General features: G+C 45.6%; 2 pseudogenes; one reads left to right on the top strand and one right to left on the bottom strand.

Moving 5' to 3' along the window:
- Positions 1-19606: 19606 nt before the first annotated feature.
- LOC137228387 (thimet oligopeptidase-like) lies at positions 19607-21071 on the bottom strand (annotated as a pseudogene).
- A 3329-nt stretch (positions 21072-24400) lies between these two features.
- Positions 24401-25221, top strand: LOC137228062 (serine/arginine-rich splicing factor 3 pseudogene; annotated as a pseudogene).
- Positions 25222-72089: the final 46868 nt, after the last annotated feature.

Here is a 72089-nt window from a genome sequence, read left to right on the forward strand (position 1 = left end):
GTACGTGCATTTAAAATATAGGACTTTTATTCCTTAATATCATTTTTTAATATTAAATACCCAGGGAGTGCTCAAATTTGCAGTTGTCTCCTAAACGTCATAAAAAATTGTTTATAAGAATTTTGAATTAGATCCCAATAAGGTCCACACTTTGCCGTGGATTGTTAGGTCTCTGAAGTCTTGTTTAATCTATAGGTTCTCCCTCCATGTCTCTCTCACTTTTTTTTCCTCCTTGAATTTTGTTTTTAAAGAAACCAGGTAATCTTTCCCATCTAGATGTCGATGATTACATTCCATGTGTTGGTAACATATTCTTCAGTCCTTTTATTTCCTGTAAATTGGTAGTTGATCCGAATGAAGCTTGCATGTTTTGTTTTGGCGAGACAGTTTCATAGGTGATGATGTGTTCTTCCATGGAGACATATATAATTGTGTCTTTCTGTGGTATTAGCAGTCACTGATGATTCATAGCTACATCCATTAATTCAGTTGAGGCTTCAAAGAATGGTGAATTCTGTTGTTCTTTTTTTCACTTATTAGCTGGGTATATTTGTACGAGGAGAAGATTCCCCTCATCAACTGTTTGGTTGCCCAGTTGTAGAGGCATGATTCTCTTCTTTTATTTAACAGTTTTCAGAATAATGAGTTGATTCACAAATATCCTCCAGTGGTGAGCAGTTTTGTAAAATTTTATTTATTCCTATCACCGTGGACTCCGTTACAGTTATTATTCTAACTGAGGCCCTGTCTTTGGCCAGTTGGAGCTTCTCGGTGACTCCTGAGTCCTTTTGACATGACATCAGTTGTTTCTAGACTTTTTCAGTGGTCAGAGCTAGGAAATATGTATGTTTGTTTTTAATATTTTTAAAATATGTCATAGGTTCCTGCTGCTACTTTCCATTTAAATTCAGAACGAGAGAATTTTCACTTATCCTTTTCTGTCTTCTATTGATAGTCTACTTTCTCCCACCTCAAGAATACCAGTTCTCAACAATGCCTGAAATTGCCTCTATTTCCTAATTCGAATCCAAGTTCTTCTGACTCTGTTCTACTACTCTCCTTAAATCACAGCCGCTTTATGGCCCTTGAAATGTAAGATAGAACATAAGTGTAGGTAGAACTCTTTATATCATTTTGAGTTACATGTGCATTCATTCACATAGATTTGCTTTTCCTTTTTGCATGCCTGGTAACTGTCCGTTCTGCAGTTTTAATGAAAATCAAGTGATAATTACTGGTTAAAGCAGCTTTGGAAAAAATGGCTCTCATCAGAATGACTGACATACAAAGTTTAATGTACTCTCCTGGTTTATAGTCTGCCTTCTCTAATTAATTTTTTATTCTTTCCCTACAAAGGAAATAATACATATTTTCATGGTTTTGCCTTATAGGACTTGCCAGAAACTATTCCTTATTTAAAAAGTTGTACAATTGGGCATCAGGTGTCAGATGAGGACGCTAGTTTTAAATTCCAGTGTGTTGTTAATGGGTTTCTGAAAGAACATAAAGATAACGGTGAGTTGCTTTTGTTTTTGTTTTTGTTTTTCCTTTACCTGAACTTTGGTATGCATTTTGAGTGGGCTTGGGGGTTTTTAACATTTTTAATAGTTCTGACATTAGTGTCAAGTTGTGTTTGGTAACATTAAGGTGGAAATGTCAGATGGTGCTAATAGAGTACGGTGTTTTTTCCTGTTTATGGTCACAAACAATTTAGTTTAGTTTGGAAAGTGATTTTTGTGAGAAATATGAACTGAACTAGCTTACTTATCTCTTTTTTAAAAATTTGAATGGAAAATACATAAAAACATAAAAATGTTCTTGTGTCCTATTTATTGGTTGAGAGGTGGAAGAAAAGGTTAAGACTCTCGGGTTCTTAGCGTACATAAAAGAGAAAACAAAAAGCAAAGGTTCCGAGTGAGACAGATCCCTAGAAGCAAAACAAAACAGAGTGGACCAGAAGAGCGGCTTCCTCATCATATATGTGTTGAAGATATTTTTGCCGCTTTTACACTTCGGTGCAAGTGAGGAAGAACACTACCACCTCTTATTCTTATCTTCAGACAGGAAGAACTTAAAAGGCTGGTGTTTTCTTGTTTCCGCTTTAAGATCTACTCTGTTGATAGTAGGTCTTAATAGCGTGTGAATTTTAAGGATCCACTTGCCTTTTTCTAGCATCTAACTATCAGAAGGAACGTGGTGTTTGCCATGTTTTAAGGCTGAGGAATCTTTTGTCTTTGGAACACCACTGACGCCCATGCGAAAGTGTTCATTTTGTCCTCTTTCTAAATTTAGCCTGAGGAGTGTGCACTTTATTAAATAAACGTAACAGACAGTAAATATTCCGTGTATATATAAAATGATGCACGTATATACATAAAACAGGGAGTAGGGGAGAAGGAATAGAATGGAGGTGGGAAGATAGGGGATAGGAGGCGAGAGAGAGAGGGAGAGACGGGAATTTCAAGATAAATTTTCATTCTATAACCTGGTTGCTTAATGCAGGTACTAGCTCTTAAATATCTTAAGCCCTCTTCACAGATCTTCCGTGTACTTTAGCTTTAAAACTTGAGAGGCTTGGCCTGTCCTGTGATAACCAGGGTGTCTAGAAAGGAGGCAAATTATCTGATTTGTTTAAACTGTAGTCACAGAAATGTTCCCTCTTAAGATGTTAGGGCGCAGCTGCCGGCCTACTCACTTCCTCCAGGCTCCTTTGTGTGTGTTCTGTCTGTTCCGCGTGGGCTAGAAGATCCTTACAAGTGCATGAGAACACATTTGTAAACCTTGATTGTTCACATGTTATACCAAGTGTAGTCCATTGCATATGCTGACTCCTCTGTGGGTCTTCTGCATGCAGTGGGCTAACTTCACCATGCTGTCTGCCATTGCAGTCTCAGGACCTTAGTTATGATCCATTGGTGACTCTCCTCTGCTGTAAGGCCCTCCCACAGGTGCCAGGCTCACTGATAATGAGGAGGAGACTATACTATGCACTCCCTAGGATTGGTAGAGACTCAGAAAATAAATTGTTTCAGTAAACACCGAGAGCCTTATAGGTTTGTTGTTAGGGCACGGGGATACAGAGGTGAGTAGAAGTCTTTGTTCAGTAGCAACTTACAGTTATCTAGGAAGAGAAACATGTAGTGAGTATAAGTGGGTTAATTATGATAAAAGAATCAAGTGCAGCAGGAACATAGAGGAGAAAGTGAGGAAGGCCTGACTGAGGAGACAGCGTTTGAGCTGGGCTTGGGGGAAGAGGATTTTGCCGGAATGAGGAAAGGACAGCCCAGGTATTGGGGACAGGTACAGAAGGCACAGGGCTTGAACTTGTGCTCTGGAGGGGCAGCCTCTGGTGTGACTAGAGGGTAGTGTGAAAGGGCAAAGAAGTCATACATTGATTTTCAGCAAATAGTTGTATAACACCTTCTAAATTGAAGGCACTGTTCTAGGAAGTAGGAAGAGAACAAAGTTCTTGCCCTTATGTACTTTCCATTCTAGTGGGGGAGAGAGATGAATAAATAAGTCAATATATGGAGTGTCAAGCGGTGGTAAGTGCTTTGGAGAATAACAAAAGAAGATGAAGAGGTGAGGGAATGTGGTAGGTGATCAGGGAAGTCCCCTCTATTAAGATGTCGATTGAGCAGAGCCTTGAAGTGAGAAACAAGCCATTGGCTATCTGGGAGAGTGGAGATGGGGTGGGAGGGTGTGTTCTGGGAGAGTGGAGATGGGGTGGGAGGGTGTGTTCTGGGAGAGTGGAGATGGGGTGGGAGGGTGTGTTCTGAAGCAGAAGGAATAGTAGGTGCAAAGTCCCTGAGGCACGACTGTGCTTGGCATGTTTGAGGAATAGTAAGGAAGCCAGTGTGGCTGGACAGGGGAAAGTGAGTGAGGGCAGGGCAGTAGAGAATGAGATCAGGGGAGGCTGGCAGGGCAAAGGAGGGAGGTGGATGATGTAGGTCCTTGGAAGTCATAGTTTGAACTTCTAATTCAGTTGGAGAGACAGACTGATACTTGTTTATAAAGAGTTCTCAATGCTATGCTAACAACCTGGGCTGTATTCTGTGCTAAGTGAAGATGTTCAAGCAACAGAGCAATCCAGCCAAGTTTATATTTTAGAAAGATAACTATCCAAGACACTATCCAAGACACATTGTAGACTATGTATATAGTATGTGTATAGTGTGCTGCTCTTCTATAAACTACAGGATACCTGTTACATACAAATACTTACATACAAGATACAAGTGTGAATGTAAGCACTTGGGAAATATCTGGAAGAACCACACAAGGAACTGGGAGAGTCGGACAACTTTCCATGTCCCGTATGATTGGAATTCTGAAGGGTACACACACGAACTAATGGACGTGTGCTCCCAGCCTCCGGCTAAGGAGGGAAATTGCAGGCATCAGAATCCTCTTTACCAATCAAGCGCGTTAATCCGCCTGCGTGCTGAGAGTCATCTCGAGACGCCCCGCGGTGGCGCATGCGCGGTAGGAGGAGGTCCGCGAGCTGCGTGGGCTTGTGCCTAGGCGCCTGTGGTTCGTGGCCTTGTGCTGGCACCGGGGACGCCGGGTTGGCGACTTTGGCAGTCCTGGCGTTGGGTGGGCGGTATCTTGGGGGTGACATGAGCCAGTTCGTCGGCCACGAGGAAGGGCGGAAAGCACATCCCGGAAAGGTAATACGCCTTGGCCCCTGGGCGTTGCCGGTGGAGCTCAGAGCCCCTGGGCCTGGGCTTCGTCTCTTGTGCTGTCGCCTGTCACAGTGGCCCCCGCGCGCTGGCCCGTCCGCGCTGTGCTAGGGGGTACTGGTCGTCTCGCGGCTCAGTTCACAGTAGCTGAAAGGGACAGTGTGTGATGTTCTGGTTTCTCCCCATCGTTTTAAAAGGGAGGCTCTGGCCATTGCTCCTCGGGTAAAATGCAGGGGGACTGCTTTTTAAGATGGGACTGTCAGTGTTGGGGACCCTCCTTAATTACCAGGATGGAATCCCCTTCAGTTCCTCAAGCTGTGTTGTTTAGGCACAGAAAATGTGAGTAATAGTCACTGGAACTAAGTTTGAGTGAAAAAAGGCACCGGTACCGCCGAATTTTCCATCGCAACAGTTGATCTGTGTTGTCTCTTGGAATTATAAAGGGCGTACAGTTGCTTCCTAACCGGTGTCCTTTGAGAGCTCTACCTCTGTACGTTCAAAGGATTAATTTTGAGGCTTTGCTCATACGTGTAGTAAACCCTTTAATTCCCTAAGACCTTCCTTTCCTCCATCTCATACCCCATTAAGCCCGCTTCAGTTTATCTCCTGAATTTCTTCTGAATCTGTCAACTCTTCCTCAACATCCTAATACCGAACTTGCCTGTCTGTTGCAGTGAGGTCCTAACCAGTGTCCATATATCTTGTTTCCTTCCAATCCATTCTTCACACAAGAAACCTTAAAAGCAAGTTGGGACATTGCTCATAAACATGGCTCAAAAACATTGTTTTGAGAATAGAAAACAAACTGTTGGCCTTTCACACTCTGCGTGGTCTAGAATCCTGTCTGCTTCTCTGCTACGTGGACTCCAGCTTGGTGCCTCTCCAACTTTACTATGGGTATGCCTCTCTTGTGGATCTTGTTAAATGCAGGCTGTAATTCAGTAGTTCTGGGTGGGGCCTGGATTCTGTGCTTCTAACGAGCTCCTAGGTGACGGTGACCCTGAGAGCAAGGGTCCAGCTCCTGCCTTTCTCCCTTCTTTCTGGAAGAGCAGGACGTCTGCCCCCCCCACCCCGGGAGGAGAAAACATCCGCAATGTGACTACTAGTAACCAGCTTCCCTCACAGGCAAGGGACCTTTACCACAGCTCCCTACCATTTTGTCTGAGGCGCAGCAAGCCAAAACACTGACACGCTGAGGTTTGCAGCAAAGAGGAGGTTTATTCACAAGGCAGCCAAGCGAGGAAGTGACGTGACAATAGGTCTCAAATCCGCCTCCCCAAAGGCAAGGGGCTTGGGGTATCTATGGGATAAAGAATAAAGAAGCAGGGCAGTATGAGGCATAGGGAGCATGAGGAAAGGTGATTGGAAAAAGGTGTGCTCGTCATTGTTCTGAGCTGGCGTAACTAGGCTACGGGGCTCAGCACATTCTCAGGCTGTAGTTTTCGGCCCTCTGATGGCCGGAGGTCAAAAGGCACTGGCCCAGGTGGAAGATCGGTGGTCCTCTCCAGTCTCAACCAGCTCAGCCTAACTAGACACAGCTGATTCCAAGTTCCTGGACAATACCCGGGGCAAACATCTTATTGCTTATGCTACATGTTATTTGGAGGACGTGCAAGTGTTCAAGCTACCTTGAGGATTGAAGACAGGATTTGACTAATCCTTACACATGGTTTCGCCTCCAGATGAGCAGAAGAGGCCTGTAGGCTGAATCTGGCTCCTGGCACCTGGAATTGGAGGCAGATGGTTTAAAAACAGGCTCTCCCACCCTCTGTGTTATCTTAGGTAGATAGACTATTGAACCTTCCTGTGCCTGTTTCTCCACCAGCAGCATGGGGACACTCAGAGTCCCTCTCTTGGGGGCTGTTATGGGGGTTCAGTGAGATATAGATGCATGCACAGGCACACGGGAGACACCCAGTGTGTGTTAGCTTCATGCTTACTTTTATTAGGAGACCAGTATTGTTAGAAGATTTCTGGTTTGGACAGCAAATTAGATAGGTGGTCATTACTATAGTTTATGCGACAGCAATTCACATTACCATTTGCAAAAAAGCAGTTGGTTGTCCAGTGGGGATTATAAACATCCATTTACCATGAGCTACTGAACAGATACTTTACACAGTAACTACTTCAAGTACTATTTAAGATCAATTCTCTATGTTGTCTTAAGCAGTTGTTAACCCCCAATTTCGTGAATAGTCCCAAGTAAGTCACTTGAACATCAGCTAGAGCAATCTGTTTCACTTAGCAAGCCTAAAGTTATAGTTCAACAATTTTATTTACTGTTCTATGACAAAAATTACTCTCAACAGCTATGCCCTGGATAAGTAATCAGCTAAAGCTAGTTTGACTGACCAAATCTGATTTACTGAGTTAATAATAAGCCAGTTGATTTAGAAAGGTCTAACGTATATTTCTCATCCATTCAGCATTAAACTGTTTCCCATGCCTAAAATGTCTTTTTTCCCATTCGTACCTATCCAAATTCCTACTTCTGTGCCGTAGGGCTTGGCTGAACTACAACTGCCTTTAGTGACACTTTTCTCACCTGCACAATTGGAGATAATTTTAGTCTCCTCAAGACTCCCACGGGGTTACCTCTGTTGTGACACTTGACGATTTGGTGGCATATTTTATTTTATTTTATTTTATTTTATTTTACTTTAAATAGCCTTCCATTACTCCGTGCACATCAAACAGTAAATGCTTTCTCCTAGTAAAGGTGCATAACAATTTTCTGAACTCTTCTGCTCTGGGCAAGATTCATAAATACACCAGGCAAACATAGTGAAAGAGGAGACAGTACTTGTGTTATATTCAGTTGGGTCTTGATACCTAAGTGTGACTCTTAACCAAGGATTATGCAGTAATTAAGGACACAGGTTAAAGTTGTTTAGAGTGTGTCCTAAAGTCTCACTGGCAGAATTTAAATCTCTACTCTGGAAATTGTAGACCTGAGACAAATTACTTCCCTAAACTTCATTTCCTACATCTGAGGAAGATAATAGTATCTACCTTGTAGTAGACTGAATAGTACCATTGCCCCCAAATGTCCACCTTCTAATCCCCAGAACCTGTGAATGTCACCTTAAATGGCAGAAGGGACTTTGCCAATGGGATGAAAGTAAGGGTTTTGAGATGGGGAGATTCTTCTGGCCTACCTGGATGGACCCAGATGTAACCACTGGTGTTCTCGTAAGAGAGAGGCAGAGGGAGTTTTTACTCCAAAGAGAATGTGATGATGAAGTTGGGGTTGGATTGATGTGGCCAGAAGTCAAGGAATGCTGTCAAGGAAACAGATTCTCCCTTAGAGCCTCTAGAAGGTGGATGGACGGCCTTGTCAACTCCTGGTTCCAGCCCAGGGAAACTGGTTTTGGACCTCTGTCTTCCAGAACCATAAGAGAATGAGTGTGTTTTGTTTTACGCAAGCTCATTGGTAGTAATTTGTTACAGCAGCCATAGGGAACTAATGCGTACCTCATAGGAACTATTTCTCCAATTAAAATGTGTGACTGGAAACACACTTGGTGGCATGTCTGACACCCGGTAGGTATGCTACTGTGGGTAGTTCTTGGAAACTAAAGCCTTGGTTTTTGAGGAATCATCAAAACCAGTACAATGGTTGCCATGTTCCTCCTTGTTCATCCTGGTGACAAACCTGTAGAGAGAGCTCCATCCTTTCCCACAGGACACCCACCCGTAGTACTTACAGGGAAGAGGTTATGTCTCACTTCAGGCACCTTCCTCTTTTCCTTTCTACTTTTTTTTTTCATTAATCTTCATCCAACTGGCCTTTCTAAGTTAAAAAAAAAAACAAGACAAAACCATTTCTCAATGGATTCAGATACTACCCCAAGTTAATAATCCAACCATGTTCTTGTTCTTCCGGGTCTCATCACCAGAAATTTCTGAGCTGAAATCCTCTCTAGTTTCTAGGATCAGTCACTTTCTAATTTCTCCCTTCTCAATTTCAGAGTCTTGTCAGTTTAGTCCCTTCCCTAACCACAACATCTATTAAGGTGACACAGCAAAGTGATGAAAGTCTGGACGGTCTGGTTTTCATCCTGGGTTTCTGCCCGCTACTTACTGTGTGGCATTAGACAAGCTATTCAACCCCTCTGGGCCTCAGTTTCCCCCAAAAAAGGTGAATATTATGAACATTACCTACCTATAGGGTTGCCATTATGAGGATTAAGTGAGTTAATATTTGCTAAGCACTTAGAAGATTACTTGTTATAGTCTAAGCACTACAGTTGTGCTTGTTAATAATAATAAATGCAATTCCAAGCGTATAACTTACTCAACTTTCTGTCATAACTTTGAAGTGTTGGTCTATCTGTTGGCCAGCGTTGCAGGTAAATGAGTCGAGGCATGGGCTGAGGCATTGCTACCAGTGAGTGGTGTGTTCCCAGAACTAGGAACAGCCGTGTGAAATAGGTAGCGGTTCTACGTGGAGACAGGGCAGACTGGAAAATGACAGCGCTGGGAAGGAGGTGTGGTGTCCATAGGTTTGGTGTCAGAGCTGCTGCCTGCTGAAGCACCGATGCCGGCCTAAGCCGTAAATGGGGGGAGGGGGCTGGGGAAAACAGGGGCAGAATAGAAAGGGAAAAGAGGGGAAGAACGGAGAAAGATAGCCTAGGGAGGAGGTGTGGTGTCCATAGCTTCGGGGTCAGAGGTGCTGCCTGCTGCAGCACCGATGACACCCGAAGCCGTAAATGGGGTGCTGGGGAAAAGGGGGGCAGAATGGAAAGGGACAACAGGCGCAGAACGGAAAACGATAGCCTGGGAAGGAGGTGTGGTGTCCATAGCTTCGGGGTCAGAGGTGCTGCCTGCTGCAGCACCGATGACACCCGAAGCCGTAAATGGGGTGCTGGGGAAAAGGGGGGCAGAATGGAAAGGGACAACAGGGGCAGAACGGAAAACGATAGCCTGGGAAGAAGGTGTGGTGTCCATAGCTTCGGGGTCAGAGGTGCTGCCAGGTGCAGCACCGATGACACCCGAAGCCGTAAATGGGGTGCTGGGGAAAAGGGGGGCAGAATGAAAAGGGACAACAGGGGCAGAACGGAAAACGATAGCCTGGGAAGGAGGTGTGGTGTCCATAGCTTCGGGGTCAGAGGTGCTGCCAGGTGCAGCACCGATGACACCCGAAGCCGTAAATGGGGTGCTGGGGAAAAGGGGGGCAGAATGGAAAGGGACAACAGGCGCAGAGCGGAAAACGATAGCCTGGGAAGGAGGTGTGGTGTCCATAGCTTCGGGTTCAGAGGTGCTGCCTGCTGCAGCACCGATGACACCCGAAGCCGTAAATAGGGTGCTGGGGAAATGAGGGGCAGAATGGAAAGGGACAACAGGGGCAGAACGGAAAACGATAGCCTGGGAAGGAGGTGTGGTGTCCATAGCTTCGGGGTCAGAGGTGCTGCCTGCTGCAGCACCGATGACACCCGAAGCCGTAAATGGGGTGCTGGGGAAAAGGGGGGCAGAATGGAAAGGGACAACAGGGGCAGAACGGAAAACGATAGCCTGGGAAGGTGTGGTGTCCATAGCTTCGGGGTCAGAGGTGCTGCCTGCTGCAGCACCGATGACACCCGAAGCCGTAAATGGGGTGCTGGGGAAAAGGGGGGCAGAATGGAAAGGGACAACAGGGGCAGAACGGAAAACGATAGCCTGGGGAGGAGGTGTGGTGTCCATAGCTTCGGGGTCACAGGTGCTGCCTGCTGCAGCACCGATGACACCCGAAGCCGTAAATGGGGTGCTGGGGAAAAGGGGGGCAGAATGGAAAGGGACAACAGGGGCAGAACGGAAAACGATAGCCTGGGAAGGAGGTGTGGTGTCCATAGCTTCGGGGTCAGAGGTGCTGCCTGCTGCAGCACCGATGACACCCGAAGCCGTAAATGGGGTGCTGGGGAAAAGGGGGGCAGAATGGAAAGGGACAACAGGGGCAGAACGGAAAACGATAGCCTGGGAAGGAGGTGTGGTGTCCATAGCTTTGGGGTGAGATGGGCTGCCTGCCTGATCTGAGAAAAGCGAGTGAAAGCGGGAGAGCTTCTCCCTAGCTGCTAAGTCTTCTCAAGGTCTAGCACGCACTGAACACTGGCCGGCTCAGCCTGGGTGTTGACATTGCACTGTACGTGTCACAGAGCAAGGGCGGGTCAGGGGGTGGTATGGGGGCCCCACACAAGCCCAGCCCCTGGAGAAACCCGGCCCGAGGGCAAAGAGCCCGACCCCTTGTGGGCTTTCTAGCGGCTGGGACTTGTCGCTGTGGGTGGCAGGTGTTTGGCACCGGATGGGCTACCATGCGGAGACTGTTGGGGACTGTGGAAGTCTTCTCCTCCAGAGCTCACCCTGCCTGGGCACCGGCTCTGCAGACCCCTCAGCCCTGGCTATGTATCGGCCAGCCCTTCCCCGCAACGGGGCCCAGAGGCCAGAGCCTGCCCAGAGCTGAGTGGAGGAGGCACCCAGAGTTTGCCAGGCTGTGGCCCGCCACCTCCGTGGACCTCCCCAGCTTGTCCGCGAGCCCTGGAGACAGGAGCGCCTTCTCCAGGGCTGCTGAGCTGCCAGCATCACCATGAGCCAGGCGGTGAAGGTTTCTGAGCAGGGGATGCAGAGCCCTGACGCGACTGGATGCTGCACCCCACGATGTCCCTTCCTGGCAAGTAGGTTCTTTCTTCACTTGTTTTTCGAAATTTGGTAAAAGAACATTTAAACCTTCGACTGTTCTTCAGGGTATACAGATGGTAGTGGCTTAGCCGGGATTCGAAGCAAGCCTGTGTGATTCCAGAGCTCGTGCTCTGGACTCTGGTGCCTCCTTATCATATATGCTTCATGTGTTACTTTTAGCCCTAAGTGCCATACCAGTATTGAACACATACACTGCCCTGTAGGAGGTGTTCTTTTGTTCAACGCGTGAATTGGTCATCCACCACACTGGGTTCTAATCTCAGAAGATAGGTCAGGGACCACCAGTTGTCAGCATAGCACCATCCCACATTTCTAATTGAGGCTTGCAGCCTAGATTTGTCCCTTTGGTCTAGTTTGAAGGATCCAGGTATGTAAAGCTTATATTCTAGATAAATCAGGGGCTCTCCTGAAAGGAATTCATCAATGAATTATTCTGTATGGATTAGAAGCCAGTTTCTCTGGCCTTCCTGGAGTATATCCAGTAAGGCATCTCATTCATGTCTAGAAAGCAAATATATCATTTATTGCAACTTCAGCATGGAGCGATGTATTGGTTTAAAATAAAGTACGATCAACACAATTTGGTCATTGTGAGTATGCCAGCTGGGTCCACTCTTTACTACACATATGTAACTCTAGAGCTTCTTAGGCCCCATAGAGGAGACATACTCTTGTGTGTCTAGGACAAGGGAAACATGTGTTGTTATTCAGGAGCTGGAAGCTACAGCATGACAGGAAAGAACTGAAAAATCCTGGTCTTGGTCTACACATCACTTTACCTTGTTCGAATCTTGTTTCTTTGGCTTGCTTCATTGGAGTGTCTTCTCTCTCCTGGGACTGACATTGTGTGTTATATATCAGGCATGTAACATGTAGAAGTTTCAGAGCCCAGAATCATATAGATCAGTGAAAATTTATATATTTTTGTTTAAAATCTATTTAAAATCACACTGGGCATAATTCATATATTCCAAAAGTAGTTTGACCCTCTGCTCATGAGATTCTTTTTATGGTATGTCAAAGCAAATTTGGACTTCCATCCCCAATAAACTTTGAGGTTGGAGGACACAAAAGCTTTTGCTCAGACCTAAATTCTGTCTGAAGAAAAAGGGTAACTATGATAAGCCCTTTCTAACCTCTCCAGGAGCAGAAATGATTTACAGCTATGGCATTGAACCATAATTTCTTGATCTCATTTGAGAAGAGCTCAGTAAGAAACCGTGTCTTGATTTTTGTTTGTTGGTTCCCTGTTTTCTTGTCTTGCTTACCAACAATCCACTGTAATCCATGAGTGAGTATGGCAGCAGGCTGAGTGTTCCCTGGAGCTCATTAAGTGAACGTTTTTTCCTAAAATGACTTTTGTCTCCTTGTTTTCAGCCCCTCTTCTTTCCTCTGTCCTTTACTATAACCAGGGCTCAGCAAAAGCTGCCTGGCTTTGTGCAGACCCTACTTAGGGTAGTCTTTTCTTCATTATTTTATTCATGGCCCCTCCATTTCATTGTTTGCCTTCTCGAAATGTGTTGAAATCTTTCTGTGGTTGATGACTTCCACAATGTCTTGGCTTTTATTGGTTGATTAATTTTGGTATTTCTGCAGTTTTATTTAAACATGGTTTCAGGAGGACCAGAAAGTAAATATATTTCCTAGTCTGCCATCTTGAGCTGAAAATCCCTGTGGATGTTAGCATCCAATGTTCCCATGGGTAAAAAACCCAACCTTGGCATTAATAGATGTACACTCAAGATTTCAGCTTTTCTTGAGCAATCACTAAGGATTTAATATGCGGTCACTTCTAATGGGAAAATAATAACTATCTCATGGCGTTGATCTGAGGATTAACTTAGATAATGGACAAGAAAATGCTTTGTAAGGTTTTAAAATCTATAAAAAATGTTTTTGTTATTATTTGATTTGTTGCTATTTCACCTTTAGCCGACAGTTGTTTGTGACCTTGCTTATGTGAGAAAATGCCTTCTGGTTTATTGTTTTGAAAGCCAGATGATATTTTTCAATAGCTCAATGGAAATGGCATCATTTGTGAAGTTGAAGGGTGAAGGCATAAATGTTTCTTGACATTTGAATCAACTATTGGTCTTCTGGGGCTTGTCCTTATTCTCCTGCAGTCTCTAATCAACGTGGCATCCAGAGAGATCCTGTTAAAACATAAGTCAGATCATGTCACTCAAGTCTCTTCAATGGCTTCTTCACAGGAAAAGCAAAGTCCTCAAAGTGCCTCCACAGCCCTAGAAATCTGGGCCTCTGTTTCCTCTCTGACTGTTTCCTTCTCCTCTCCACTTTGCTCCCTCTGTTTTCCACACACTGACATCCTTTCTGCTCCTTGGATACTCCAAGCCCACTCTTGCCTCATTGCCTTTCCATCTGACTGTTCCCTCTGCTTGTGCTATTCACTTCCCAGATATGCACCTTGCTCCCTCTCACAACCTTAGGTTCCCTCGTAAATTTTATCTTCCCCAGAAAGCCCTCAGTGATCACTTAGTTTCCGATCGCAGCCTCCTCCTACCAGCTAACAATCTCCATCCGCCTTCCCTGCTTGCTGTTTTTCTCCAGCACTTACCTGATATACTAGTTATTCTACCCATTTATTCAATTTTTATTTACGTATTTACACTTACGATTTTATATTTGCTTCTTTACTTTTGTCTCTCCCCTCAGCTCGAGAGAGGCTATATTCATCTGTGTTAATCACTGCTGTGTTTCCTGAACATGCCTAGAAAACATCCTGAAGAAGGGTGCCTGAAATTTGGTAAGGGATCCATCAGTTTTCTTGGCTGAATGAAGAAATATGTTCATAAATTACTGAACAAATCTCTGGGGTTTCTGAATTAAGGACTAATGGGAAGAGGAAGGCAAATGGTTGGGACAGGGTACTGCAAGAAGTAGTATTTGGAGTACTCTGATAGCTATCCTAATAGATAACATTTTGTTCATTTAAATAGTTTGAACGAGAGAGCCGGGAACTAGGGACACACAGCATCGAGGTTTTATAATGCATTCCGTAGAGTTCTTTTCAAGTGTGTTCAAATATCATTGAAAATATATGCATGCATATAAACCTCTGTTACTTGATTTAGTGCTTTACAAGAGCCCCTCAAGGAAGGGGTAGTAGCAACTCTCAGTATCCTTCCTTTACGATGAGCTTACGTTATTCAAAATTACATCGTAATTTATTTGTAACTGTGAAACTAGACTTAGTTATTTAGTAGACCCCCCCTAGAAACCTATGACGTTAATAAAACCAACAAAAATGTGTTCAGTTTCCAGTGATACACACACTACAGACTCAATTATGTGTCATCCATCTTAATGAAGGGAAGAAGTGATTTAACAAACACAGAGCAAACAGAATATGAAGTTTTGTCCTCCATTAATATTAGTAATGGATAAAGTGGGCTCCAACGCCTTCAAGGTAGCTTGAGACCCATCATCTGTGTGTCATGGGCAGGGGGATGCTCGGCCAGGATGTCTTTCTCTGTCACTGAGAAAAATTTCCATAATATATAATGATACTTACTGAAACAGATATGGGGCATTTGGGTAATTAGGAATCCGTTAGCATATTTTTCCGGAAGCCTTGACTACAAAACGAAGATAGTAGATTTGGACACTTCCAGCTATGCAGAAGTTGTTTGGGTATTCATCTTTATGCCGAATGCAGTAAGCTTATTTCATCTCTGCAGCTTCCCACATACCATTTTCCCACCTCTGTTTTGTGTTTGGAAAGACTTTCAGAAATTAAAACTCAAGTTAAAAAGTGAGTGACGGGCTTCCCTGGTGGCTCAGTGGTTGAGAGTCCGCCTGCCGATGCAGGGGATACGGGTTCGTGCCCCGGTCCGGGAAGATCCCACATGCCGCGGAGCGGCTAGGCCCGTGAGCCATGGCCGCTGAGCCTGCGCGTCCGGAGCCTGTGCTCCGCAACGGGAGAGGCCACAGCAGTGAGAGGCCCGTGTACCGCAAAAAAAAAAGAAAAGAAAAGAAAAGAAAGTGAGTGACAACTTAAATGATATATGGACTATTTTGCTGACTTACAAGAGCATGCAGAATTAAATATGACCCAGTTGAAATGTTAATTTTATTTTAATGTGTATATTGGGGTGGAGTCTTAAAGGTGCCAGAAAACAAGCATTCACCCGTCCTGTTTGGAACTGCAGCACACAGGCACCTTCAGTTACCAGTTCTGTTCATTCCACAGAATCATCTTGGGAAAACATAACTGTTTTTTATGTACCTGGTATATATCTTAATTAGTTTGAAGAATTTCCCAAATACCTGTTAATATGTAGTTCTCCAATTCCAATCTTGCCACGTCCTGTACCAGTGACACAGCACATAGGAGTTTTATTTCTCTTTCTTTCTCTGGGTTGCTGAGAACCCAACGAGAGAACAATGGAATGGCATCAAAGAGATCAGGGTTCCTGACTCAGATTTGCCATAAAATAATAGTGTCCTCTTGGGAAAATTATAGTTATTCTAGGCCCCTTTGCTTTTCTTTACTTTGACAGAGCTGCACTAGATGACCCCAAGTAACACTGCACTCTTTGCAGTAGTAGCTTAGACGTTATTGGTTTTCTGAAACAAATGAAGACAGTGACACAGGAAACTGTGCAACATCTCTGTAACTATGTTTTCTTAGAGTTGCCTCCATTTTACAGATGATAAGATGGCTGAGCACAGAAGTAGGTGTTTTGACCAGAGGTTCCAGAGTAGATGGAACTGAACCACAAGTTTCCTTCATTCCTGAAGCTCACTTAGCCAAAACATAGGCTTCTGAATATTAAGCTGTAAAGCATATTATCAGTATGCTTTAAAAGAAGCGGTTCTTCTAGGATTTCTAATTACTAGCAGGCGGTTTTGAAATTCTTAGAAGATCATCGAATTTTGTGAGATTTACAGCTCTCTTTTCCTGTCAAGCAAGTTGTATTAGTGCCAGACAATCACCTGAGCTTCTGGATGCTTCTCTGAACCTCTTGAATTTTTCTTCTTGCTATCTGAAATTCATGCCAGATAAGCCTTTTTGTAGAGAGCATGTACAGACTTGTCTGTTTTCATATAAGAAAGCGATGCAGTGAGCCAGGTCGGGGATTAAGCCCTCATTCTCAGAGTGGTGTTGAGCTCCTGGTGAAATATTATCATCTTTACCTCAGAATAGAAAAGCAGTTATCTCAAGTTTTTAATGCCATTAACTATTTATACATTTATGTATAATACATATATTTATTGTACCTACGAGGTGTGCTCTCTTTGGGAAGTACAAAGCTATTTGAGACGTAAGTTGTTCGTTTGTTTGTTTTCCCACAAATACTGTGACCCTTTGAGCAGGAAGGTCTATGTTTTACTAACATCTAGAACAAGCAGCTAACACGGTGTCTAAGATGTAGTCAATAAATATGAAATAGGTAAATGAACACATTTCTAAGGAAGGGCCAGGACATGAACAAATAGAAAATTTTCATTTTCAGTCACAAAGCCACAACAGACATAAAAATGATACAGACAACAAAGTGCCACGGTCATTCAAAGAAGGCATAGAGTTGATACAACAAGGATCTCCTCTATGGCACAGGGAACTGTACTCAATATTTTGTAATAACTTATAAGGGAAAAGAATCTGAAAACGGAATCACTGTGCTGTACACCTGAAACGGACACGACATTGAAAATCAACTATATTTCAATTAAAAACCAAACCAACAGACAACAGCAACAACAAAAAACCAGAGAGGTCATAGAAGTTCTTATGAGATTCCAGAAGAGAAGAGAAGCCAGATGAGGACGGGAGAGGAGGCTTTTGAATCAGTTCAGAGAAGTCACAGAGGAACGAGTCTTTGATCTGAACTTGAGATTAAGATTAAGATGAATTAATCTGAATTAATTAAGATTGCAACACAGGGATATTACAGATGAAGGTAATCACATAAACTTACTCTACTGAAACTTGCAGAGGTTATGAGTGTTGTTCAAGATCCCAAAGCAAGTGCATTGTGGAATCAGAATTTTAAGTGAGGCCTAATGAACTAAAAACAAAGAAACACAGAAACAAGCCCTTCCTGTGACACCACGTTGCCTTTGAAGTCGTTTTTCTTTGGCGGGTTGGCAGAAACTGGTTCCAGTGTTTCTTGCAGGAATGACTGGCCACAGGACTGGGCGTCGTAGCTTCCTGCCAGGCGGCCGAAGGTCGCAGGCAGGTGGGTCACTGGGACACACGCGGAGGGGCTCCTGCCCGGCTCCCTGGCCGCTCAGTGCCCCTGCCCCAGAGCGGGGGTGGGGGCCCCAAAGCAGCCTTGTCTGAGTCCCCTGCCACTAGAGAGAGTATTGGCCCAACACTTGTAGAAAACGGGGACCTTGCTGGCAGTTCAGTGGAGGGACACAAATAAATCTTTGCCGACTTTCTGCTGAAGCTCACGAGGGTTCACTCCTAAGCCTCTTACAAGGTCAGCTGCCGAGGCTGCGAGAGATGAGTCGGGGCTCGCCCTCCACCACGGGGAGATCGCTGGTTAAAGCGCTCACGAGGGAGTGAACCGCGTGTCCGCACCGACACGCACGGGCAGACCTCGTCGATGCCTTCTGTTCGGGGTATGAAGCCCTCTCCTGCCTCTTCCAGGCTCTCTAGAAAGCATGTGCAGAGCCTCCCACCCCACCCTCGGACTCCGCGGGCCACAGCTGGAGGGAACAGCCAAGGAACCGTGGCAGGAAGAGGCCAGAGGTCAGCGGGCCTCGGCCGGAGCCCGTCAGTCGGTCCCCATTCACACACCACCAGACGATCCTCTTGACCTGGGCAGTAGCCGCCAACCGACCGCTGAGGTGAGCCCGGTGCGCGCTTGGCTACCTGGCATGGCTGGGAACCCCAGGATCTCCTGGCAGAGGCGGGCATTCTCCTGGGCCGGGTCCGCGGGCGTCTGCGTGTGCAGGGCCTGAACCACCTTGGCCAGGACGATCTGGCACAGGTTGAAGAGGCCTGGGGGGCGGGAGGAAGGAGACGGGGGGCTGGCACCGTGTCCAGGCCGCGCTTTCCAGCCGGGCAGACCGGAAGCCCCCTTCCCTTCCCTCGGTCCGGCCGCATCTGGGTTGGCCTCCCGGGACTTGATGAGCTTGTCCAGCAGCTCCTGAGGGACGGTGCTGCCCGTGCCCCACCAAGACTGGCAGCAGCGCCAGGGCCTCCCAGGGCACGGCGCCCCCGGCCCCAGAGCCTTCCCTCTGGTTCTCGTCACCGGCTGTCACCAGACTTGCATGCAACGTTCTTTTCTTTTCTCTTGTCGTCTTTACGTCCCTCAGCCACGCAACGCGGTGAAGCCCTGACGCTCGCTGCCGCGTCGATACACCCTGAGAACACGATGCTCAGCGAGAGAAGTCATACACAGAAGGACACACAGGGCGTGACCCCACTGAGGAGAAACGTCCAGAGCAGGTAGATCCACGGAGTCAGCGAGTGGGTTCCTGGTTGTCAGGGGCTGGCGAGGGGACGGAGTGATAGCTAAGGGCGTGAGGGACATTTTCGGGGTGACGGAAATGGTCCAAAGCAGTAGTGACGTCTGTACAGCTCAGTAAACTGTCCCCACACGCCCCGGTGCAGCCTGTGAGAGCATCGCTCTCAGGATGAAGGGCTGACCACAGGAAGACTGAACGAGCAGTGGGTCCTGGGCCCAGACGCTCAGCTGGCGCCCCCCACGTGGGGAAGTCACGGGGACTTGCTGAGCCTCCACGGAGACTGGCAGCAGCCCCCGAGCTCACAGGGCACTGCGCCCCCGGCCCCAGAGCCTTCCCTCTGGTTCTCATCACCGGCTGTCAGCAGACTTGCAGGCAACATTCCTTTCTTTTCTTTTGTCTTTTTCCAAGGCAACTCTTGAGTGCATGTATTTAACATGCAGGGAACCAGCCCTGACTCCTTGATCTGGGTCTTCCAGCCTCTAGAGCCTCGAGGACATCCATTTCCGTTATTTACGCGCCCAGTGCCTGGGGTCTGATGATGGAAGCTGACACCGAGGGCGTCACCACGTGCGGGGTGATGTCAGTGGAAGAATCCCATGGCGAGGGCCTGCCTGAGGACCACGCACGCCCGGGCCCTCCCCGCCCCCTGCCTGCAGCCCTGCGCCTGGGAGCGGAGCTGGTGCATCGCGTGCCCGACGTCGTGGAAGTTGGTCTCCCGCTCATCATGCTGCAGCAGGGAGGGCAGGTTGGGCGTAGGCTTGGTGAAGTTGGCCACCATGGCCGCGATGGCGATCTGGCAGCTCCCATCATGCTGTAGGCAGCCCGGCTGCAGGCCGAAGCAGGCCGCGTGCCCGGACTTCCCCACCCTGCGGAGGGACGTGGATGGGGCCCCGCTTCCACAGAGGAGCCCCGGCCCACGGCCGACAGGTTCCCCCACGCACGCACCGAGGATAGAGATCAGGTAGAACTTGCCGATGGATGACCTTGCCCGAGGCCGCGTCCCAGACCGTTTAGAGCCTCACGTCTTCGTGACACATGCTGGTGCCCTCCTCCAGGTCGAAGGTCAGCCCCAGCAGCTCCTGGGAGATGCCCAGCAGCCCGCGTGTGAGCGCCTGCATGGGGAAAGCCTCATTGAGCAGGTACTGGTTCACGTGGTAGCGCGTCTCCTCCCCCGGTTCATGTAGTAGCGCAGGTCCCAGGCGTTGATGGGGCCGTCAAAGTGCAGGCCCCGCCTCTGGCACTCGGCCTTCTTTAGCTCCAGGATCACGGCCGCTCCTGCTCCCCGAGGGGCTTCAGCTTCTGGGCCAGCTCACCTGCGGGCGGAGGGGAGAGGCGCGGCTACGTCCCTGGGGCGGCCCCCCAGCCACCCCCGACCCCGCGCCCCTCGAGGCAGAATGAAGGGTCTGGGAAGGTGACCCCCAAGGGCTGACACAGTGGGGTCTCCGGTCAAGGTCCGCCTGACCCCGTCCCCACTGGGACTCAGGGGGAGGCGGTGTTACCTAGGACAGTGGCCACCACCTGGCTGGTCTTGTCCATGTTCATCTCCAGCACGGAGTCGGCATGCGTGCGGAACCCCAGCAGGCGGGACTTCAGGGCCTGCAGCCTCACCAGCTCCCTGAGGATCACGCAGTTCTCCTGGAACCCAGAGACGGAAGGCGCTGGGGACCGAGGGCCATGGCCTCCCCGCGGGCCCCGGGCCAGGTCTCTGCAGGCGGGCAGGGCTCCCAGGCCACTGGCGGGCACAGCCAATCCCCCTCCCTCCTCCTCCTGGCCCGGATTTCTAGACACTTTGGTGCTGTCCTAACACGTGGTCTTTATTAACACAGGTCCTTTTGGAACCAGAAACGGCATGAACGTGATGGGCTCTAAGGCCAAGGGCAGGAAGAAATGCGGCCAGTCTTTCCAGGAGCCACCAAGGGGCCTCCCCGGGCTCAACAAGACAAACACGGCTGCCGTGCAGACAGTGGCTCAACCCCACGGCGCCCGAACACCCAGCCCCTGGACGGTGAGACAGCTGTTGCTGCAGGTGGCCCGTGGCTCACTGATGAGGCCCGGCCCCAGGCGTACGCCACCTTCTCTGGGGCCACCTCTCCGGTCTGCAGTGGGGTTCTCCTGGGAGCCCCCAGTCACCACGGGACCAGCGTGGCCTGTCTGTAGCCCAAGAAGGTGGGGACACAAGACTGTCCCCCGTGCCCCCCGCATCACCCGCGAGGCCGAGCGAGCACCAGTGGTGTCTGCGGGGAAGATGAAGGGCTCACGCACAGCCCCCATCTACAGAAGCACAGACTGCAGCCACCTGCGCTATGGAACAAACACAAGTGTCCACGCAGGACCCGATGTCTGAATGTCAAGGCCATGCCCGGGCCACGGTGAGAAGGTGCATCCCCCATGCAAGCCACAGAGAGGGGATGGGGGGGCCATCTACGATTCTGAGCTCATCGGGCATCACCCCAGAGGGAGAGGGAGAGGGAGAGAGGTAGACAGAAGTACAGAGGGAGAGAAAGAGAGAGGGAGGGAGAGACGTCTCTCCCTTCCCTGGGGGTTCTCTAGTGCAGCCAAGGCTGAAAACCACTGCATTTTGGGAGATGGGTCCTCGTGGAAGAGTTAGATAGTAGCTCAATGGCATTATCGACACATACTAAAAAGGCCCCAAATCTTGGGGAGTCAGGGAGGGGAGTGTCGGCTGCCTCGTAAACGGGGAGAGATTGGGCATCAGGGGAGGTGCCTGTGCAGCCTGCGCCCAGGGCCCCGCAGACTTCATCTCCCAGCGGTGGTCCTGGGCTGGAAGTCAGCGGGGAGGTCAGGCTGTCCAAGCATCAACGTTGACTTCAGGGCTGATCTAAAAGGCACCTGGTGTTTGTTGAAGCAGAGAAAAGAGAAAGCAGTAGGGAGAGGATGGGAGTGGGAGGGGGAGGGAGCCCCCCTCCTCAGCACTTCTACCGCTCTCCCTCTCTCTCTCCCTTTCTCCCTCTCTCCCTCTACCTCGCTGCCTCTCCCTCTCCCTCCATCTCTCCCCCTGCCTCTCTCCCTCCCTCTCTCCCTGTCCCTCTTTCCCTGTCCCTCTCTCTCCCTCTTTCCCTCCCCCTCTCCCCCTTTCCCTCTCCCTCTCCCCCTCTCCCTCTCTCCCTTCCTCTCTCCCTGTCCCTGTTTCCCTGTTCCGCACGCTCTGGCTCTACCTCTTTCCCTCTCCCTCTCCCTCCACCTCCTTCCCTCTCTGGAGAGGGAAGGAGGTGGAGGGAGAGGGAGAGAGACATGGAGAGGGAGGGGGGAGAGGGAGAGAGAGATGGAGAGGGAGGGGGGAGAGGGAGAGAGAGGGGGGAGAGGGAGAGAGTGATAGAGGGAGGGAGCGAAAGATGTCTCTCCCTCCCTCCCTCTCTCCCTCCCTCTCTCCCTCTCCCTCCCTCCTTCTCCTCCCTCTCCCTCTCGCTCCAACTCTCCTTCTCCCTCCGTCTCTCCATCTCCCTCACTCCCTCCCAGAGAGGCAGAGATAAGGCAGAGGGAGAGAGGGAGAGGGAGAGATGGAGGGAGAGGGAGAGGGAGGAAGAGGTAGAGGGAGGGAGAGGGAGAGGGAGAGAGGGAGAGAGAAAGAGGTCTCTTCCTCCCTCCCTCTCCCTCTCTCCTCCTCCTCTCCCTCTCTCCCTCTCCCTCTCTCTCTCCCTGTCCCTGTTTCCCTGTTCTGGTCTCCCTCTCCCTCTCTCCCTCTCCCTTGTCTCTGCCTCTCCCTCCATCTCTCCCTCTCTGAGAGGGAGTGAGGGTGAGGGAGAGATGGAGGGAGAGGGAGTGACAGAGGGAGGAAGAGGGAGAGAGGAAGGGAAAGGGCGAGGGAAGGAGAGGGGGAGACGGAGGGAGGGTGAGAGAGGGAGAGTCGGAGGAGAGAGGGAGAGGGAGGGAAGAAGAGACCATATTCCCTCTCCCGGTCTCCCTCTCTCTCTCTCTCTCTCTACCCCCCCCCCGTCCCTCTCTCTCTCATCCTCTCTCCCTCTCCCTCCATCTCTCCCTCTCCCTCTCTCCCTCTCCCTTATCTCTGCCTCTCCCTCTATCTCTCCCTATGTGGGAAGGAGTGAGGGAGATGGAGACATGGAGGGAGAGGGAGAGTTGGTGGAAGAGGGAGAGGGAGGAGAAGGAGAGAGGGAGGGAGAGAGGGAGAGACATCTTCGCTCCCTCCCTCTATCCCTCTCTCCCTTTCCCCCCTCTCCCTCCCTCTCCTCCCTCCCTCTTGTGCTCTCCCTCTCCCTCTTTCCCTTTCCCTCTCCCTCCACCTTCTTCCGTCTCTGGAGAGGGAAGGAGGTGGAGGGAGAGGGAGAGGGAAAGAGGGAGAGGGAGAGCGGAACAGGGAAACAGGGACAGGGAGAGAGGGAGGGAGAGGGAGAGAAGGAGGACAGAGGGAGAGGGAGGAAGGAAGAGACCTCTTTCCCTCTCCCTCTCCCCCCCCTCTCTCCCTCTCCTCTCCATATCTCTCTCCCTCTCTTCCTCTCCCTCCCTCTCCCTCCATCTCTCCCTCTCCCTCTCTCCCTCTCCCTTGTCTCTGCCTTTCCATCTCTCCGTCTCTGGGAGGGAGTGAGGGAGATGGAGAGATGGAGGGAGCGGGAGAGTTGGAGGGAGAGGGAGAGGGAGGAGAAGGAGGGAGGGAGAGGGATAGAGGGAGGGAGAGGGAGAGAGGGAGAGGGAGGGAGAGAGGGATAGAGGGAGGGAGGGAGAGAGGGATAAAGGGAGGGAGGGATAGAGGGAGGGAGAGACGTCTTTCGCTCCTTCCCTCTATCCCTCTCTCCCTCTCCTCCCTCTCTCTCTCTCTCCCCCCCTCCTGCTCTCTCTCCCTGTCCCTCCACCTCCTTCCCTCTCCAGAGAGGGAAGGAGGTGGAGGGACAGGGAGAGGGAAAGAGGTAGAGGGAGGGCGTGCGGAACAGGGAAACAGGGACAGGGAGAGAGGAAGGGAGAGAGGGACAGGGAAGAGGGACGGGGGAGGCGGGAAGAGGGAGGGGGGAGGCGGGAGAGAGACGGGGGAGACGGAGGAGGTAGAGGGAGGGGGAGGGGAGAGGGAGAGGGATGTGGGAGAGCGAGGGGGAGATGGAGGTGGAGAGGGAGTTGGGAGAGGGACGGGGAGAGGGATGGGGAGGGGGGAAGCGGGGGAGGGAGAGAGGGAAAGAGAGAGACGCAGAGGAAAGAGGGAGAGGGAAGGGGGGGGACAGAGGGAGAGGGAGAGAGGGAGGGGCAGAGGGACGAGAGGAAGCAGGGAGAAAAGAGAGAAAGAACACACCATGTACATTTCTGTCAAATGACACCGGGGATCCTTACACAACCAGGAGAAAATAACACAGCGAGGCTCTTTCTCAGCTGGAACTGGAACTGCAGATGGGGCGAAACACCACCAGGGTGGCCACACATGTCCAGCTGCCGCCCCAGCCCCCTGAGTCTGGTCACCAGGGCTCTGAGTGTTTGCTCCAGGGACCTGGGGTTCACCCTGTCACCCTGGAGGTCGGGCCTAGACAGCAGGGCCCCGGGCTGGACACATAGGGGGAAAAGCATCCCCACAGGACAGCTTGTGCGAGCCGATTCAGCTGCGAGATTCTAGAGGCCCGGGATCACCCTGTGGCCCATGAAACCCAGGAGCCAGGAGGGTCTTGCATCGGGATTCCTGTCCGTTGGACTGTAACGTTTGTGTAAGGAATCTTGGAAACAATGGTAACAAGAGTGAATTCGAACGAGCTTTAGGATATTATGGACCACTCCGAAGTGTGTGGGTTGCTAAAAACCCTCCCGGCTTCGCTCTTGTTGAAAATGAAGATCCCCGAGATGCAGCGGATGCTGTCTGAGAACTAGACGGGAGAACACTCTGTGGCTGCCGAGTAAGAGTGGACCTGTCCAATGGGGAAAGGAGAAGTCGAGATCGTGGCCGCCTCCTTCTTGGGGTCGTCGCCCTCGAGATGATTATCGGAGGAGGAGTCCTCCCCCTCACCACAGATGTCCAAGACGGAGAAGCTTCTCCCGCAGCCAGAGCAGGTCCCTTTAGTAGATATAGGAGAAGAGAGAGATCACTGTCCCAGGAGAGAAATCGCAAGCCGTCCCGATCTTTCTCTAGGTCTCCTAGCCGATCCAGGTCAAATGAAAGGAAATAGCAGACCACTTTGCAAGAGGAGTGGTGCACAGGAAATAACTTCATTTGACAGGAGTATGTACAGAAAATTCAAGTTTCGTTTGAGACTTCCGAAGCTTGATGCACTTTTTAAATGTTTTAGCTGTTCACATTTGTTTGTCTCTTGGGACAGTGACACATAAAGGTGTCATTCTCTATGGTTTGAAATGGGTCATATGAGGCATGTAATATGAAGAATTGTTTCTTTACAATGTTCTCTTAAGCAAAATTGAATTTGCTTTGAATTTTTGGTCTTGCCTAGACTGAGAATAAAACTCTAACTCCTGCCCACCTAAAGTGTGATGTTTATTATTATGGAAGCAACACTGGCAAACATTGAAGAGACTTTCTGTAGCTGGGATATGGTATGCAGCTGTAGTTAAGCAAGCAGTCTTTAAAAGGTGCTGTGAACACAAGCCAGCAGGTAGGAATGAAAGCCGCACCCTTACCCTAGATTAGAGGTTTAAGAATTCCACTAGTCTTCACACTGGACAAGAGGTTGTCCAGTGAGTTTAGAATCTAAGAAGTTTCAAGGAAGTTAGTTTCCCTTTGAGTTAGGTCATAAGTCCCCTCTGTGATTGCCGTACATGAATACATAGCTCTTTGTAATGTTTTTTGGAAGTTGAGATGATCAAGATACCAATGTCTTGCCAGATGAAGAGTATATTGTAGAGCTGAACTTTGAGTTACTGTGCAATTTTTTTTCATGCTGTCATTCGTAATATGTTTTGTGAGACTCCTTGGGATTAAAGTTTTGGTTCCAAAAGGAACAAAGAAAAAAAAAAGGATCCACCTGCCAATGCAGGGGACACGGGTCCGAGCCCTGGTCCGGGAAGATCCCCTGTGCCGCAGATCAACTAAGCTCATGGGCCACAACTATTGAGCCTGTGCTCTAGATCCTGGGAGCCACAACTACTGAGCCCCCATGCCACAACTACAGAAGCCCGCACAGCTAGAGCCCGTGCTCCGAAACAAAAGAAGCCACTGTAATGAGAAGCACGTGCCCGCAACAAAGAGGAGCCCCTGCTCGCCGCAACTAGAGAAAGCCCGTGTGCAGCAATGAAGACCCAACGCAGCAAAAAAAAAAAAAAAAAAGACGATACCGGCCAGGTGATCAAGGGTAAAATTGTTTGTCACAAGTCCCGTTGATGGGGTGTATCCTTGATGTGTGTATCCTTGATGGTGTGTATCCTTGATGATGTGACCTGAGGAGAATGACATTTTTATCTGTGTCTGGATCTTCCGCCCCAAACCCCGTAACTCCAGCCCAACCATAAGAAAAACATCAGAAAACCAACAGACAAACAAATTGAGGGACAAAATACCTGACCAGTCCTCCTCAAAACTTTCAAGGTATTAAAACCCAGGGATGTCTGAGAAATGTCACAGCCCAGAGGAGACTGGGACAGAAAAAGGATGTTAGGGGAAAGCTAGGGAAATTCTAGTAAAGTGTGGACTTTAGTTAATAATAACGTATCCATCTCGGTTCCTTAGTTGGATAAGCATGTCGTACTAACGTACTAAAGTACTAACGTGTTGGAAATAGGGGTACTGGGTCGGGGGTCCACAGCACTCTGTACACTCTGTACAGATCTTTGCAACTTTTTTGTAACTCTAAGCTATTCTAAAATTAAGCAACTACTAAACAGAGATAAGAATGTTATTTCCCTGATTTGAACATGCCTGAGTTTGTTTTCATGGTCACATTTGTGCTATCTGGATGTGTCTTGGAATCAGTAGCAGAGGAGAGTTGCCAGCCCCTGGGAAGATGCGGCTGGTTTGCAGGTGGCTTGCTCTGGAGCTGAAGACCACGGTGGGAAGTCTGCAGCCTCGGGCTGCACTTAGAACCATGGGAGGGGATGGGCCAGCTCAGTTAGGGATGGAACCTATAAATAAAACTCTTTTTCTTTTCCATTATGGCTTATCACAGGATATTGAATATAGTTCCCTGTGCTAGACAGTAGGACCTTGTAGCTTATCCATCCTATATTTAATAGTTTGCCTCTGCTAACCCCAAACTCCCAATCCAACCCTCCCTCCCTCTTTCTCCCCCTTGGCAACCACAAGTCTGTTCTCTATGTCTGTGAGTCTGTTTTTGTTTCGTAGACAAGTTCATTTGTGTCGTATTTTGGATTTCACATATAAGAGAGATCATATATGTGTCTTTCCCTGCTGACTTACTTCACTTAGTATGATGATCTCTAGGTCCATCCACGACGTTGCTGCAAATAGCATTATTTCATTCTTTTTATGGCTGAATATATTCCATTGTATATATGTACCACATCTTCTTTATCCATTCATCCATCAGTGGACATTTAGGTAGCTTCCACATCTTGCCTATTATAAATAGTGATGCAATGAACATTGGGGTGCATGTATCTTTTCTTTCTTTCTTTTCTTTCTTTCTTTTTCTTTCTTTCTCTCTTTCTTTATTTTTTTGTCACACAGTATGTGGGATCTTAGTTCCCTGGCCAGAGATGGAACCCATGCTCCCTGCACCGGAAGCACAGAGTCTTAACCACTAGACCACCAGGGAAATCCCAGGGGTGTATGTATATTTTTGAATTAGAGTTTTCTCCAGATCTATGCCCAGGAGTGGAATTGCGGGACCCTATGGCAGCTGTATCTGTTCTCTGCACGTCTCACATCAACCACCTGCACTCCACTGCTTGCTCTCAACGTCATCTTCGGGGAACACAACCTGCGACAGGGACCTTGACAAGAAGAAATGGCTCAGGGAAAAGCTACCTGCACAGGGAGGAGATAGAGGCCATCGACCCTGGGGTGCGGCGGGGAGAGTGGGCACGGAGATTTGTCATTTCATCCCTGATACTCAGCCCTCCTGGCTGCCCCACTCTAGGTCACCTCGGGATACAGAGGTGACCCGGTTAGAGTCCCAGCCTGTGCAGGAATCTAGGGGCACCAGCGGGTCTGAATAATATTAGTGCAGGGTCTCCCCCATGGCACTGGGGTTATTTGGGGCGGGTCATTCTCTGCTGGGGGCCCCTCCTGGGCACTGTGTGGGGTTCAGCAGCATCCCTGTCCCCACCCATTTGATTCCAGGGGCCCCTTCCCCCCCAGTTGTGACAACCACAGATTTTCCCCAGACATCACCGAAGAACTGGGTGAGGCGGAAGCAGGATGGCCCTGGGTGAGGACAGCTGTGTTGAAGCAACCAGCCTGGCTTAGGGCAGGGTCCGCCCCAGTCCCGTCAGAGCCTGCATTTACAACTGCCCCTTCCCTCTCCCACCTCCCATGCCCTGCAGTGGTCTCCGAGACATCATCCCCGTGTAACAAATCACACCTTCTCAGTTTACTGTCCCCAGCACCTAGAAGAGTGTCTGCTATGTAGTAGATGCTTCCTAAATACTTGCTGAATAAAGGAGTTGAATAAAGGGATGAGTGGATGAATGAATGAAGGTTACCATGGAAGGAGGGGGGAGATTCCCTTTCTGACTCTCGGGGGTTGGGATATCAAGTGAAAGATCCATCCTAAACAGGCTGACCAGCCTTCTGGGGTTCCCCGGAAATGAGGGTTTCCCCACAGTTCCAGCGCTCAAACCTGAGCGGTCCTGGGCAAACTGGGGGCGGGTGTTGGTCACCCTGTGTAAACACAGTAACAATTGCAACTGCAATAGCAATGGCCGAGGACCTCTACGGTCTTATTGACCAGGCCCAGTTCTTTACCTGGCGGGGAAGGGTGGGCCGGGATTGGAATTCCGGTGATCCAGGGTGGGCGGGTGAGGGCACACCCCGAGCTTGTGTAGGGGAGTCCAGGAAGGTTCTGGAGGAAGTGACAGTGACACAGGAGGGAGGGAGGAGTCTAAGGAAGAACATCCCACACGACAACGTGTGCCAATGGCCCTGGGCCCAAGGTCACACCTGACCAGGGCTTGCTTTTTTTCTTTTTTTCTAATTTACATTTTCCCACATGGATATGCAATTGTCCTAATGCCATTTATTGAAAACTCCTTAATTTCCCCACTTTCTGTCATATCAAGTTCTCATCTATCTGTTTCTGGACCTTTATTCTCTACCATAGAGGTATACGTCCCATCCTTGCACCACTAGGGCTGTTTCATCACTATAACTTTATTTTTTATTCATTTATTTCTTTGGCCGTGCCGGGCGGCATGTGGGATCTTATTTCCCTGACCAGGGATCGAACCCGCACCCCTTGCAGTGGAAGCTCAGAGTCTTAATCGCTGGACCTCCAGGGAAGTCCCCAGGGCTTGCTTTGACATCCATCGAATGGTGGCGGGTGGGCACGGGGAGCAGCTGTCTGTGAGCCATCCTGTGTAGAAATGCAGGGTGGAGGGCAGGACAGCTGGAGCGGGAGGGGAAGAGGCGGAGGAGGGAGGGAGGGATGGCGGGCGGGCGAGAGACAGACAGAGAGTTTCCGGAGACACTAGCTCTGGCCGTGTCCTAGGGCATGAAAGCTGAAAATAGCTCCTAGTGCCGGGAGCCTTGGAGCCGGAGCCTGGGAGCCAGGGTGACTGGCTCTCCTCCCTGGTGTGTGTGTGGGGGGGGGGGGTGGAGGGGGGTGGGCTCCGGACTTCTCAGGCTGGGAATGGGGTGCACGGAGCAGGGACGGAGCAGGGACCCTTCTCTCTGGGACCTCGCGGGCCATCCTTAGCTCACAAAGCTGAGCCACTCCTGGCCCTACGAGTGGGGGGCTTATCCTCCCTGTCCCCTGGATCACACCCCCTCACACACAACTTCCCCTTGTGTGCTCCCAGCAACCAAGATAATCTGTTTTTAAAAGATTTGGGGGAGGGGGGTAAACATACAAACAAGAGCAGAATGGATACTTTTTCAGAATGGGAATGGCTCTGTGTAACCCCATCCCCAAGGTAACCAGAGTCCTGACCTCTAACACCCTTGACGAGTCAGCCTTGGTCTGGGCTTGCAGACCCACGGAAACTTCCTCATCCCCTCCTTCAGACCCCGTCTCTCCCTCGGCGTCTTTGTGAGAGGCACCCGGGGAAGTGGGACTGCTAGGCTGTACTGCTGCTAGAACTCCACCTGGGCTCCACCAGGCTCCAGCCCCCCGCCCTGTGCACCTCTCTGACCCTGAGGCACCTCAACTGGTAGGAGCGGCATCACCTTCCCTCCCGGGACTTGTGACACTTAAGGGAGACACAGAAAGGACAAGCGTTTGGCTCCCTGGCTGGCAAAGAGCAGGTGCTCAATTGTCATAAGTGTCCGTATCAGTGAGGGTTCTCCAGACAAACAGAATCCATAGCCTCTGTGTGTATATACACACACACGTACACATGTACACGCATACAAAAATATACAGCTGTGTATATATGCAGTACGCATACAGACATATACACATATAGTATATGCAATACGCAAATACATATATACACACATATATATAATGCATAGTTTGTATATATACAGTATGTCTACACACATATACACATAATATATACAATAGACACCTACATATACACTATACATACACACATATGAAATGCATAGTTTGTATATATATATACAGTATGTACACATTCGTATAAGATATGCAATATACACACCTAGGTTCGTCTATATCATACATATATACACACATACAAAGATATTTAGGTGTGTATATATACAGTATACATACATACACATATAATATATGCAATACATACACGTACATACATATAGACACACATATACACCTACATATAAAAGCATGTAGAATAAAAATATATGTACTGCATCTATAAATTCGTCGTATATATACATACACATATCATATATAGGATACATACACATACATATATACAATGTATACACACACACCTATATGTAAATATGTGCATGTACATACACATATAAGTACACACGCAAGTGTGTATATAGAGAGAGTACATACATATATACATATAATACCTATACACATACAGGTATACAACATATATACACACCTATATATCAATATACACTGTATACATACATACATACAGTGTACATATACTGTACACATACACACCCATATATCAATACATGGGTGTGTGTATATATACAGCATGTTCACCTTCATAATATGTATACTGTATATATACACATACATACATGTATACAATATATACACACAAATATATAGGCTTGTATGTATACTGTATATAGTACTTACACATAGACTACAAACGCATGCACATATAAACATATGTGTATACATATATATATCATATCTATACACACATATACAAATTAATAGGCTTGTATATATTCACTATCTTTACATATATAGTTTCGTTTTAAGGAGTTGACTCTTGTGACCGTGAGGCAGGCAAGTCAGGGCAGGACTCTGGGCTGGAGACACAGGGAAGAGCTGATGTGCCAAGTCCATTGGAGGAACACTTCCCTCTTTCTAGGGCACCTCATTTTTCTCTCCAGTCCTTCAACTGATGGACGAGGCCCACCCACGCCGCGGCATTGACAATCTCCTTTACGCAAAGTGGACCAATTTCAGTGTTAATCTCTTCTGAAGAATACCTTCCTGGCCACATCTGGAATAATGTTTGTGGTTGCCGGGGCCCCACGCAGTGCGCACATGAGATTAACCATCCCCGTGGCGATGATGACACTTTATTTTCTCCCTTGACCATTGTCACTACTATTCCAATTAAAATGGCAGTGCTATGAGGGCAGGGCATTTCCTTTTTTGCCAGTACTGAGCGTCCGCGGTCTGGTGCCTAGCATAGGCTAAATACACGGCATTTTTGTGAACAGAAGCCGGGATTCCAGCTGTCATATTTAATAGGAATTATAGTCTTATTACTGTGTGTGTGTGGGGTGTGGGGGGTGTGTGTGTGTGTGTGTGTGTGTGTGTGTGTGTGTGTGTGTGTGTGTGTGTGTGTGTGTGTGTGTGTGTGTGTGTGTGTGTGTGTGTGTGTGTGTGTGTGTGTGTGTGTGTGTCACGGTATGTCGAGGTCAGGAGTCGAACCCGCCACCACTGGCCCTGAGAGGTTTGGCCGGGTCCCCACTTCGGGCCGGTGGGTGTGGCCAGGGGCAGCCGATGACGTGCGTACGTGCGTGCGTGCGTGCGTGGGAGCGTGCGTGCGTGGGAGCGTGCGTGCGTGGGAGCGTGCGAGTCCAGGAGGCGGGCCGCGCGGGCCGTGAGTGTTTCAGTGCGGCCCCCGGCTCACTGTGCTCGCCTCACGCCGGCCCGAGCTCGCAGCAGCGCTGGGGGCCCCGGGCCTGTGACCACAAAGAGGGAGCCGGGGCCCGGACGGGAGCGCGGCGGCGGCAGCTGAGGCCCAGGCCAGGCCCCGTCCCTTCAGCCGCCCGCCTGCCCGTCTGCCCCGCCCCCGCCGGCGGCGCCGCGCCCCTCCCCCAAGCGCCAGACTAGCGCGGTGCGGGGACCGCGCGCGAAGACATGGGGGAGAAGCTGGAGCTGAGGCTGGAGTCGCTCTTGGGGACCGAGCCCGCCGTCTACCCGTGGCCGCTGCCGGTCTAGGTAAGTGCCGCCCGTCCCCTCCTCCCGGACCCCCGCCCCTCTTCCCCCACGGCGCGCGCTGAGCCCACCGAGAAACGGAGCGACTCGAGTCGCCAGACCCTCTTTGGAGCCCCTCTTCCCGCCCCGCCGTGGTTCTCCGCGGCAGTTTCCAGCCCCCGCGCGCAGAGTGGGCAGAGGGGAGCCGGCGCCGGCCGAGGGCGTCGACTCGGCCGCGGGGACCCTGCGCTTCTGTGGGGCCCCCGAGCCGGTCTGCGGTTGGCTCTGCAGGGCTGGGGACCCCGGTCCCCCGGGGCCTGGAATGTCGGCGGGCTTGCCCTTCTGTACTTTAGGATCTGACATGTAGGGTTTCTTTTTCCTGGTAGTTTATTCTTAGCGCTGTCAACGTGCTTAGTTTTTTTTTTTTTTTTTCAGGGCACCCTTTCCTCCCTCTCTCCAGTTTTTTTGTGTTTCTGTTTTGTTTTGTTTTAGTTAGGCATTTTGTCCCTCTGATCTTGAGTGGGTGGGCTGGCAGGACACTTGGAGAGGAGGCGTTCTGTCCCCTGACCTTGAGTGGCCTTTGGAAAATGACAGGCCAGACGGAAATTTAACTTAATTGATATATAATATTGTATCTGTCCAAGGTGTACAATGTGATGATTGGTATATATATAGTGTGTGAAATGATTACCACAATAAGTTTAGTTAACCTTAATTCACATAATTACAAATGTTATCTTTGTGATGAGAACTTTCAAGATGTACTCTCTTAGCAACTTTCAAACATAAAATACGGTATTGTTAACTGTAGCGACCGAGCTGTACATTACATCACCATTACTCCCTTGTCTTATAACTAGAAGTTTCTACCTTTTGATCGTCTTCCCTCATTTTCCTCACCTCCAACCCCCAGCTCTGGCAACCGTCATTCCATTCTATCATGAGTTCAGTATTTTAGATTTCACGTATGAGATCATAAAGTATTTATCTTTCTCTGTCTGACATTTCATTTAGCATAATGCCCCCCAAATCCACCCATGTGGTCACAAATAGGCAGGTTTCCTTCTTTATCACGGCTGAATAATAGTAGGTTGTATGCATCCCATTTTCTTCATCCATTCATCCACAAAAAAACACTGAGGTTGTTTCCATGTCTTGGCTCCTGTATTGGGTTGGCCAGAAAGTTCATACAGTTAATGAATACACTGTTCAATAAAACTTGGTGAAAATGAGTCTTTCATTTTTACTTAAAATAAATCTTTGACAAAGCCAGCTAGGCATCCCTTTGCGTAATGACTTATATCACATTGAAATATTTTAAACATATGAACAGTAATAGCTGAAATGACAAATGTTACTAATATTGACACAGTTTATCAAGGAGAATATGTTAGAATATGTTAAAATGCAGATGGACAGTGAAAGAACAAATATAACTTTTAACTAAATATTGTCTTGATATTTAGACCATTGGTTAAAATCATGATAACAGGTTTCATCCATTTCAAGAAAGCAGAATATTTGCAGATCACTTAACATTTACTAGGTATGTTCTCAGTCTGGAAGGATATATTTCACTGACATGTGTCATTTAATTTAACCACATCCCTCTGTAATAGATAGTGTTATCCCTATTTGCAGATAGGAAACAGGCTCAGAAAGATTAAGAATGTTACCTAATTCTAGTAAGCAGCCAAACCTAAACTGATCTAATTCCAGGGCAAAGCTCTTTCTGACACATCAGTGTGGGTCTTTATCTCTTTGAGAATTGTTGAACATTAAAAGCCTTCTTCCAGTTAAATGCATAAAGAAACAACATGAGCAATGACATAACAATACAAGTCTCACGAAATAATTGGTGTGTTTGGCCTTGCTTTTGTTGATTGATCTTTTGCAAAATTGCTTTTCTCTTGAGATATTTAAAGTGGACTTTAACTATTTTCTTGGAAGACTTTCCTAAATTATACCTATCAGAAAGCTGCTTTGCTTTAAGGCTGAAGAAAAATGAAAGCTTACTTAACTACACTTAGGTGCCAGGGTCATACTATGAGCTCTACACCTGCCAGGATTCACGCTAAGATAGATAGGGTGGCTCAGCAAACTGTCCATAGTCCTGTGATTCCTTTCTGATATTCTGAAGTAGAAATAATTTAATAACTGTTCACAAAAGAGAGAAACACTGTTTCTTGGTCCTCAATATCATGCTGCTGTAGGCTAATTCTTTCTCTCTTCTGTCGCCCCTTAGTATAGAGAGTGTGTTTTGGGGACCCTCCTTCACGATCTTCTGCATTCCAAGAGCATCTTACATAAATCCAGGACTTCTCAAGCAGCCAGTTTTGCCAGATGGTCTTAGGGTTGGTTGTACCCCTATATGTATAATCCTGAACTTCTCAAGTAAGGTCCTTAGAGAGCATAATGGCTAAGAGAATTGGTGCTGATACCAGACCTGAGTCCAAATACTGCCTATGCCCCTAACTAGCTGTGTAACCTTGGAGAAGTAACTTAAGCCCCTTAAAGGGATTAGATTTCTCACCCGGAAAATGGTATAATAAATGCATCTACCTCATATGGTTAGTGTGTAAATTAATGTAACTTGAGATGGTGCGTGTTAAGCATTAGCACAGTGCCTGTCTCTTGTTAGTAGTACCTGCTTTTATTATTAATTATTCTCTTTATATTCCCAGTTCCAGCTAGGTGCCTAACATATAATAGTTGTTCAGCACATATTTACTGGATTGAACCAGCTCTGAAATTTAAGCATTGGGTCAACAGCAAAGTAGTCACCCCACCATCATTTCTCCCAGAGAAAGGGAGAATAGATGGAAGCCAGCCATCATACTTTCTTTTCTTATTCTAAACTTCCCATCCAGCCCCAGCAATAAAATAATCTTCCTGAACCCCAACAATTTCAAGAATTTTTCAAATCACACTATTTGAAAATAGTTGGGTTGCCCAGATCTAATATGTCCCAGGACCCCAAGGTCACCAAGCTTATATTAATGAAGTCTAGTTAAGATAAATGATTACAGTTAGTAAACCAACTGCTTATGAGCTCATTGGGCTTTTTAAAATTTACTATCTGCGCTTCATAGAGACACAAGTATTTTGCTTTTGTAGGACGCTCAACAGTCAAAGTCGTCTTTTAAAAAGCACAAATCAGACGCTATTATTGCACTGCTTCTAACCTCTAAAGGCTATCTATTGTAAAGAGATTAAATTTTCAACTACTTAGCCAGGCTCACAGAGACCATGTGCTCTGGTCACTTACTACATCTTTCCCTGACCTTCATGGGGTTCGAGGCACAGTTGTCTTTTTCAGTCCCTCAGATGCAACAAGCTCTACTTCTTGCTCTCCCAGCTTTAGATTGGCTAATCCATGTACCCAGACCAATTTCCCTCTTATCGTTAAGGTCTCGGTTCAAACGCCACCACTGCTATCTTGACCAAAGAGACCTGCCTCCTCAGTGCCTCTCCATCCCTTTGTCCAGTCGTATTTCTGTCACCGTACAACATTTATTTACATGTTTACTCTGTCTTCCTCCACCACTGGACATTTGCTTAAGAGCAGGGACTTTGTAATTTTTTGCTCACCACTGAATCTTCCAAGGCTTGCAGCACACACTGGCACATAGGTGTGTAGGAAATGTGTGTCTAATAAAGAATAAATACGTGAATAAGAAAAAACTGTGAAACACTAACACAAGAATATTCTTCTTTCAAAAGAATAATGAAAAATAATTTCATTCAATAAGAGTCATTCTTAGTTACTGATACGTGACTTAGTAGATCCCATTCAATTTAAAATGTTCCCTTTTTTTCTGATACTTTCACAAGTCATTGATTAAATGTTGCTCACTTTTAAGGCCAGTCTGTGAGACATTATTTAACTTGTCTACTCTAAAGTTCCAGCGTTAACTCAGGCGGGGCTTCACCAAGTACTGACCATGTGACCTTGGCCTCTCATTGCCTCAGTTTTCTCATTTGTAACATGGGTATAATAATCGGCTTATTTCATACGCCTATGAGGAGGAGAACTTTACATATATGTGTGTGTGTGTGTGTGTGTGTGTGTGTGTGTCTATATATATGTATTTAAACAGTGTCTTAGAATAGTGTCTGGCACATGATAAGCATTATAGAAGTATTGACTGCTGCTACTAGTACTGTTATTATGAGAACTAACTGTTGAGAATAATCCTTCATATAGTGGTTTATTCCACTGAAGATAAAGGAAACTCATAGAATATTAGAAATCAGATTAAACACAGAAAGCCAGTAAAATATACCAGGAGAGAAGATGATGAGAGTGTGAAAACATAGAGGAGGAGAAAAATGGTTTTTGTATTTCTTTTTCTTTTTTAAAGAAGGAAAGAGCCTAGAAATAGGACAAAAACTATTCATTGGCTATACTGACATGGAGACCCCTGGTGACCTTCATAAGTAAAATTTCAGGACAGTGGGCAGAGAGATTACGGTGAGAGAAGTCAGGTGGATGTAAATTATAGAGTAAGTGGGACGTGAGGAAATGGAAACAATATATGATGATAACAATTTTGAAAAGTTCAGACATGAATTGGCTAAAGAAGATATGCAGGGATTAGAGGAGGAGGGAGGCTTTCGTGTTACACGTACAGTTTTCAACATTTTAAGTTGGAGTTACTAGTCTAGAATGAGGTTGAATTTTGGCAAGAATCATGCATAAGGAGTAGAATGGGTTGTAGAAAATGCAGTGCTGTGAAGTACTTGAGAAGATGAGAGAAAATGAAATGCTGTCTGTAGTGCACGTGGCCTTTGAACTTGAACTCCTGTAGTGAAAGGGAATACAAAGATCAATGCAAATGCTAATGAATTAACGGATTTGGCAGTGGACTATTTACTGACTTCTGTGTTCCTAATGAGTTAGGAAGCGCCTCACCAGCTCAGAGTGAAGGAAGTAGAGAGGATGGAGGAAAATTTGAGGAGGGTAGGGAAAGCTTCTAAGAAAATAGTCCTTAAGGAGAATTAGAAAGAACTTACTGTAAGTCAGAGCAATATTTCCAGTCTCGAAAATCCATTTGGAGTTGGTGATTATTAATTTATTGGAATACCAATTTGCCCTGCCACATGAGTTTTCTCCGGCTACCTGGATATAAATTACACAGAGGCAGAAAAGAATGAGAGATAACAATCGAGGGAAAATACAATTAGTAGTTTTGTTTACCGTTTTCCACTTCCCCGCTCCAACTCTGGGGAGCCTTCATGGACATGGCTGCCCTCCCAGCCTCCAGCAGCACTCTGTTATCAAAGAATTCAAAGAAATGGAACATAGGTTTCCAACTTATTAATTTAGCAAAATCAAAAATTGTGTATAATGTTTTCTGTTGGCAGAGATTTTTGCAATATAATTTGGTTCCGTCTTTTGACAAGTAATTTGGCAATGTCTAGCAAGATAAAAATGTTAATAGCTTTTTACACGTTAACTCTAATTCTGGAAGCTTATGCCGATAAATAATTTATAATCCAGAAAATTATTATATAAAGATGCTCATTGTCATGTCATTTGTAATAACAAAAAATTGGAAACACCTTTAATTGTTAACAATAGGAAAACAGTTTAGGAAATTATATCCACTTAGTAGAAAGTGACACAGTTACTATATTATAATTACACGATGATGGAGCAAAATAAAATAATGCTTAATAAAGAAAGAATGAAGAAAGCTGACCTAAAATTGTGTCTTCCTTGTGACAGTAATTATGTAAACATACCAATATTTATTAAAACTTAAAACCAAAATAAAGTTTTAAAAGCTCTGTACCAGTAATGGGGATTTTATGTTTGTTTCAAAATATTTTTTAACATACCTCTTATAATTTTGTTTTGTCTACTCCTTTTCTTAAGAATTTCTGACTCTTACCTCATTTTTCATTTCATAGTTTCAAATAAAGTCAGCAATTTTATCATCAGAGAAGATTAGACTTATTTGACAGTTCGTAATTCCAAGTTATTTGGTATAAAAAGACCATATACACTTGTAGGTGCTTTCAAAATAAATTTTCGAGAATTTTTTTTTTTTTTTGCTTAGTCTTTCCTGGTATGGAGATGAAGCAAACTACCTAAAATTGCTAGCCGTTCTTTTTTCATTTTTCTCATTTTATTGATTTATCTTGTCCTTCACAGAAATGATAACAAATGAGTCTGCAGTTGCATCTGCCAATTTCTTAAATCCTCTATTATCCACATTATGAAATCATACTAGTATGAATGCTTCCAGTATTTTCAGAGCTCTTTAGTTAGTATACTTTAGCATTCTGTATGAAGTATCTTATGTAAGTGTAAAATTTAGACTCAACTTCTGGAAGCTTTGATTTCTTAGTTCAAAAGTGAGAGATCCTTAGTTCAGCCATATGATTAACAATTACTTGTATAGTAAGAAGCTCCTAATTTATTCTTTTATGGATACCTGGCAGTTTTCTTGCCATTTCTCGGAAGTTCTCTATTAAACACATTCTCTCTCTGTCTCTCTCTGTCTCTCTCTGTCTCTCTGTCTCTGTCTCTCTCTCTCTCTCTCTCACACACACACACACACACACACACACACACACACACACACACTTGGTGATTAAAAGCACAGATATGGCATTATGAAATCTAAGATTCAATTTCCAGTTCTGTAGTTTCTGGGCCACTTCACTTTAGGCAAGTAACCTAATGTCTCTGAACCTTGTTGTTTTCATCTGTAAAATAGAAATTATAATTATATCAGACAATCCTCAAAACATCCGTAATGATTTTAGAGTTTCAGAGTCAGGTAAAAGCAGGCACTCAGTAAATGGCTAGTGCTTTTATTACTTTATTATTATTTCGGTCTTGGTTTTCCTTGAGTCTGTGAGTCCCCATAATGAAATGTAATTTCCAGTAGATTGAGTAACACCTGTTTTCACCAAAAATTTTAACTGAGTTCATTACTTTCTGTGCAACCCAGATTAGTTTTCTGCCTCTTTTTCTGTGCCGTATGTAGGTGTTCAGTAGATTTATTTAATAAATGTATGAATGCTTGAACGCGTAGATGAATTTTTAAATGCTTCTTTTTGAGAAGGTAGAACAAATGTGACACAGTAGAACACATAAGAAAATAATCCATGGAAAAAATGGCAAAGTCATGTATGTGCCCAGGGCCAGCCTAAGAAGAATTGCTTTTTTTTTTTTTTTTTTTTTTTTAGGAAAAATGTGTTGAATAGCTTATTTTAATTATTTTTAGAAGTTAAGTACAGGGACTTCCCTGGCGGTCCAGTGGTTAAGACTTCGCCTTCCAATGCAGGGGGTGTGGGTTCAATCCCTAGTCGGGGAGCTATGGTCCCACATGCCTCGCAGCCAAAAAACCAGAACATAAAACAGAAGCAGTATTGTAACAAATTCAATAAAGACTTTAAAAAGTGGTCCACATCAAAAAAAAAAAAGTTAAGTACAAAAATTTGCTGATGATTTACATATTTAGGACCAATAAAATAATGTGAGATTAGCTGTACTAAAACAGAATGTTGAGCTACATTCACATTAAGTGACATTATATAGTCTAAATTTATGGAAAACTTCTGAGATGGTGAGTGACCTTTGAGCAGAAAAAGACGGAGAAATGGCCTTTTCTGCATTCTATTGTGCCTCTAAGTAAAATGCTTGGTAATCTAGCTACAAAACTCTCTGTCATTTGGCTTTAGGCACCTACTGTGATTTACCTTGTGAAGATCAGATTTTGCCATGGAGAGGATTTGTAAAAGTATCACACGTTCCAGTACCGTTGGCAACCACAGCTACCAAAAACTCCCATTTAAATTGATGAACCTAATATCAGATGATAGTATCATTTCCTTGTGGGTGTTCTGGGGAAAGGTGGGTAGGAAATATATAAAAGTGAATACTTTATTGACTGAAATAACAATTCATCATTTTGAAAACATAAAATACATTAAAGTTGTTATAGCATCATCCATTAATATTTCACTGTAGTTTAGACATGGCCTACAATCAATGTTTTCTGCCCTTTGAAACAGAACCATGCTTGTGGTATGCATTAATCATATAAAAGATGAAACACTGAAAAGAAATTCAGCCTTTAAAGACAATTTGCTTTGATTTATTCAGTGGGTTCTCCTAAAAAGTTAATACCAAGAATTATTGCTTGTTAAATTGGAGTTAGAAATTCTTTCAGAGTTACTTAGTATTTTCTTTAATATCAGTATCAAGGAAGGCAAAGCAAATTTGCATATTTATTAGGAAATACAGGCACATAATCATAAAACAAGAAGACACAACGTTTTTATAGACTTTATTTTTTAGAAGTGTTTTAATTTTACAGAAAAATTGAGAAGATAGTATAAAGTGTTTCCATATACACTATACCCATTTCCCTCTATGATGATCAACTTATATTAGTATGTTCCATTGTTACAATCAGTGAACAAATATTGATACATTATTGTTTACTATAGTCCATACATTAGTCCAGTTCCTTAGTTTTTACCTAATGTCCTTTTTCTATTCCAGGATTTCATCCAAAACATCACATTACATTTAGTTGCCATGTTTCCTTAGGCTCCTCTTGGGTTTGATAGCTTCTCAGATTTTCCTTGCATGACCTTGGCAATTTTGAGTAGTTAGGTTTGCGTAGGATGCCCACTACTAGAATTTGTTTGATGCATTTTTCATGATAATATTGGGATTATGTGTTTTGGGGAGGAAGAGCACAAGAGTAGAAGGGTTATTTTGTCAGATCACATCAAGTGTACAAAGTATCAATATGCATTATGAATGCTGAGGTCGACCTTGATCACCAGGCTGAGGTAGTGTTTTTCAGGTTTCTCCATTGTAAAATTACTGTTTTCCCTTCTCCATATTGTACTTTTTGGAAGGAAGTCAATATGCTCAGCCCACAACTAAGGAATGGAGAGTTATGCTTAAGATGGAGTACTACATAAACTATTTGGAATTCTTTTGCACTGGAGATTTATCCATTCTCCCGCATTTATTTACGTATCCAATCATTTATTTATATCAGAAGAACTCATGGATTTTTATTTTATACTTTGGGTTATAATCTAATTCTACGTTAGTTACTTTGTTCCTCAAATTGCTCTAGTCCTGACCCTTGTGAACTCTTTTCAGTTCAGTGGCTCGTGTGCCACTCTGAGGTATCCCCATCCTATATATTTTTTTGGAACTTCCTTACTTTCTGACACTATAAGATGGTCTTGTATATAAACCTTGTATATTTACTGCCCCAGTCCTAGAATCAGCTATTTCTTCAAGGATAACTAGGTCTTTTTAGTGGAGCACAGTATTAGACAGCAGGATCTGGGTGTGGGGTGTGCTGATTGCTGCCCGGATGTCATTGCTTCTAGATCTTCTCAGCTGACAGAGCAAAGAGATAACATGTGTGTACATTACCCATGTATATGCACACGTCTATAAGTATCTCTCTACGTAACCATGTGTATTAAGGTAATATGAAGCAATATTAAGCTAAACATGAATGTATATTGATGTTTCCAACTTTAATCTGTTACCACATAGATCATCTTAGCCTCATCTCTTGCTTATCTTTAAATTTCAACTCCGGCAAAACACTTGACTTTTAGAAGTATGAAAATCAAATTGTAGCTACCTTGGGAAGCCAGATCATCTAGGAGAATAATTCTTAAAGGGCATGGTGTATATCATCAAATTTTAATTTACAGTCAGCAGTACTTTGTAACATCCATAGGCCTCCAGACCTCTGCTTCCAAGAAGATGAAGTAGCCCATTTCTCCCAGGTTCTTCCACTTAAAACTAAAACCCTGAACATAACAACAGACAAACATAGGAAGACACTGAAAGGTGGAAATGAGAAGGCAGACTTAAGTAGGGACTTTGGGACTTGAGGAATAACATGGTGATGAGTCCCCTGTGTTTCCTGTTGCTTCCCATACATCCTGGAGAGGGTATTACAGGAACCCCCAATCAATAACCACCAACAGAACAACAGACGAAAAAGCTTCAAAAAAGAAAACACAAAACCCCCATTCCCCCTAGCCAAGGTGTGAGGAGAGGGGTTGCCAAAGACAGAAAAACGTTTGGGCAATAATATACACACTACTCGAGCCAAGTGCCAGTGGAATATTGCACCCATCCCCTATGTCCTGTGGTTTCAGTTGGGCCAAGCTAGGATTTGATCTTCCACACCACCCCACTCCTGCCCTCCAGAAGAGGCAGCGCTCTGATTCGCCACCAGGGCTGTTAACAGTATGGTGCAGTGGTGAGCTGAGCCTCCACCCCTTTGCATTAGCAAAGAGACTTTCAAAGGTGGTGCCTGACAGGCTAGTTAACACTGGGCTGCCCTCACACAGTCGTGGGGTCCAATGGTGGGACCTAGCCTCCGTCTCTCCCTGACATCGATAAGAATAGGATGTTACAGGTTGGAGGGAGTAGGCACCCCACTAACCCCCAACACATGGTGCCAGTGAGACCCAATGGGGTGCTGAATCCCCATAACCGTCCTGAGGCAGTAAGACAGAATGAGATGGCACAAGCAGGGCTAGTTGGCAGTTCTCTTCCTCTTACCCTGGTGTCAGTGGGGCCAGCAGGTAGCTGACCCTCTACCCACACCCGGCATCAACAAGAAGGAATGAAGTGGGAGGAAGGACAGCAAACACTTCACTTCTCCCCTCCCCTGGTGTCAAGAAATCTACTGGGGAGATGAACTTCCACTCCTACTAAAAGGCAACACAATGATATTAATGTTCCCACTTTTGGGGGGAAGGTGTCAGGAGGGCCAATAGGATAGCTGAACTTCTACTTGATCTGTCTGCAGTGAGAGAATGTAAGTGCCCACTTTTGCTGGGGTATTGACAGTAGGGCCCAATGGAAATCTGTACGTAACCCCCCAGTCCTCATACTACACCTCCAATAGGATGACTTCCTTCTAAAAAGTAATAATAAAATTAAATGGGATACAGAGTCATGTAATAACTCACAATGTTTAGAATCCAATTGAAAAATACTCATGGCACCAAGAGCCAGGAAATCACAGAATAAATGAGAAAAGACAATAAACCTACACCAGAACTGAGTTAAAACATCTATTGAAATTATCAGACAGGGATTTTAAATAAGCTGTCACATAAATGCTTCAGTTAGCAATTATGTGTTCCTTGACGGAAATGGGAAAAATAGAAAATGTAAACAAAGAACTAGAAGTTATAAGAATAAAAACAAATGAGAACAGTAGAACTGAAAAATACAACAATCAAAAAACTGTGCTCAAGAGTAGACTGGAGATTACGAAGCATGGAATCATGAACTTCGAAGAGATCAATACAGTGTACCAAATGTACAGAGAAAAATAGGCTGAGGGGTAGAGATGGGAGAAAGAACAGGATCTCTAGAACTTGTAAACAGTTGACAAGAGCACTAACATTCATATCATCAAAGTTCCAGAATGAAAAAAGAGAGCACGTAGGACTGACAAAGTATTCAAAGAAATAATGACTAAAACGTTCCCAATTTTTTAGAAGACATAAGCACACATTCAAGAATCTGAGCAAATCCAGAGAGGAAAAACACAAAGGTATCCTTGTCAAGACGCGTCATAATTAAACTTCTGAAAAGTAGAGACAAAAAAAATCTCGAAAGTGGACAGGCAGAAACGATGCATCACTTATTGAGAAACCAATTCCAATGACAGCATATTTCGTGTCTAAAATTATGGAGTCAGAAGCATTGACATAACATTTTTCAAGTAGTAAAAGAAAAGAACTCTCAGCCACAAATTCACACTTTATATATCCACTTTCTTGTTTGACTTATATTAATGGACTACTAACTCATCTTTCTATATCCGGGTCTGCCATCACACTTCTCCAAAAATCTAGTCACAGTATTTCCAGAGTGATCTTTCTGAAAAAGAAGCAAATTTTTCTTATAAAAATACCTGACTGTGTTATGAAACTTTTCTCTCTTCTAAGTTACCAGGTAAAACCCTTCAACGGATTCCCATCTTTCTTGGAGTAAAAGCTCCCATCCAAACTCTCTTTGTCCTTTTGGGCTGCTGTAAGGTTATCCTGCAGGTTGGGTGGCTCCTAAACAACAGGAATTCTTTTTTCTCACAGTTCCGGAGGCTGCAAGTTCAAGAATAGGGTGCCAGTATGGTCAGATGAGGGCCCTCTTCTGAATCACAGACTTCTCATTGTATCCTCACATGGCAGAAGAGCTTAGGGAGCTCTGTGGGGTCTCTTTTATAAGAGCACTAATAGCATAATCATTTCCCAAAGGCCCCACCTACTAATACTATCAGCTACGGAAATTAAGATTTCAATGTATGAATTTGGAGGGGAACACAAAGACTAGACCATAGCACTTACTATACATACATGGACCATGCATGATCTGGCTTCTACCGCACTCTCCATTGTCTTCTTTTCCTACACTCCAGTGAGCATTTCTCTCTTTTTTTTTTTGCGGTACGCGGGCCTCTCACTGTTGTGGCCTCTCCCGTTGCAGAGCACGGGCTCCGGACGCGCAGGCTCAGTGTCCATGGGTCACGGGGCCTAGCCGCTGCGCAGCATGTGGGATCTTCCCGGACCGGGACACGAACGCGTGTCCCCTGCATCGGCAGGCGGACTCTCAACCACTGCGCCACCAGGGAAGCCCCAGTGAGCATTTCTTATACTGATTATGAATGGAACTCCTTTCTGGACTGATCCTTAACCATTCATTTTTCTGGCAACCATGAATTTATCTTCTCTTTTCCTCAAAACTTCACCCTTCCTTCATGTTACATATCCATTTCAATTGCCTTCTACAGGAAGCCCTACTGATATCAACCATATACTACTGTCCACAGCATGGATTAACGTCTTACCGTGTCTTCCTATAGCACTCTGTAATATCTTTTACGGTAACTATGGATTTTCTTATTTGAGTGTCACAGTACATTGAATTCTAGGTGGCACTCTAATGATTTTAGTAGCAGTAACACTGCTGCCTAGTTTAACCCGTGACATACTTTAGGTGTTCAATAAATGTGTGTTGAATGAGTGAATGAATGAATGGTCAATTTGAAATCTTAATCATGTTACCTTTCCAAAATCTGTTAAAAGATACCACCGTTTTCCAGAAGATTAGGGATTGAGGACCTTAAACTTGATTTAACAGAGGAAATTTTTACTAATACATCATGCTTAAATACCTCAAAGTAAAACCATAAACCCAGGAATGTAAGGTTATCCATTTGGACTTTCAAGCCAATAATTGATATCTCCTGCCCCGACTGTATTAGATGGTTTCGATGCTCCACTCATATCTCCCCAGCACTCATCCTTCCAGTATATGCTGATAGAATCATGCTGCCACCTGCAATTATCCACCTTAGGGCAGGCCAGAAGTGTACAGGAGTTAATGTATCTGGGTGTAGCTTTCAACCAAGGACAGAGGGGACTGGAAGATTAGTGCTGCAAGTTTCTCACCGATTCTTGGGATAACTCTGAGACATGTTCTGTAGAGTTTCACAGAACTCCCCTGAAGTACTGGCAGCAGTTCCCTGCAGGAGTAATTTTTATTCGGTAATGCACCTCTGTTGGCTGCCTTCCATGCCTCCATTCTCAATTCCCACTCCACTTCTGAGTTTTCTGGAAGCACCTCCCAGATGAGCAGTTTGCACTCAAATTATTGCCTCAAGTTCTGCTTCTAGGGGAATTCAATTGATAGCCTCCTAACAACCCAGTGCTGCTTACACAGCCGTCACTGGTACAAGTACCAAGGCACGGCACATTACGTATCACTCCTCCTAAATCCTATTATTTTTAAACAGATAGGAAAGAGCATGACCTTGAAGAGAAAAAGAGTTTATATGAGGACGGCCAATGGATAAAGGGAAGGAGAGACAGTGCCATTTGTTTTCCATTAATGATGGTGTGAAATGTATGGGCAGATGGTCTAACAGGTGTGACTATAATTTGAGGAGCCTGCTCCCTTGGTTACAGAAGACTGCTGTTGTTATTATTATGGAACCACAACCTCATGACTTTATTGTTTCACTTGATGTAACCTTCTCCTTTACCCTTAAATCTTTCTACATCACTGAATTGCAGCCAATAGATTTATTTTCTCCCTATGGCTCCATCACAAAAAAAGACACACATGTGCGCGCACGCGCACACACACACACACAGAGTTTTGTGTATGCCAGTGCTAGAAAAGACAAGCTCATGGTGCATGTATGCAATGGATATTGTACATTACACGTCTGTGTGAAATAGTCTTCTGCAGGTTCCTATGTTTATTTTATGAATAATTAACTTTAGTAAAGTTAATTTCCTGAAGATCTTGTTGAAGACTGAAGAAAGGAAGTAAATTGTAAAGAAAAAGACTTTGAAACTTGCCCTTTTTGCCCTCTCTTTGTGTCTTAATGAACAAAGGATAACTGGGCCTTTTTTGAAGCCTTTGCTTGAGTTGAAGACACAAAATGCAACCTGCACTCTTATCATAATATGTTCAGTTCATGAGTACACAAACTTATAAACCGTGAATTTCCCTAAAGTTATTATACCATTTAGAAGATGTTTGCTTGGACGTTTACTTAAAACCAAACCATTGAGGTCTATATGTCCAAATAATTTCCTTCTCTCTTGCTGTCTCCATTTCAGTTTCCTGAGTTTCTGGGAAGGCCTGGTTTCCCCAAAGGAACGATTTCTGGTAGAAGTCTGAAGGTCTGACCCAAGAAAAACAAATCCGGTACAGCCAATGAATTGAGGACAAGAAGGTTTCCAATCAGGTAGGAACATTTAATCTCATACATTACGATCACCTTAAGTAAGGTGTGCTGATAGCTGGATATGATTTAACTGCTTGGAAAAAGATGCATATATGTTATATAACCTACCCCACAAGGAAGGTGTTCTCAATTCCCTTAGAGGTTGTGGTGTTTATCAGAGAGTGCCTTGGGGGAAAATGAATACAATAACAGTATGATGCTTTTTTTTTTTAATTTTTAGCTCATTGTTGCCAAGTACACTTGGTGATCTTGGTGCCTGTGGTTGAATCCCAGGAGGTTAGACATGTGGAACAGCACATTAACCCTCTTTAGTATTTTCTCCCAAGACAAATCATTTTTATAGGTTGTCTCCATGGTCTTCTAGTTGCTTATCAAAATTAAGCATCAAGTCTTCTAAGTGAGCAATAGCCCCAGTCAGTGTGAGGAAATCAGCTTGGTTCTTATTGGGGCACAGCTTCTTGGTCTTGGCACAAAGTGAGTTCACATAGGGAGTTAGAAGGAGGAGAATGGGGCATGCGAAAGGGGAGTTCTGTGTTCTCATTGACCTATGCATGTTGAAACTCCACTAACAGCTTTATTTTCATTAGCAATTTGTGACAAAAACTTAGGGTAAAGGGAATAATGAAGCTGTCCCATTACATGGCAGGACAAAAGATAGTAGTGACATCAAAATCAGGGCCTATCCATCTCGTTTGCAGTTATATACTGAGTGTTTAGCATAGCATTTGACCCCTCATCAGTATTCAATAAGAGGATGCGTGTTGAATGACTTAGGGATGAATTAATGCATGAAAAAATTTAATATGGTAGAAAATGTGTTTTATCCTTGTATTTTCGTGTGTTGACTTTTGTATTTCAAGACCCAGCACTGTAACTGACCCACGGAATATAAGCAATAAAATTGGTTGAAAGAATGAATGAGTCCCCACTATTCTAAGAATAATTTTAAGACCAACACAGACCCCACATCTGCCAGAGGTATCCAGAGGTGAAAGCCTGGATCTCAGCTAGTGGTAGAGCTGACAGAATTTATCTAGTTTTCATAATTTACAGCCCATCCCATTACATTTAGGCATAGTACCTACATGAGCCATACAATTAAATGTTGACTGAAAAACAATGCACAACCTAGAAATTGAGAATTATGTTTTATGTGGAGGACATAGTGAGGACTGAAGTCAGGAGACAGCCTCTCAGATAGCTCTGAGGGACTGTTCTGAAGAGGTAAGGGAGGGCACAGGGTATTTAGAGGTTCTTGCAAAAAAAAAAAACCAGGTAGTTGGAACATCAAAAGATTACTGTTAATTAAAGAAACTAGACATCTTAAGTTAATAAATGTAGCACTTTTCTATATATGGTGAGATGCAAGAATCTGGTCTCCTGGAAATCAGTCCCTTGATGTTCACTTTAATTATCTAGGGCCAGTATCCTGTTTTCTCCATCCTGAATCCCCTCAGGGTGCGGCTTTGGGTGTGGCTTCAGTGGCTGATGGCTTGATGTCTATAACATCCTGTGTTACTGATAAGGCTGGCTACCTTCTTTCTCCACATAAATGACTTGAATATGGATAGTAAATCTGTGGATTTGCAAAACGTAATTCTTGGAGCATTTTTATAAGGACAAAGTTAAGGCAATTTCAGAATCACTAGCGGCTAAAATTGCTATTTACACTTTTCCACTGGTAGGTAGTCATCTGCTGTTGCTGTCTTCAGTAATCTGCTGTTGCTGTATTCCCAAGGGATAACAAAAGCCATTTAATTCAAGAAAGAAATGTAAAATTTAGCACAATGCAGCTTCCACAAAACCAAAGACACAAACACACACCCAACTCTCGCAGATATGAAGTAGTAATCTAAAATAGAATCCTGGAACTAATTGCAAAACAAGAGCAAATGTACTCATATTGGATCATTTTATTCTTTTATTAATGTTTGATACATATATGTATTTATTATTAAAATTCAAAGTTGCTATATGGGCCGCGCGCGAAGACATGGGGGAGAAGCTGGAGCTGAGGCTGGAGTCGCTCTTGGGGACCGAGCCCGCCGTCTGCCCGTGGCCGCTGCCGGTCTACGTAAGTGCCGCCCGTCCCCTCCTCCCGGAACCCAGCTCCTCTTCCCCAACGGCGCGCGCTGAGCCCACTGAGAAACGGAGCGACTCGAGTCGCCAGACCCTCTTTGGAGCCCCCCTTCCCGCCCCGCCGTGGTTCTCCGCGGCAGTTTCCAGCCCCCGCGCGCAGGGTGGGCAGAGGGGAGCCGGCGCCGGCCGGGGGGCACAGACTCGGCCGCGGGGACCCCGCGCTTCTGCGGGGCGCCCGAGCCGGTCTGCGGTTGGCTCTGCAGGGCTGGGGACCCCGGTCCCCCCGGGCCTGGAATGTCGGCGGGCTTGCCCTTCTGTACTTTAGGATCTGACATGTAGGGTTTCTTTTTCCTGGTAGTTTATTCTTAGCGCTGTCAACGTGCTTAGTTTTTTTTGTTTGTTTGTTTTTTTCAGGTCACCCTTTCCTCCCTCTCTCCAGTTTTTTTGTGTTTCTGTTTTGTTTTGTTTTAGTTAGGCATTTTGTCCCTCTGATCTTGAGTGGGTGGGCTGGCAGGACACTTGGAGAGGAGGCGTTCTGTCCACTGATCTTGAGTGGCCTTTGGAAAATGACAGGCCAGACGGAAATGTACACAGGCGTCCGGTGATTCCAGAAATGCAGCGTGTCGGGCTAGGTGGGCGCCCGGCCTCTCGTCCCCCGTGGCGGCGTGGTGCGCGTGTTCCTTGTGTCAGGGTTTACGCTTGGGCCCCGCAGCCCACCTTCCGGAGGGAAAGCGCAGCGGGCGCCTTGGGCCGGCGCCTTTGGGGCGCCCTTTCGTGCGCTCGGCTTGCGGGGGACCGGCCTCCAGGCGACCCGGCGGGGAGGCCCGCGCGACCCGGCCCTCGCGCGGGCTCCGTGTGTGTCAGTTTGTGGAAAGTGTGTCGCGGCCGGGGTCGGGGTCGGGACGCTGGGACCACCTGGGAGCCGATGTAGAGGGATATGATTTCCATTTTCAAGGCGCATTCATCCTATGCAGGGAGACAGCCTAACATAAAATTTGCCTAACAAAAAATATATCAACAGGTGGAAAGACTATCTCCCAGTTGAACAGCAGATGCCTGGGACTCGTTTCACTGCTTTCAAAGTTCCTTTAAAAAAGGTGTGCAAAAGTTAATACCGTATTCTTCCAGAAATCTGAATTCACCATATAGAGCCCTGGCTCTCAACCCTGTCGTACTCCATTTTCCCTTTTTATAGCAAATACTTTTTAATACCTCTTTTACTATCCAGAAATGGGATTCATAGACAAATACAACCAACTTTTGTACTTAATTAAAAAACAAAAAAAACAATGCAATGCCCTAACTATAAATAAAGAATAAAGTAATTTATAAGAAAGTAATATGTATCTCAGTATGTAAATGTTTGGGGATGACTATACTAGAAATAAAGAAATAGTCAGTTACTTGTACCATGAATGCAATAAACTATGGACTTTGATTGGTAATGATGTGTCAGTGTTGGTTCATGAATTCTAACAAATGAAGCACACTGGTATGGCATGTTGATAATGGGGAAGGCTGTGTGGGGTGAAGGAGAGAGGGTGTAAGTGGGAACTGTGTACATTTTGCTCAGTTTTGCTGTGAATCTCAAACTGCTCTAAAACGAGTCTACTAATTTTAAAAAAAGTGTGTGTTGCTGACACTTGAATAACCAAAGAGATCAATGGAACAGGGTACATGTATAAGCCAAATACATGAAAGAATATTTAGCAGTGAAAGCCATCCTTCCTATATATAGATATTCAAGAAGTATTTATTTCTGTGTCTATTTTCAGGCACTCTGCTTGGAGCTGGCAATACAGTGGTAGGCAAAATGGATGTGGTCCCTGCCTTCTGGGAGTTTAGAGTCAGGTTAGGAGACCAACATGAAATAAACAAACACAGAAATAACTATATAGAAGTGAGCTTATTTTCTTCCGTCTAATCTCTCTGGAAGAAAGGATTGTAATATCGCTTGTAAACTCCAGAGGAGGAAACTTTACTTTGAATCTCATATGTTAGCATCACAGGGTTTGAATAAATGGATAATGTAGTACAGGATTTTAAACATATGTTCTTCCTTATTTTATTCTTTCTGACAGAGTTTTGAAAAGAATCTTGCTCCAGAAGAACGTTTCTCCCCCTTGGATCTCTTAACAAAATCCAAGGACAGAATGAAGAACTTGGGCTGATGATTGACTTAACAAATACTCGCCGCTATTACAAGCCAGAGGTAAATGGAAGCCGTAATTGAAAATGACCTTCTTTCTGATACTGTAATAATTCATAGTAGTTCAGTAATTATCATCTTATGCTAAGGTGAATCCTTCTCTCATGGGTTCAAAAAGGGAAGCTAGTGGTTTCCTTAAATACACGTTTGTAATTGCTGTTTCAAAATGAGATTAAAGATATGAATTGAACTATAGTATTTGGCAGTAGGCTCTAGATATGCTTAAGAAATTCTATAAGCTTCCATGTTCTATATTTTGAAAATGAAGTAAACTTTTAGTAGTTACAGTAGTATCCTAAAAGGAAAGGTATGTCCATTATGTCTTTAGCACTTATTTTAAGCAGTTGCCTGAGCGTGTTTAAGCATCACTGTAAAAGACAGTTGTTCTCTAAGTTTTATGCTTCCTTTTCCTAATGCCTTCTGATATAGTACAGAAACCCATAGATTCTCTTGGCCCACGTAGGACATTCCAGTGCAAAAGAATTATCCTTCTTCTGACCTGTTCCATGGCCTTGGGAGACAGTAACACCTAATGTCTTTCAGTATTTATAGAGCAGTTTGCCATTTAGAAAGTTCTTTCATATCCATTGACTTAGTTAATCTTCACAGCAATCCTTTGCTCTTGAAGTGGAAGTAGTAGTGCTATCTCCTACTGAGTGCTTACCCTGCACTAAGCTCAGAGGATAGACAACTACAATTACTAATTTTACAGACGATGAAACTGACTCTCGGAAAAGGAAGAATTGAAATTTCAGCTCTGTTATTCCTTTTTTTTATTGTGGTAAAATATAGAGAAATCATATTTATTTTAACCATTTATAAATATGCAGTTCAGTGGCATTAAGTACAGTTACAGTGTTGTGTAACCATCACCGCTGTCTATAACCAAAACTTTTTCATCATCCTCGACAAAAACTCTGTAACCATCAAACAGTAACACCCCCATTTTTCCTCCCACCAACCCTTGGTAACCTCTATTCTACTTTCTGTCTCTGTGAATTGGCCTATTCTAGGTACCTCGTGTAAGTGGAATCTGCAGTATTTGTCCTTCTGTGTCTGGCTTATTGCACTAGACATCATGTTTTCAAGGTTTATCCACGTTATAGCACGTAACGAAATGCCGTTTCTTTTTTGGCTTAGAAAATCGCATTGTGTGTATATAGACCATAGTTTGTTATTCAACGGTTGATTGACACTTGGTTGTTTTCCACCTTGTAGGTATTGTGAATCATGCTGCTATGATCATTGGTGTACAGATATTTGTTCAAATCCCTGCTTTCAGTTCTGTTAGATGTGCAGCGTAGGTAGTAGCAGAGTTGTTGGATCATACGGTAGCTCTACACTTAACCTTTGAGAAAGTGCCAAACTGTTTTCTACAGTGTCGTCTTGTTTTTAAACAATTATCACAAATTTTAAGCATATACAAAAGTATAGAAATACTGTGAGTGTTCCTTGTATACCCATGAACTCATCCAGCTTTCTTATTTACCAACTGATGGCTGTCATGTTTTATCTGTACCCCCACCTGTTTCACCCCATTCCATATTATCTTGAAGCAGCTCCGAGACAGCATGTAATTACACCTGTACGTTTTTGGTACGTGCATTTAAAATATAGGACTTTTATTCCTTAATATCATTTTTTAATATTAAATACCCAGGGAGTGCTCAAATTTGCAGTTGTCTCCTAAACGTCATAAAAAAATGTTTATAAGAATTTTGAATTAGATCCCAATAAGGTCCACACTTTGCCGTGGATTGTTAGGTCTCTGAAGTCTTGTTTAATCTATAGGTTCTCCCTCCATGTCTCTCTCACTTTTTTTTTCCTCCTTGAATTTTGTTTTTAAAGAAACCAGGTAATCTGTCCCATCTAGATGTCGATGATTACATTCCATGTGTTGGTAACATATTCTTCAGTCCTTTTATTTCCTGTAAATTGGTAGTTGATCCGAATGAAGCTTGCATGTTTTGTTTTGGCGAGACAGTTTCATAGGTGATGATGTGTTCTTCCATGGAGACATATATAATTGTGTCTTTCTGTGGTATTAGCAGTCACTGATGATTCATAGCTACATCCATTAATTCAGTTGAGGCTTCAAAGAATGGTGAATTCTGTTGTTCTTTTTTTCACTTATTAGCTGGGTATATTTGTACGAGGAGAAGATTCCCCTCATCAACTGTTTGGTTGCCCAGTTGTAGAGGCATGATTCTCTTCTTTTATTTAACAGTTTTCAGAATAATGAGTTGATTCACAAATATCCTCCAGTGGTGAGCAGTTTTGTAAAATTTTATTTATTCCTATCACCGTGGACTCCGTTACAGTTATTATTCTAACTGAGGCCCTGTCTTTGGCCAGTTGGAGCTTCTCGGTGACTCCTGAGTCCTTTTGACATGACATCAGTTGTTTCTAGACTTTTTCAGTGGTCAGAGCTAGGAAATATGTATGTTTGTTTTTAATATTTTTAAAATATGTCATAGGTTCCTGCTGCTACTTTCCATTTAAATTCAGAACGAGAGAATTTTCACTTATCCTTTTCTGTCTTCTATTGATAGTCTACTTTCTCCCACCTCAAGAATACCAGTTCTCAACAATGCCTGAAATTGCCTCTATTTCCTAATTCGAATCCAAGTTCTTCTGACTCTGTTCTACTACTCTCCTTAAATCACAGCCGCTTTATGGCCCTTGAAATGTAAGATAGAACATAAGTGTAGGTAGAACGCTTTATATCATTTTGAGTTACATGTGCATTCATTCACATAGATTTGCTTTTCCTTTTGCATGCCTGGTAACTGTCCGTTCTGCAGTTTTAATGAAAATCAAGTGATAATTACTGGTTAAAACAGCTTTGGAAAAAATGGCTCTCATCAGAATGACTGACATACAAAGTTTAATGTACTCTCCTGGTTTATAGTCTGCCTTCTCTAATTAATTTTTTATTCTTTCCCTACAAAGGAAATAATACATATTTTCATGGTTTTGCCTTATAGGACTTGCCAGAAACTATTCCTTATTTAAAAATTTGTACAATTGGGCATCAGGTGTCAGATGACGACGCTAGTTTTAAATTCCAGTGTGCTGTTAATGGGTTTCTGAAAGAACATAAAGATGATGGTGAGTTGCTTTTGTTTTTGTTTTTGTTTTTCCTTTACCTGAACTTTGGTATGCATTTTGAGTGGGCTTGGGGTTTTTTAACATTTTTAATAGTTCTGACATTAGTGTCAAGTTGTGTTTGGTAACATTAAGGTGGAAATGTCAGATGGTGCTAATAGAGTACGGTGTTTTTCCTGTTTATGGTCACAAACAATTTAGTTTAGTTTGGAAAGTGATTTTTGTGAGAAATATGAACTGAGCTAGCTTACTTATCTCTTTTTTAAGAATTTGAATGGAAAATACATAAAAACATAAAAATGTTCTTGTGTCCTATTTATTGGTTGAGAGGTGGAAGAAAAGGTTAAGACTCTCGGGTTCTTAGCGTACATAAAAGAGAAAACAAAAAGCAAAGGTTCCGAGTGAGACAGATCCCTAGAAGCAAAACAAAACAGAGTGGACCAGAAGAGCGGCTTCCTCATCATATATGTGTTGAAGATATTTTTGTCGCTTTTACACTTCGGTGCAAGTGAGGAAGAACACTACCACCTCTTATTCTTATCTTCAGACAGGAAGAACTTAAAAGGCTGGTGTTTTCTTGTTTCCGCTTTAAGATCTACTCTGTTGATAGTAGGTCTTAATAGCGTGTGAATTTTAAGGATCCACTTGCCTTTTTCTAGCATCTAACTATCAGAAGGAACGTGGTGTTTGCCATGTTTTAAGACTGAGGAATCTTTTGTCTTTGGAACACCACTGACGCCCATGTGAAAGTGTTCATTTTGTCCTCTTTCTAAATTTAGCCTGAGGAGTGTGCACTTTATTAAATAAACGTAACAGACAGTAAATATTTCCGTGCATATATAAAATGATGCACGTATATACATAAAACAGGGAGTAGGGGAGAAGGAATAGAGATGGAGGTGGGAAGATAGGGGATAGGAGGCGAGAGAGAGAGGGAGAGACAGGAATTTCAAGATAAATTTTCATTCTATAAGCTGGTTGCTTAATGCAGGTACTAACTCTTAAATATCTTAAGCCCTATTCACAGATCTTCCGTGTACTTTAGCTTTAAAACTTGAGAGGCTTGGCCTGTCCTGTGATAACCAGGGTGTCTAGAAAGGAGGCAAATTATCTGATTTGTTTAAACTGTAGTCACAGAAATGTTCCCTCTTAAGATGTTAGGGCGCAGCTGCCGGCCTACTCACTTCCTCCAGGCTCCTTTGTGTGTGTTCTGTCTGTTCCGCGTGGGCTAGAAGATCCTTACAAGTGCATGAGAACACGTTTGTAAACCTTGATTGTTCACATGTTATACCAAGTGTAGTCCATTGCATATGCTGACTCCTCTGTTGGTCTTCTGCATGCAGTGGGCTGACTTCACCATGCTGTCTGCCATTGCAGTCTCAGGACCTTAGTTATGATCCATTGGTGACTCTCCTCTGCTGTAAGGCCCTCCCACAGGTGCCAGGCTCACTGATAATGAGGAGGAGACTATACTATGCACTCCCTAGAATTGGTAGAGACTCAGAAAATAAATTGTTTCAGTAAACACCGAGAGCCTTATAGGTTTGTTGTTAGGGCACGGGATACAGAGGTGAGTAGAAGTCTTTGTTCAGTAGCAACTTACAGTTATCTAGGAAGAGAAACATGTAGTGAGTATAAGTGGGTTAATTATGATAAAAGAATCAAGTGCAACAGGAAGATAGAGGAGAAATTGAGGAAGGCCTGACTGAGGAGACAGCGTTTGAGCTGGGCTTGGGGGAAGAGGATTTTGCCGGAATGAGGAAAGGACAGCCCAGGTATTGGGGACAGGTACAGAAGGCACAGGGCTTGAACTTGTGCTCTGGAGGGGCAGCCTCTGGTGTGACTAGAGGGTAGTGTGAAAGGGCAAAGAAGTCATACATTGATTTTCAGCAAATATTTGTATAACACCTTCTAAATTGAAGGCACTGTTCTAGGAAGTAGGAAGAGAACAAAGTTCTTGCCCTTACGTACTTTCCATTGTAGTGGGGGAGAGAGATGAATAAATAAGTCAATATATGGAGTGTCAAGCGGTGGTAAATGCTTTGGAGAATAACAAAAGAAGATGAAGAGGTGAGGGAATGTGGTAGGTGATCAGGGAAGTCCCCTCTATTAAGATGTCGATTGAGCAGAGCCTTGAAGTGAGAAACAAGCCATTGGCTATCTGGGAGAGTGGAGATGGGGTGGGAGGGTGTGTTCTGGGAGAGTGGAGATGGGGTGGGAGGGTGTGTTCTGGGAGAGTGGAGATGGGGTGGGAGGGTGTGTTCTGAAGCAGAAGGAGTAGTAGGTGCAAAGTCCCTGAGGCACGACTGTGCTTGGCATGTTTGAGGAATAGTAAGGAAGCCAGTGTGGCTGGACAGGGGAAAGTGAGTGAGGGCAGGGCAGTAGAGAATGAGATCAGGGGAGGCTGGCAGGGCAAAGGAGGGAGGTGGATGATGTAGGTCCTTGGAAGTCATAGTTTGAACTTCTAATTCAGTTGGAGAGACAGACTGATACTTGTTTATAAAGAGTTCTCAATGCTATGCTAACAACCTGGGCTGTATTCTGTGCTAAGTGAAGATGTTCAAGCGACAGAGCAATCCAGCCAAGTTTATATTTTAGAAAGATAACTATCCAAGACACTATCCAAGACACATTGTAGACTATGTATATAGTATGTGTATAGTGTGCTGCTCTTCTATAAACTACAGGATACCTGTTACGTACAAATACTTACATACAAGATACAAGTGTGAATGTAAGCACTTGGGAAATATCTGGAAGAACCACACAAGGAACTGGGAGAGTCGGACAACTTTCCATGTCCCGTATGATTGGAATTCTGAAGGGTACACACACGAACTAATGGACGTGTGCTCCCAGCCTCCGGCTAAGGAGGGAAATTGCAGGCATCAGAATCCTCTTTACCAATCAAGCGCGTTAATCCGCCTGCGTGCTGAGAGTCATCTCGAGACGCCCCGCGGTGGCGCATGCGCGGTAGGAGGAGGTCCGCGAGCTGCGTGGGCTTGTGCCTAGGCGCCTGTGGTTCGTGGCCTTGTGCTGGCACCGGGGACGCCGGGTTGGCGACTTTGGCAGTCCTGGCGTTGGGTGGGCGGTATCTTGGGGGTGACATGAGCCAGTTCGTCGGCCACGAGGAAGGGCGGAAAGCACATCCCGGAAAGGTAATACGCCTTGGCCCCTGGGCGTTGCCGGTGGAGCTCAGAGCCCCTGGGCCTGGGCTTCGTCTCTTGTGCTGTCGCCTGTCACAGTGGCCCCCGCGCGCTGGCCCGTCCGCGCTGTGCTAGGGGGTACTGGTCGTCTCGCGGCTCAGTTCACAGTAGCTGAAAGGGACAGTGTGTGATGTTCTGGTTTCTCCCCATCGTTTTAAAAGGGAGGCTCTGGCCATTGCTCCTCGGGTAAAATGCAGGGGGACTGCTTTTTAAGATGGGACTGTCAGTGTTGGGGACCCTCCTTAATTACCAGGATGGAATCCCCTTCAGTTCCTCAAGCTGTGTTGTTTAGGCACAGAAAATGTGAGTAATAGTCACTGGAACTGAGTTTGAGTGAAAAAAGGCACCGGTACCGCCGAATTTTCCATCGCAACAGTTGATCTGTGTTGTCTCTTGGAATTATAAAGGGCGTACAGTTGCTTCCTAACCGGTGTCCTTTGAGAGCTCTACCTCTGTACGTTCAAAGGATTAATTTTGAGGCTTTGCTCATACGTGTAGTAAACCCTTTAATTCCCTAAGACCTTCCTTTCCTCCATCTCATACCCCATTAAGCCCGCTTCAGTTTATCTCCTGAATTTCTTCTGAATCTGTCAACTCTTCCTCAACATCCTAATACCGAACTTGCCTGTCTGTTGCAGTGAGGTCCTAACCAGTGTCCATATATCTTGTTTCCTTCCAATCCATTCTTCACACAAGAAACCTTAAAAGCAAGTTGGGACATTGCTCATAAACATGGCTCAAAAACATTGTTTTGAGAATAGAAAACAAACTGTTGGCCTTTCACACTCTGCGTGGTCTAGAATCCTGTCTGCTTCTCTGCTACGTGGACTCCAGCTTGGTGCCTCTCCAACTTTACTATGGGTATGCCTCTCTTGTGGATCTTGTTAAATGCAGGCTGTAATTCAGTAGTTCTGGGTGGGGCCTGGATTCTGTGCTTCTAACGAGCTCCTAGGTGACGGTGACCCTGAGAGCAAGGGTCCAGCTCCTGCCTTTCTCCCTTCTTTCTGGAAGAGCAGGACGTCTGCCCCCCCCACCCCGGGAGGAGAAAACATCCGCAATGTGACTACTAGTAACCAGCTTCCCTCACAGGCAAGGGACCTTTACCACAGCTCCCTACCATTTTGTCTGAGGCGCAGCAAGCCAAAACACTGACACGCTGAGGTTTGCAGCAAAGAGGAGGTTTATTCACAAGGCAGCCAAGCGAGGAAGTGACGTGACAATAGGTCTCAAATCCGCCTCCCCAAAGGCAAGGGGCTTGGGGTATCTATGGGATAAAGAATAAAGAAGCAGGGCAGTATGAGGCATAGGGAGCATGAGGAAAGGTGATTGGAAAAAGGTGTGCTCGTCATTGTTCTGAGCTGGCGTAACTAGGCTACGGGGCTCAGCACATTCTCAGGCTGTAGTTTTCGGCCCTCTGATGGCCGGAGGTCAAAAGGCACTGGCCCAGGTGGAAGATCGGTGGTCCTCTCCAGTCTCAACCAGCTCAGCCTAACTAGACACAGCTGATTCCAAGTTCCTGGACAATACCCGGGGCAAACATCTTATTGCTTATGCTACATGTTATTTGGAGGACGTGCAAGTGTTCAAGCTACCTTGAGGATTGAAGACAGGATTTGACTAATCCTTACACATGGTTTCGCCTCCAGATGAGCAGAAGAGGCCTGTAGGCTGAATCTGGCTCCTGGCACCTGGAATTGGAGGCAGATGGTTTAAAAACAGGCTCTCCCACCCTCTGTGTTATCTTAGGTAGATAGACTATTGAACCTTCCTGTGCCTGTTTCTCCACCAGCAGCATGGGGACACTCAGAGTCCCTCTCTTGGGGGCTGTTATGGGGGTTCAGTGAGATATAGATGCATGCACAGGCACACGGGAGACACCCAGTGTGTGTTAGCTTCATGCTTACTTTTATTAGGAGACCAGTATTGTTAGAAAATTTCTGGTTTGGACAACAAATTAGATAGGTGGTCATTACTATAGTTTATGCGACAGCAATTCACATTACCATTTGCAAAAAAGCAGTTGGTTGTCCAGTGGGGATTATAAACATCCATTTACCATGAGCTACTGAACAGATACTTTACACAGTAACTACTTCAAGTACTATTTAAGATCAATTCTCTATGTTGTCTTAAGCAGTTGTTAACCCCCAATTTCGTGAATAGTCCCAAGTAAGTCACTTGAACATCAGCTAGAGCAATCTATTTCACTTAGCAAGCCTAAAGTTATAGTTCAACAATTTTATTTACTGTTCTATGACAAAAATTACTCTCAACAGCTATGCCCTGGATAAGTAATCAGCTAAAGCTAGTTTGACTGACCAAATCTGATTTACTGAGTTAATAATAAGCCAGTTGATTTAGAAAGGTCTAACGTATATTTCTCATCCATTCAGCATTAAACTGTTTCCCATGCCTAAAATGTCTTTTTTCCCATTCGTACCTATCCAAATTCCTACTTCTGTGCCGTAGGGCTTGGCTGAACTACAACTGCCTTTAGTGACACTTTTCTCACCTGCACAATTGGAGATAATTTTAGTCTCCTCAAGACTCCCACGGGGTTACCTCTGTTGTGACACTTGACGATTTGGTGGCATATTTTATTTTATTTTATTTTATTTTATTTTACTTTAAATAGCCTTCCATTACTCCGTGCACATCAAACAGTAAATGCTTTCTCCTAGTAAAGGTGCATAACAATTTTCTGAACTCTTCTGCTCTGGGCAAGATTCATAAATACACCAGGCAAACATAGTGAAAGAGGAGACAGTACTTGTGTTATATTCAGTTGGGTCTTGATACCTAAGTGTGACTCTTAACCAAGGATTATGCAGTAATTAAGGACACAGGTTAAAGTTGTTTAGAGTGTGTCCTAAAGTCTCACTGGCAGAATTTAAATCTCTACTCTGGAAATTGTAGACCTGAGACAAATTACTTCCCTAAACTTCATTTCCTACATCTGAGGAAGATAATAGTATCTACCTTGTAGTAGACTGAATAGTACCATTGCCCCCAAATGTCCACCTTCTAATCCCCAGAACCTGTGAATGTCACCTTAAATGGCAGAAGGGACTTTGCCAATGGGATGAAAGTAAGGGTTTTGAGATGGGGAGATTCTTCTGGCCTACCTGGATGGACCCAGATGTAACCACTGGTGTTCTCGTAAGAGAGAGGCAGAGGGAGTTTTTACTCCAAAGAGAATGTGATGATGAAGTTGGGGTTGGATTGATGTGGCCAGAAGTCAAGGAATGCTGTCAAGGAAACAGATTCTCCCTTAGAGCCTCTAGAAGGTGGATGGACGGCCTTGTCAACTCCTGGTTCCAGCCCAGGGAAACTGGTTTTGGACCTCTGTCTTCCAGAACCATAAGAGAATGAGTGTGTTTTGTTTTACGCAAGCTCATTGGTAGTAATTTGTTACAGCAGCCATAGGGAACTAATGCGTACCTCATAGGAACTATTTCTCCAATTAAAATGTGTGACTGGAAACACACTTGGTGGCATGTCTGACACACGGTAGGTATGCTACTGTGGGTAGTTCTTGGAAACTAAAGCCTTGGTTTTTGAGGAATCATCAAAACCAGTACAATGGTTGCCATGTTCCTCCTTGTTCATCCTGGTGACAAACCTGTAGAGAGAGCTCCATCCTTTCCCACAGGACACCCACCCGTAGTACTTACAGGGAAGAGGTTATGTCTCACTTCAGGCACCTTCCTCTTTTCCTTTCTACTTTTTTTTTTCATTAATCTTCATCCAACTGGCCTTTCTAAGTTAAAAAAAAAAAACAAGACAAAACCATTTCTCAATGGATTCAGATACTACCCCAAGTTAATAATCCAACCATGTTCTTGTTCTTCCGGGTCTCATCACCAGAATCCTCTCTAGTTTCTAGGATCAGTCACTTTCTAATTTCTCCCTTCTCAATTTCAGAGTCTTGTCAGTTTAGTCCCTTCCCTAACCACAACATCTATTAAGGTGACACAGCAAAGTGATGAAAGTCTGGACGGTCTGGTTTTCATCCTGGGTTTCTGCCCGCTACTTACTGTGTGGCATTAGACAAGCTATTCAACCCCTCTGGGCCTCAGTTTCCCCCCAAAAAGGTGAATATTATGAACATTACCTACCTATAGGGTTGCCATTATGAGGATTAAGTGAGTTAATATTTGCTAAGCACTTAGAAGATTACTTGTTATAGTCTAAGCACTACAGTTGTGCTTGTTAATAATAATAAATGCAATTCCAAGCGTATAACTTACTCAACTTTCTGTCATAACTTTGAAGTGTTGGTCTATCTGTTGGCCAGCGTTGCAGGTAAATGAGTCGAGGCATGGGCTGAGGCATTGCTACCAGTGAGTGGTGTGTTCCCAGAACTAGGAACAGCCGTGTGAAATAGGTAGCGGTTCTACGTGGAGACAGGGCAGACTGGAAAATGACAGCGCTGGGAAGGAGGTGTGGTGTCCATAGGTTTGGTGTCAGAGCTGCTGCCTGCTGAAGCACCGATGCCGGCCTAAGCCGTAAATGGGGGGGGGGGGCTGGGGAAAACAGGGGCAGAATAGAAAGGGAAAAAAGGGGAAGAACGGAGAAAGATAGCCTAGGGAGGAGGTGTGGTGTCCATAGGTTCGGGGTCAGAGGTGCTGCCTGCTGCAGCACCGATGACACCCGAAGCTGTAAATGGGGTGCTGGGGAAAAGGGGGGCAGAATGGAAAGGGACAACAGGGGCAGAACGGAAAACGATAGCCTGGGGAGGAGGTGTGGTGTCCATAGCTTCGGGGTCAGAGGTGCTGCCTGCTGCAGCACCGATGACACCCGAAGCCGTAAATGGGGTGCTGGGGAAAAGGGGGGCAGAATGGAAAGGGACAACAGGGGCAGAACGGAACACGATAGCCTGGGAAGGAGGTGTGGTGTCCATAGCTTCGGGGTCAGAGGTGCTGCCTGCTGCAGCACCGATGACACCCGAAGCCGTAAATGGGGTGCTGGGGAAAAGGGGGGCAGAATGGAAAGGGTCAACAGGGGCAGAACGGAAAACGATAGCCTGGGAAGGAGGTGTGGTGTCCATAGCTTTGGGGTGAGATGGGCTGCCTGCCTGATCTGAGAAAAGCGAGTGAAAGTGGGAGAGCTTCTCCCTAGCTGCTAAGTCTTCTCAAGGTCTAGCACGCACTGAACACTGGCCGGCTCAGCCTGGGTGTTGACATTGCACTGTACGTGTCACAGAGCAAGGGCGGGTCAGGGGGTGGTATGGGGGCCCCACACAAGCCCAGCCCCTGGAGAAACCCGGCCCGAGGGCAAAGAGCCCGACCCCTTGTGGGCTTTCTAGCGGCTGGGACTTGTCGCTGTGGGTGGCAGGTGTTTGGCACCGGATGGGCCACCATGCGGAGACTGTTGGGGACTGTGGAAGTCTTCTCCTCCAGAGCTCACCCTGCCTGGGCACCGGCTCTGCAGACCCCTCAGCCCTGGCTATGTATCGGCCAGCCCTTCCCCGCAACGGGGCCCAGAGGCCAGAGCCTGCCCAGAGCTGAGTGGAGGAGGCACCCAGAGTTTGCCAGACTGTGGCCCGCCACCTCCGTGGACCTCCCCAGCTTGTCCGCGAGCCCTGGAGACAGGAGCGCCTTCTCCAGGGCTGCTGAGCTGCCAGCATCACCATGAGCCAGGCGGTGAAGGTTTCTGAGCAGGGGATGCAGAGCCCTGACGCGACTGGATGCTGCACCCCACGATGTCCCTTCCTGGCAGGTAGGTTCTTTCTTCACTTGTTTTTCGAAATTTGGTAAAAGAACATTTAAACCTTCGACTGTTCTTCAGGGTATACAGATGGTAGTGGCTTAGCCGGGATTCGAAGCAAGCCTGTGTGATTCCAGAGCTCGTGCTCTGGACTCTGGTGCCTCCTTATCATATATGCTTCATGTGTTACTTTTAGCCCTAAGTGCCATACCAGTATTGAACACATACACTGCCCTGTAGGAGGTGTTCTTTTGTTCAACGCGTGAATTGGTCATCCACCACACTGGGTTCTAATCTCAGAAGATAGGTCAGGGACCACCAGTTGTCAGCATAGCACCATCCCACATTTCTAATTGAGGCTTGCAGCCTAGATTTGTCCCTTTGGTCTAGTTTGAAGGATCCAGGTATGTAAAGCTTATATTCTAGATAAATCAGGGGCTCTCCTGAAAGGAATTCATCAATGAATTATTCTGTATGGATTAGAAGCCAGTTTCTCTGGCCTTCCTGGAGTATATCCAGTAAGGCATCTCATTCATGTCTAGAAAGCAAATATATCATTTATTGCAACTTCAGCATGGAGCGATGTATTGGTTTAAAATAAAGTACGATCAACACAATTTGGTCATTGTGAGTATGCCGGCTGGGTCCACTCTTTACTACACATATGTAACTCTAGAGCTTCTTAGGCCCCATAGAGGAGACATACTCTTGTGTGTCTAGGACAAGGGAAACATGTGTTGTTATTCAGGAGCTGGAAGCTACAGCATGACAGGAAAGAACTGAAAAATCCTGGTCTTGGTCTACACATCACTTTACCTTGTTCGAATCTTGTTTCTTTGGCTTGCTTCATTGGAGTGTCTTCTCTCTCCTGGGACTGACATTGTGTGTTATATATCAGGCATGTAACATGTAGAAGTTTCAGAACCCAGAATCATATAGATCAGTGAAAATTTATATATTTTTGTTTAAAATCTATTTAAAATCACACTGGGCATAATTCATATATTCCAAAAGTAGTTTGACCCTCTGCTCATGAGATTCTTTTTATGGTATGTCAAAGCAAATTTGGACTTCCATCCCCAATAAACTTTGAGGTTGGAGGACACAAAAGCTTTTGCTCAGACCTAAATTCTGTCTGAAGAAAAAGGGTAACTATGATAAGCCCTTTCTAACCTCTCCAGGAGCAGAAATGATTTACAGCTATGGCATTGAACCATAATTTCTTGATCTCATTTGAGAAGAGCTCAGTAAGAAACCGTGTCTTGATTTTTGTTTGTTGGTTCCCTGTTTTCTTGTCTTGCTTACCAACAATCCACTGTAATCCATGAGTGAGTATGGCAGCAGGCTGAGTGTTCCCTGGAGCTCATTAAGTGAACGTTTTTTCCTAAAATGACTTTTGTCTCCTTGTTTTCAGCCCCTCTTCTTTCCTCTGTCCTTTACTATAACCAGGGCTCAGCAAAAGCTGCCTGGCTTTGTGCAGACCCTACTTAGGGTAGTCTTTTCTTCATTATTTTATTCATGGCCCCTCCATTTCATTGTTTGCCTTCTCGAAATGTGTTGAAATCTTTCTGTGGTTGATGACTTCCACAATGTCTTGGCTTTTATTGGTTGATTAATTTTGGTATTTCTGCAGTTTTATTTAAACATGGTTTCAGGAGGACCAGAAAGTAAATATATTTCCTAGTCTGCCATCTTGAGCTGAAAATCCCTGTGGATGTTAGCATCCAATGTTCCCATGGGTAAAAAACCCAACCTTGGCATTAATAGATGTACACTCAAGATTTCAGCTTTTCTTGAGCAATCACTAAGGATTTAATATGCGGTCACTTCTAATGGGAAAATAATAACTATCTCATGGCGTTGATCTGAGGATTAACTTAGATAATGGACAAGAAAATGCTTTGTAAGGTTTTAAAATCTATAAAAAATGTTTTTGTTATTATTTGATTTGTTGCTATTTCACCTTTAGCCGACAGTTGTTTGTGACCTTGCTTATGTGAGAAAATGCCTTCTGGTTTATTGTTTTGAAAGCCAGATGATATTTTTCAATAGCTCAATGGAAATGGCATCATTTGTGAAGTTGAAGGGTGAAGGCATAAATGTTTCTTGACATTTGAATCAACTATTGGTCTTCTGGGGCTTGTCCTTATTCTCCTGCAGTCTCTAATCAACATGGCATCCAGAGAGATCCTGTTAAAACATAAGTCAGATCATGTCACTCAAGTCTCTTCAATGGCTTCTTCACAGGAAAAGCAAAGTCCTCAAAGTGCCTCCACAGCCCTAGAAATCTGGGCCTCTGTTTCCTCTCTGACTGTTTCCTTCTCCTCTCCACTTTGCTCCCTCTGTTTTCCACACACTGACATCCTTTCTGCTCCTTGGATACTCCAAGCCCACTCTTGCCTCATTGCCTTTCCATCTGACTGTTCCCTCTGCTTGTACTATTCACTTCCCAGATATGCACCTTGCTCCCTCTCACAACCTTAGGTTCCCTCGTAAATTTTATCTTCCCCAGAAAGCCCTCAGTGATCACTTAGTTTCCGATCGCAGCCTCCTCCTACCAGCTAACAATCTCCATCCGCCTTCCCTGCTTGCTGTTTTTCTCCAGCACTTACCTGATATACTAGTTATTCTACCCATTTATTCAATTTTTATTTACGTATTACACTTATGATTTTATATTTGCTTCTTTACTTTTGTCTCTCCCCTCAGCTCGAGAGAGGCTATATTCATCTGTGTTAATCACTGCTGTGTTTCCTGAACATGCCTAGAAAACATCCTGAAGAAGGGTGCCTGAAATTTGGTAAGGGATCCATCAGTTTTCTTGGCTGAATGAAGAAATATGTTCATAAATTACTGAACAAATCTCTGGGGTTTCTGAATTAAGGACTAATGGGAAGAGGAAGGCAAATGGTTGGGACAGGGTACTGCAAGAAGTAGTATTTGGAGTACTCTATCCTAATAGATAACATTTTGTTCATTTAAATAGTTTGAACGAGAGAGCCGGGAACTAGGGACACACAGCATCGAGGTTTTATAATGCATTCCGTAGAGTTCTTTTCAAGTGTGTTCAAATATCATTGAAAATATATGCATGCATATAAACCTCTGTTACTTGATTTAGTGCTTTACAAGAGCCCCTCAAGGAAGGGGTAGTAGCAACTCTCAGTATCCTTCCTTTACGATGAGCTTACGTTATTCAAAATTACATCGTAATTTATTTGTAACTGTGAAACTAGACTTAGTTATTTAGTAGACCCCCCCTAGAAACCTATGACGTTAATAAAACCAACAAAAATGTGTTCAGTTTCCAGTGATACACACACTACAGACTCAATTATGTGTCATCCATCTTAATGAAGGGAAGAAATGATTTAACAAACACAGAGCAAACAGAATATGAAGTTTTGTCCTCCATTAATATTAGTAATGGATAAAGTGGGCTCCAACGCCTTCAAGGTAGCTTGAGACCCATCATCTGTGTGTCATGGGCAGGGGGATGCTCGGCCAGGATGTCTTTCTCTGTCACTGAGAAAAATTTCCATAATATATAATGATACTTACTGAAACAGATATGGGGCATTTGGGTAATTAGGAATCCGTTAGCATATTTTTCCGGAAGCCTTGACTACAAAACGAAGATAGTAGATTTGGACACTTCCAGCTATGCAGAAGTTGTTTGGGTATTCATCTTTATGCCGAATGCAGTAAGCTTATTTCATCTCTGCAGCTTCCCACATACCATTTTCCCACCTCTGTTTTGTGTTTGGAAAGACTTTCAGAAATTAAAACTCAAGTTAAAAAGTGAGTGACGGGCTTCCCTGGTGGCTCAGTGGTTGAGAGTCCGCCTGCCGATGCAGGGGATACGGGTTCGTGCCCCGGTCCGGGAAGATCCCACATGCCGCGGAGCGGCTAGGCCCGTGAGCCATGGCCGCTGAGCCTGCGCGTCCGGAGCCTGTGCTCCGCAACGGGAGAGGCCACAGCAGTGAGAGGCCCGTGTACCGCAAAAAAAAAAGAAAAGAAAAGAAAAGAAAGTGAGTGACAACTTAAATGATATATGGACTATTTTGCTGACTTACAAGAGCATGCAGAATTAAATATGACCCAGTTGAAATGTTAATTTTATTTTAATGTGTATATTGGGGTGGAGTCTTAAAGGTGCCAGAAAACAAGCATTCACCCGTCCTGTTTGGAACTGCAGCACACAGGCACCTTCAGTTACCAGTTCTGTTCATTCCACAGAATCATCTTGGGAAAACATAACTGTTTTTTATGTACCTGGTATATATCTTAATTAGTTTGAAGAATTTCCCAAATACCTGTTAATATGTAGTTCTCCAATTCCAATCTTGCCACGTCCTGTACCAGTGACACAGCACATAGGAGTTTTATTTCTCTTTCTTTCTCTGGGTTGCTGAGAACCCAACGAGAGAACAATGGAATGGCATCAAAGAGATCAGGGTTCCTGACTCAGATTTGCCATAAAATAATAGTGTCCTCTTGGGAAAATTATAGTTATTCTAGGCCCCTTTGCTTTTCTTTACTTTGACAGAGCTGCACTAGATGACCCCAAGTAACACTGCACTCTTTGCAGTAGTAGCTTAGACGTTATTGGTTTTCTGAAACAAATGAAGACAGTGACACAGGAAACTGTGCAACATCTCTGTAACTATGTTTTCTTAGAGTTGCCTCCATTTTACAGATGATAAGATGGCTGAGCACAGAAGTAGGTGTTTTGACCAGAGGTTCCAGAGTAGATGGAACTGAACCACAAGTTTCCTTCATTCCTGAAGCTCACTTAGCCAAAACATAGGCTTCTGAATATTAAGCTGTAAAGCATATTATCAGTATGCTTTAAAAGAAGCGGTTCTTCTAGGATTTCTAATTACTAGCAGGCGGTTTTGAAATTCTTAGAAGATCATCGAATTTTGTGAGATTTACAGCTCTCTTTTCCTGTCAAGCAAGTTGTATTAGTGCCAGACAATCACCTGAGCTTCTGGATGCTTCTCTGAACCTCTTGAATTTTTCTTCTTGCTATCTGAAATTCATGCCAGATAAGCCTTTTTGTAGAGAGCATGTACAGACTTGTCTGTTTTCATATAAGAAAGCGATGCAGTGAGCCAGGTCGGGGATTAAGCCCTCATTCTCAGAGTGGTGTTGAGCTCCTGGTGAAATATTATCATCTTTACCTCAGAATAGAAAAGCAGTTATCTCAAGTTTTTAATGCCATTAACTATTTATACATTTATGTATAATACATATATTTATTGTACCTACGAGGTGTGCTCTCTTTGGGAAGTACAAAGCTATTTGAGACGTAAGTTGTTCGTTTGTTTGTTTTCCCACAAATACTGTGACCCTTTGAGCAGGAAGGTCTATGTTTTACTAACATCTAGAACAAGCAGCTAACACGGTGTCTAAGATGTAGTCAATAAATATGAAATAGGTAAATGAACACATTTCTAAGGAAGGGCCAGGACATGAACAAATAGAAAATTTTCATTTTCAGTCACAAAGCCACAACAGACATAAAAATGATACAGACAACAAAGTGCCACGGTCATTCAAAGAAGGCATAGAGTTGATACAACAAGGATCTCCTCTATGGCACAGGGAACTGTACTCAATATTTTGTAATAACTTATAAGGGAAAAGAATCTGAAAACGGAATCACTGTGCTGTACACCTGAAACGGACACGACATTGAAAATCAACTATATTTCAATTAAAAACCAAACCAACAGACAACAGCAACAACAAAAAACCAGAGAGGTCATAGAAGTTCTTATGAGATTCCAGAAGAGAAGAGAAGCCAAATGAGGACGGGAGAGGAGGCTTTTGAATCAGTTCAGAGGAGAAGTCACAGAGGAACGAGTCTTTGATCTGAACTTGAGATTAAGATTAAGATGAATTAATCTGAATTAATTAAGATTGCAACACAGGGATATTACAGATGAAGGTAATCACATAAACTTACTCTACTGAAACTTGCAGAGGTTATGAGTGTTGTTCAAGATCCCAAAGCAAGTGCATTGTGGAATCAGAATTTTAAGTGAGGCCTAATGAACTAAAAACAAAGAAACACAGAAACAAGCCCTTCCTGTGACACCACGTTGCCTTTGAAGTCGTTTTTCTTTGGCGGGTTGGCAGAAACTGGTTCCAGTGTTTCTTGCAGGAATGACTGGCCACAGGACTGGGCGTCGTAGCTTCCTGCCAGGCGGCCGAAGGTCGCAGGCAGGTGGGTCACTGGGACACACGCGGAGGGGCTCCTGCCCGGCTCCCTGGCCGCTCAGTGCCCCTGCCCCAGAGCGGGGGTGGGGGCCCCAAAGCAGCCTTGTCTGAGTCCCCTGCCACTAGAGAGAGTATTGGCCCAACACTTGTAGAAAACGGGGACCTTGCTGGCAGTTCAGTGGAGGGACACAAATAAATCTTTGCCGACTTTCTGCTGAAGCTCACGAGGGTTCACTCCTAAGCCTCTTACAAGGTCAGCTGCCGAGGCTGCGAGAGATGAGTCGGGGCTCGCCCTCCACCACGGGGAGATCGCTGGTTAAAGCGCTCACGAGGGAGTGAACCGCGTGTCCGCACCGACACGCACGGGCAGACCTCGTCGATGCCTTCTGTTCGGGGTATGAAGCCCTCTCCTGCCTCTTCCAGGCTCTCTAGAAAGCATGTGCAGAGCCTCCCACCCCACCCTCGGACTCCGCGGGCCACAGCTGGAGGGACCAGCCAAGGAACCGTGGCAGGAAGAGGCCAGAGGTCAGCGGGCCTCGGCCGGAGCCCGTCAGTCGGTCCCCATTCACACACCACCAGACGATCCTCTTGACCTGGGCAGTAGCCGCCAACCGACCGCTGAGGTGAGCCCGGTGCGCGCTTGGCTACCTGGCATGGCTGGGAACCCCAGGATCTCCTGGCAGAGGCGGGCATTCTCCTGGGCCGGGTCCGCGGGCGTCTGCATGTGCAGGGCCTGAACCACCTTGGCCAGGACGATCTGGCCCAGGTTGAAGAGGCCTGGGGGGCGGGAGGAAGGAGACGGGGGGCTGGCACCGTGTCCAGGCCGCGCTTTCCAGCCGGGCAGACCGGAAGCCCCCTTCCCTTCCCTCGGTCCGGCCGCATCTGGGTTGGCCTCCCGGGACTTGATGAGCTTGTCCAGCAGCTCCTGAGGGACGGTGCTGCCCGTGCCCCACCAAGACTGGCAGCAGCGCCAGGGCCTCCCAGGGCACGGCGCCCCCGGCCCCAGAGCCTTCCCTCTGGTTCTCGTCACCGGCTGTCACCAGACTTGCATGCAACGTTCTTTTCTTTTCTCTTGTCGTCTTTACGTCCCTCAGCCACGCAACGCGGTGAAGCCCTGACGCTCGCTGCCGCGTCGATACACCCTGAGAACACGATGCTCAGCGAGAGAAGTCATACACAGAAGGACACACAGGGCGTGACCCCACTGAGGAGAAACGTCCAGAGCAGGTAGATCCACGGAGTCAGCGAGTGGGTTCCTGGTTGTCAGGGGCTGGCGAGGGGACGGAGTGATAGCTAAGGGCGTGAGGGACATTTTCGGGGTGACGGAAATGGTCCAAAGCAGTAGTGACGTCTGTACAGCTCAGTAAACTGTCCCCACACGCCCCGGTGCAGCCTGTGAGAGCATCGCGCTCAGGATGAAGGGCTGACCACAGGAAGACTGAACGAGCAGTGGGTCCTGGGCCCAGACGCTCAGCTGGCGCCCCCCACGTGGGGAAGTCACGGGGACTTGCTGAGCCTCCACGGAGACTGGCAGCAGCCCCCGAGCTCACAGGGCACTGCGCCCCCGGCCCCAGAGCCTTCCCTCTGGTTCTCATCACCGGCTGTCAGCAGACTTGCAGGCAACATTCCTTTCTTTTCTTTTGTCTTTTTCCAAGGCAACTCTTGAGTGCATGTATTTAACATGCAGGGAACCAGCCCTGACTCCTTGATCTGGGTCTTCCAGCCTCTAGAGCCTCGAGGACATCCATTTCCGTTATTTACGCGCCCAGTGCCTGGGGTCTGATGATGGAAGCTGACACCGAGGGCGTCACCACGTGCGGGGTGATGTCAGTGGAAGAATCCCATGGCGAGGGCCTGCCTGAGGACCACGCACGCCCGGGCCCTCCCCGCCCCCTGCCTGCAGCCCTGCGCCTGGGAGCGGAGCTGGTGCATCGCGTGCCCGACGTCGTGGAAGTTGGTCTCCCGCTCATCATGCTGCAGCAGGGAGGGCAGGTTGGGCGTAGGCTTGGTGAAGTTGGCCACCATGGCCGCGATGGCGATCTGGCAGCTCCCATCGTGCTGTAGGCAGCCCGGCTGCAGGCCGAAGCAGGCCGCGTGCCCGGACTTCCCCACCCTGCGGAGGGACGTGGATGGGGCCCCGCTTCCACAGAGGAGCCCCGGCCCACGGCCGACAGGTTCCCCCACGCACGCACCGAGGATAGAGATCAGGTAGAACTTGCCGATGGATGACCTTGCCCGAGGCCGCGTCCCAGACCGTTTAGAGCCTCACGTCTTCGTGACACATGCTGGTGCCCTCCTCCAGGTCGAAGGTCAGCCCCAGCAGCTCCTGGGAGATGCCCAGCAGCCCGCGTGTGAGCGCCTGCATGGGGAAAGCCTCATTGAGCAGGTACTGG

The sequence above is a fragment of the Pseudorca crassidens genome, chromosome 7 (assembly GCF_039906515.1).
Source record: "Pseudorca crassidens isolate mPseCra1 chromosome 7, mPseCra1.hap1, whole genome shotgun sequence".
Lineage (NCBI taxonomy): Eukaryota > Metazoa > Chordata > Mammalia > Artiodactyla > Delphinidae > Pseudorca > Pseudorca crassidens.